At 44.0% G+C, this 72,089-nt stretch overlaps 1 protein-coding gene across 1 annotated transcript; it reads left to right on the plus strand.

The window, feature by feature from the left end:
- Nucleotides 1–30,547: 30,547 nt before the first annotated feature.
- LOC144888405 (uncharacterized) lies at nt 30,548–34,248 on the plus strand. The gene is made up of 5 exons (XM_078766290.1): nt 30,548–30,947; nt 30,987–31,615; nt 31,720–31,899; nt 33,618–33,710; nt 34,117–34,248. The coding sequence occupies exons 1-5, from the start codon at nt 30,584–30,586 to the stop codon at nt 34,246–34,248; spliced, it is 1,398 nt and encodes a 465-aa protein (XP_078622416.1). The 5' UTR covers nt 30,548–30,583.
- Nucleotides 34,249–72,089: the final 37,841 nt, after the last annotated feature.

Raw genomic sequence — 72,089 nt, forward strand, 5'->3', positions numbered from 1 at the left:
ATTTGGAAAAAAATATATAAGGTAGGCCAAAATCTGTCCGAGCCTGAGATGCAGCAAGATCGAAATTAATAGAATGAGCACGAAAAAACACACATTAGTGAGTATCTACTCAATATGAACAATCAATCCAAACAGAGAACATAAAAAAGCAACCACAACCTTGAAACTCAGAAAGTTTTTCAATACTGCAAGTTGTTGAGGCAATGTTATCACATAAGGTGGTAAGAGGGAGACTAAATAAGCAAGTAGTCCAAAATCTAAATGATAAAGATGAAAATTATTGAAGTGACTGTTGGTGTGAAGAAGGTTTCGGTTGTAAAAGTTTCACTCTTGTAAGTCTGAAAACCTGGATTATTACCCTGCGTGTGCATGAATCAAAAAGCGGGGTTAATGAATTGGTTCACCTTGTCTGTCTGTCTGTCTGTCTCTATCTGTCTATGGACAGACATCGGATTATGATGGAGGAACTACTCAATTTAAATTGACAGTTATATTTTGAACACGAATCGGAAAAACAAACCTGTCGGGAGTTTTTGACACACAGACTGCAAGATATCAACTTTTCGGACAAGTTGATCAGGAAGCTCTCCAACTGATTTGTTGCGTATCATTGGTTATTAATTCCATATGCGGGTTTCAAAAGCGGGGCCCTCCCAGGTGTCAAAGTATCCACCTATCGCGCGTGTGTGTGTCTACGTATATGTATGAGTGTGTGCACGTTTGTGTGTGTGTGTGTGTGTGTGTGTGTGTGTGTGTATGCGTGCAAGTTGTTGTTGGCTGCTATCTCCACATGTGGGTGGGCTTCAGGAGATGGACCGAAGATCTACCGGGGCTGAAAGTGTCTACCTCCATAAGAGTGTGTATTTTTGTGTGTGTGTTTGTGTGTGTGTATTTTTGTGTGTTTGTGTTTTTTTTTTTTTTTTGTTTTTTTTTTGTATACAAGATCGAGGCTCGTGAAAGAGCGAACATTAATCACACAAAAAGACAAACCGACATACAAAACACAAAAAACAAGGGGAGCGGCAGACAAGATGGGGAGAGAGGGGGAAGGACACAAAAGAGAGGGGGAAGAGGGGGAAGGACACAAACACAACATTTGAGAGCAGGGACATCGGGAGGACTTGGGGGGAGGTGGGAGAGGATTAAAACATATGAACACTGCAAGGACTCTGGGGTGAATTAGCGGGGGTAGAAAAGATCAAGGTTTTCGATGGGGGACGATAAGAGATGGTGGTGAACAGCTGTTTTAAAGACCTGGAGGGAGGAGTGGGATTGAAGGGAGTGGGGGAGTTTGTTCCAGAGGCGGGAGAAAAGGGGAATGAAAGAGTGAAGGTGAGCAGAGAGCCTAGACTTTGGCAGTTTAACCATAAGAGGGTTGCAGGCAGATCTTGTGCGACCTGAAGGAATATTGGGGGGACAGAGCACAGAGAGAGCTGGGGGAGCAAGGCCGGAGAGGAGTCGGTAGAAGACAGAAAGACCACCAACCTGCTTGCGGTGAGTGAGTGAAAGGCCCTCGGCGTTGACTACATCGCAGGAGATTCCAATGATTCTGAAAGCTTTGGCCTCAACAGCGTGAAGCCGAGCAAGGTGTGAGGCAGGAGCACCAGCCCAGAGGGGGGAACAGTATTCCATTGAGCTGCGGATGAAAGCCTTGTATGTGGTGAGGAGCTCAGGTGTGCCAAGGAAGGACTTCGCACGACGGAGGATGCCCAGTCGGCGACTGGCTTTGGAGGCCAGCTTGGAAATGTGGTTTTCCCAAGAAAGATCATGGCAGATAGTGAGACCCAAAAGCTTGAGCGACAGAACTTCTTGGAGAGGATTGTTGAGAAAGTAGATGGGAGGGTTGTCCAGTCGGTCCTTTCGGAGAGACATTGTAAGAGTGTGAGATTTGTCAGGATTGAAAGACATGTTCCACTTGTTTGACCAGTCTGTGATTTTGTCCAGGTCTGCAGAGAGTGAGGAGGCTGCAGACTGCCGATCTGAGGGATGAGGAATGGAGCGACAGAGAGTAGAGTCGTCAGCAAAGAGATAGAGAGGATTTTCAAGAGAGTCAGAGAGATCATTGATGAAGACCAGAAAAAGCACAGGGCCCAGAACACTACCTTGGGGAACTCCAGCCTGAACAGGAAGAGGAGATGAGAGAAACCCATTCAGGGCCACACGTTGACTACGACCAGAGAGGAAGTCCGCCAGCCATGCGTGGAGATTTCCATGGATACCAAAGGAGGAGAGTTTGGAGAGCAGAGCAGGGTGCCAGACCGTATCGAAGGCACGTGAAATGTCAAGGGAGACAGCTCTAATTTCCTGTTTGGCGCTGAGGACCTCCATCCATTGTTGAGAAAGCAGAAGCAGCATGTCCAGAGTAGAGTGACCAGGTCTGAAACCAAATTGATGATCAGAGATCAAGCCATTGGAGAAGAGGAAAGATTTAATATCTGAAGCAATGATGGATTCCATGACTTTGCTGATAATTGGGAGAAGGCTGATTGGTCTGGAGTTGCTGGGATCTGTTTTTGCACCTTTTTTGTGCAAAGCGGTGATGTTGGCTGATTTCCAAGCAGATGGCAGATGACCTTGAGCAAAAGAGAGGGTGAAGAGAACAGAAAGAGGGAGTGAAAGAGCAGAAGAACATGATTTTAGGACCCGTGGGCTGATGCCGTCAGGACCAGTTGCAGAATCAGAGTCGAGGGTTGACAGAAACTTTTCCACCTTATCAGGAGGAAAGGACACAGAGTCCAGGAGCAGCTGGGTACGACTGGGTACGGTGGGTACAGAGAGGGATGGGTTTGGGACACAAGATTTAGAGGCAAACACAGAGTTGAGGCATTCAGCTTTTTCACGTGCGGAGTCAGCCGTTAAGCCATTTGAGGTGAGGGAGGGGATGGAGGGGGAACAAACACCAGAAACAGATTTGACCAGACGCCACCAGGATTTGGAAGAGGGAGACAGATAAGAGAGTTCGGTCTTGAGAATGGTGAGATATTGTTTCCTGGCTCTCCTGAGGGTGGACACACACTTGTTTCGGGCTTTGTGAAAGGAAATGAGATTTCCTTCCGTTGGATTTGCTTTACAGGAGACGAAAGCAAGTTGTTTCAGGGCAACAGCCTCACCACAAGATTCCGTGTACCATGGACGGGAGGAAGGGTATGACAACTGAAGACGAGATGGTATAAATCTGTGCATGAGAGAGAGCAATTTACTTTGAAAGAATTCCCAGGATGAGTTGATGTCAGAGGCGGTAGAGATGGGAGACCAGTCCAGATGATTGATGGCTGCTTGAAGACCGTGCCAGTTGGCCTGAGTGAAATGCCAGACTCGTCGACGCTGAGGAGGCTCTCTGAGAATCGTCAGAGAGATGTCCACTTTGACAAGCACATGATCAGATGAGCCGATTGGAGCAGAAGAAGAGCAGCAGACATTTTCAGGGAAGTTTGTCATAACCAAATCCAGAAGAGAAGATGCTCCGTTGACTGAGATCCGGGTCGGGAAATTGACAGATTGTGTCAGTCCCAGTGAGTCGCAGAAGTCCTTTGCTGAAGAGCCATGGCTGGTGAGAGAGGTACCCACACCCAGCCAACTGGCATGGTGACAATTGAAATCACCACATATGAGGAAGAGAGAGTTGGGATGGGTAGATAGAAGTTGGTCCATATTATCAGACAGTGAGATGTAGATGGAGTCATCGCTGATTGGTGGATGGTACAACACACATATGAACAAAAGGTGGGAGCGAAGGGGAAGCCGTAGCCAAAGGTATTCCTGGGGGTGAGGTGGAGAGAGGGCAGTGGAGGGCGAGTGAGGAAGAGAGTTTTTTATAAAGATAGCAACCCCACCTCCAGGACGAGGCTCAGGTCTATCATACCGGAGGAGGGAGTAACCTGGGAGAGATACCAAGGCATCAGAGACATCATGAAGGAGGAAAGTTTCTGTTAAGCAGATCACATCTGGTTTGTCAGAAGCAACCTGTATGGAGAGGTCAGTCAAGTTTGAGCGAAGGCCCCGGATGTTTGAGGTCCATACCGTTAATGAAGAGGAAGGGGGAGCATCGGGTCCAGAACAGGGGGGGGAGGCGTAGGGTAAGATGTGGAAGAGGAGGAAGAGGTAGGGAGAGCTGTTGAAGGTGTGTCAGAGATTTCAGAATAGCTTGGAGAAAGGGAAGAATGGGGCGGACAAAAGGTTTGATGGAGATTGGGTGAGGCACAGTGAGGTGTTATTTGAGGAGGGGGAAGAGCAAGGCAGAAGGTTTGGGGAGATGAAGGTGAAAGTTGGAAGGAGGAAGAAGCAGGGAGGATGCTTTGAGGAGGAGGGGTGAGAGGGGAGTCTAGGAGGGGAGGAGCGAGGGAGAGTCTCGGAGGGGAGGGGTGTGGGAGGAGTTTAGGAGGGAGGGGAGGGAAGGGGCAAGGGGGGCGATTTGAAAGGGATGGGTGATGGGGAGGATTTAGAGGGGAGGGGTGAGATTGGATTTTGAAAAGTGTACGATTCATGGGAAACGAACATTTTTTGCAAAATGAGTTTGAGACCTTCGAGTCAAAAATACGTTTGAGGACACTGGAGGAGGGATGGAGTTCTGGATAGTTTAGGGAATGTAGAAAGGAGGAACTGTAAGAGATGGTATTATATATATTTTTTGGAATGAATAGATTTGGTGAGCAAGACGAAAGCATCCTTTTGTAGGAAAAGAAGAAAAGGGTGTTATAATATATGAGAGAAAATAGTTGTTCAGGGGAGAGATTATACATTTCTTACCGCGTGATCGCGAACGAAGAACGAACGAACAAAAAGAACAACAAATAAACGAATAAGACCTGGGAAGGAAATTTTTTTTTTGGGGTTTTTTTTTTTTTTTTTTTGTGAGTACAGATATTAAACAAGGAGGTACGGGGTGAACGACTGGTACGAAACAGAGAACGAAAATAATTTCAGCGCATTCGACGAATCGCTGAGAGAAAAACAAACCACAAGGTCGGAGACGGTACGGTAGTCTAAGCCTACGAGTACGAGTACTAGGCCGCAGAATACTCGATACCATTAACCGACGATTGTGTATACATGTACGAAAAATTAGCACCGAAAATTTTCCAAAAGATACGCTATAGGTACATACACCGAAAGATAGATACAGTTTCGACAAAAACACAATTGAGAAATATAACTTAGCTTCGAAAGCGTGAGCGCATGGAGCAGCTTCGAAAAGATGTGACCTCGCCGTGATCTCGCGAGATTGCGTGTGTTTGTTTGTGTTTTTGCGCATGTTTGTGTTTTTGCGTGTGTTTTTGCGCATGTTTGTGTTTTTGCGCATGTTTGTGTTTGTGTTTATGCATGTGTTTGTGTTTTTGCGGGTGTTTGTGTTTTTGTGTGTGTTTGTGTTTTTGCGTATGTTTGTGTTTTTGCGTGTGTTTTTGCGCATGTTTGTGTTTGTGTTTTTGTGTGTGTTTGTGTTTTTGCGTATGTTTGTATTTTTGCATGTGTTTTTGTGCATGTTTATGTTTGTGTTTTTGCACATGTTTGTGTTTTTGCCTTTTCTGTGCATGGTTGTGTTTGTGTTTTTGCTTGTGTTTGTGTTTTTGCATGTTCGTTGTGTTTTTGCGTGTGTTTGTGTTTTTGCGTGTGTTTTGTGGTTTTGTGCATTTTGTGTTTGTGTTTTGCGCATGTTTGTGTTTGTGTTTTTGCGTGTGCTTTGTGTTTTTGCATGTGATTTTGGACATGTTTTTGCGTGTGTTTTTGCGCATTTTGTGTTTGTGTTTTTGCATGTGATTTTGGACATGTTTTTGCGTGTGTTTTTGCGCATGTTTGTGTTTGTGTTTTTTCGTGTGTTTGTGTTTTTTTGTGTTTGTGTTTTTTTGCGTGTTTTTGTGTTTTTGCGCGTGTTTTTGCTGCTTGAGTTTCTTGAAAGTCCCACTCTGTGCATCTTTGGAGCATGATGCAAAATATGCAACAATACCTGCACTGTATTACCTCCTAATGCCCTCTGAAGCAACACAGAAGTACTTGTCATTTCTTTGTAAATTATTCTTTGTAAATACTATTCTTTGTACACTATTCTTTGTAAATACAAAACATAAAAACCAATAAAACAGCCTAAGGTTATGGATGTTTGGCAAATTTGCAAAATTCCGGTTAAGTAAGAGTGAATGGAAGTGTAATGAAACGCACATCAGCCAGAAGGGAAAGCAACAAGTGTTTGACACACACAAAAACACTCAACCAAACAGCCAGCTCTCTATTCTTTGTATTTCCTTAAAATATTATTTTTATTCTATTGCTGTTAAGACTTCAATAAAAAAACATTTTACAAAACATCAAGGAATGCAGCTCTAACAGGCAAAAAACCAAAGGAAGCACCTTTTCACCGATAACACTTCCATGTACTTGTGCTACGGCATTTTTTTTTTTTAAGCTGACCATCCAGCAATTTACATGATGCAGCATCCACTCATGCATCGGAAGAAACCCAGATCCGTTTGACACGTATATTACGACATTGGCGTAACACTTGCTCACGCCATTTAGCTCTGGATTGGTAAGTAAAAGCATGAAAGTGAAATTGTGTTACATTTGGTGGTTGTGAATGGAAAATCATAAACTGGTTCTGGTGGCGAGCAGAGTTATTTCACACAATGGTGCTTTGGGCCTTCGGGTTCTCTTCTGGCATTTACTCCAACTTTGATATACTGATGGCTCTGAGAACCAATCCCACTTGAGCATCTAAACCCCCACCCCCCTTACACCCCTCACCAATCCCACTCGAGCATCACACCCACCCCCTCCCACACTCCACCAATGTCATTCGAGCATCTCAACCCTCCTCCCCCTCCAACCATCCACTCGTGCCCTTTGCCCATATTGCCCTTTCCAGTGCAGAAACACAGCGGCCCTTTATCTGCATAGCATCGACCCATGGCTCGCTAGGCACATTGCAATGGATGCTGAATGCCCTCTATGCCATCTCTCGGACTCCTTTCCGTTTTCACTCGACCCATCTATCTGCCATTCTATCAGACTGTCCCTGTAAATTTCTCTCTCTGTTTCTCTCTCTCTCTCCCTCTCCCAGAAGAACAAAGAAAATAGGTCTTTCACAGCCTAGTATCTGGGCCCACCACCCAAATGGTACAATGTGAATTGCGATATGTGTTTGCAAAGGCTTGCATTGATAACCTGTCGTGGTGGTCAATTGAAAGTAGAGGGTTTTACAGGTTTGTTCTCAGTCTGGCTCCTCATCTGTATAAATGACCTCTCCGATACTCTGCAAATCCCTGTATTCCTTTTTGCAGACGACTCCACATTGTGTCGTACAGTAACCCCATCCCTCTGCTAGGGCAGACTGCAGGTGCATATCTCTCCGCTGATCTGGAAATGTTTAGACATTGCTCTGTTCAATGCTACATATCCTTCAATTCTGGAAAATCGTAGTCTCTCATTATCACTTCAGAAGGATTGTCAAACGAGCCCCACTACCTATTTCCTTTGTCATCCACAAGAAAAGGTTCACTTATTGGTCTAAAGTCAGCCGCAAACTCGGCATTCTGTAATCCAAGTCTTTCCTTGGGAAATCAGCAAGACTCATTGTCTACCATAATGGCGAACACATACTCAATCTGATTGTCCATACTTAGAATGTGTCAGGAGACCTCATCAGGACCTCTCGCTAGTAATTGTCTTTTTAACACAACTATGCTTTTCCCTCCTGCAGGGTCAATGGTGGGAAATATCACTGGATGTCGTTAACGGTTATGGTGTCTGTCTTGGTATCTTAGGGCCCTGAGTTTGAATCCCGGTTGGCCGTTGAATTAACACCAGGTGGGTTGACTCAGGCTGTCATTCTTCTGAGGTCGGCGAAACGTGTACCAGCTGACAGGTAATGGGGCACTGCATCAGTGGTGCAACTATGCCCTCAGCCAATGATGCTACCTGCAGTCATGCGCTGTGCTGCATACAAAGGTAGAAGAAGAAGAAGAAGAGGAAGAAGAACACGAAGGACAAGTGCTGCAGTTAAGGTGTAGTTTGACTCTGTAGCGGTTACCGCTGGATGTACATAATCGCCTTGCACCGGCCAGAACACGGCCAGACGCGCCTCTCCCGGGCATGCCGGACTCACTGTTCCCGGGCACGCCCGAACCTCCCGGGCATGCCCGGACTCACTGTTCCCGGGCACGCCCGAACCTCCCGGGCACGCCCGGTCTCGTCTTTCCCGGGCATGCCCGCTCTCGCCTTTCCAGGGCTCGCCCAGAGCGCCCGGGCACGCCCAGCCTCGACTTGCCAGGCCGCAGCCAAACACGCCCGGGCAGGTCCAGACTCGCCTTTCCAAGGCTCGCCCTTGACACCCGGGCATGCCCGGTATAGCTTTTGCCGGGCAAACTTCCCGACATAAATGTGTATATATATTGCTGCCCGATAAACGGGCTTGGGAGAATACCTGAGCTGTTTTGTTTCAATAAAGCAACTCGGACGAATTCCGTCTTTGGTCGCGTCAATTCTTTCGACTCGCGTTGGACTCCGGTTTTATTTGATGTTTCATTGGTTAGGGTTAGGATTAGGGTTAGGTTTAGGGTTAGGGTTAGGGTTAGGGTTAGGGTTAGTGTTAGGGTTAGAGTTAGGGTTAGGGTTAGGGTTAGCGTTAGGGTTAGAGTTAGGGTTAGGGTTAGGGTTAGTGTTAGGGTTAGGGTTAGGGTTAGGGTTAGGGTTAGTGTTAGGGTTAGTGTTAGGGTTAGGGTTAGGGTTAGGATTAGCAACACAACTCGTTGATCATTGTGCTCTCACCTAGGGAGAGGTCCTGCTCTCACCGCATCAGTGATGTGTCCATGCCGTGATTTATGCGTCATTATAAACACACTGTGTGCATTGTGCTGTTTCAAGGAGGAGTTCGGGGTGAGGATGAGTGGCGAGAGATGATGTGCCGAGTGGTTACAGCACATTTATGGATTAGTTCCCCAGGCTTTGGCCCAGGAAAGTATCCATAATGCAAGCTGGAGAGGGATTGCACAGTTTGGTGTGTGCATAACTGGCAGCAGCACAGCTGTTTGCAAAATGCAATTTTAATTATTGGTATCATCAAAACTTCCCTCTCTACTCGTCCTTATCAAATTGATGCTGCTGAATGCTGCCACAAATGATGCTGCCGAAAATCCCACAATTCATCCACTCTTCCAACCGAATTCGGCTGCTCGATTAGGACCGTAGATAACGTCGTGTAAAAACGCGACCCACTCCGCGCGATAAGCTCGTCGCGCTTGTGTTAAGGTGTGGTTTAACACCTTGTGTTAAGGTGTGGTTTTGCATTAACACCTTTTCTGATAAAAAATAATAATTGTGATTTCCTGTTTTCATGATTTGAAGAAAAACGCCACTTTCCTGGTCTCCTCCGGATATAATATTGTTACCCTCGCCAGAGGAGATGGTATTGCATTTGAGTCCGTTTGTTTGTTACTTGGCAAAACATTTTTTTTTTTTTTGCAAGTATGTTGATCACTCCGGTTTGTGTGTTTGTCTGTCCGCTCACTTAGACTTGCCTACAGGTTACAGTTTTTAACCGATCTTCACGAAACTTCACCAAATGGTAGAGTTAGTGGTCCGACAAAATCATTTATATTTTTTTAGGTCAAAAGGTCAACATAGGCCACAGGTCAACCATTTTTTTCAGATTTCTAGAGGTTTCAGATTTCCACCTCAATTTTCATCCGATTGACTTGAAATTTGAATAGGATTTACATATCAGCAAACTGAATTCAACCACCAACTATTTTTGAGATCAGCGTCGGCCAAAAGGTCAACATAGGCCAAAGATCAAACACTTTTTTCAAATTTCTAAAATCCTTAATTTTCATTCGATTGACTTGAAATTAGAATAGGATTTACATATCTGCTAACTGAATTCAACCACCAACTATTTTTGAAATCAACATAGGCCAAAAGGTCAACATAGGCCAAAGGTCAACAATAATGTCAAATTTATAAAATCCTCAATTTCATCCGATTGACTTGGAATTTGAATGTGATTTACATATCGGCTAACTGAATTCAACCACCAACATTTTTTGAGATCAGCGTAGACCAAAAGGTCAACATAGGCCAAAGGTCAACCACTTTTTTTCAAATTTCTAAAATCCTCAATTTTAATCCGATTGACTTGAAAGTTGAATCGGATTTACATATCGGCTAACTGAATTCAACCACCAACTATTTTTGAGATCAGCTTAGGCCAAAAGATCATCATAGGCCAAAGGTCAACAATAATGTCAAATTTCTAAAATCCTCAATTTTCATCCGAGTGATTTGAAATTTGAATAGGATTTACATATCGGCTAAATGCACCTTTAGTCACGCCTGACTAGTGGGTTTGTGAAACACTCGGGACATTAATGGGACAGGGTGCCGAGGTAATCGTACCGACTATGATCGTAGCAGCCAAGGAGCACGAAGTTGTATCTGGTGGAAAAGAAAAAGGCTGCGTTTTACAAGTTGTTCCACGAGCCTTGATCTCAGAAATAACTAGAATGGCACTCAGTAGAGAGCATCCCTCCACCTGGTTGGCCATATCACTCAATGGTGAAGAATCACTTCACAAATTCTACTAGCTGGATCCGGATCCGGATCTTCACGAAAATCGAATCGATTCTTCCTTGTCACACACCCAACCTGTCCAACAAGTTTTATCCAAATCCATCCATAACCTTTTGAGATAGCCGGCTATGTATCGTTTTGGCCATATCTCCCACCAATGGTGAAGAATCACTTAAAAAATTAAATAAGTCTTATATCCGAATCCATATTCAGATCTTCACAAAAATAGAATCGATTCGTCCTTGTAACACACACAACCAGTCCACCAAGTTTTATCCAAATCCATCCATAACTTTTTGAGATATCCTGCTATGTATCGTTTTTGGCCCTATCTCCCAATGGTGAAGAATCACTTTAAAAATTAAATAATTCTCATATCCGAATGCATATTCAGATCTTCACCAAAATCGAATCGATTCTTCCTTGTCAGACACCCAACCTGTCCACCAAGTTTCGTCCAAATCCGTTGACATTTTTGAGATATCCTGCTATGTATCGTTTTTGGCCAGATCTCCCAATGGTGAAGAATCACTTTAAAAATTCTACTAGCCGGATCCGAATCCCGACCTTCACCAAAATCTAATCATTTCATTCTTGTCACATGCGCTACATCTCTGCTAAATTTCGTTGGAATCCGTCCACAACTTTTTGAGATCTTTTGTTCACAAACGGACAGACAGGGGTGAAAACATAAACTCCATCCACCTTTGGTGGCGGAGGCAACAAAAGTGTGAGGTGGGAGCTTTGGCGGGAGCAGGAAAAGGAAATCCCAGGTGGTGATGGAATTCCAGGTCTTTGGTAAACTCTTTCATGATCACCCTGTAGTCCTAACTTTGAAAGCACCGTATAGGCATAAACTCCTCCATAATCCCTGTACACCGAACAGGACAACTCCCGCTGAACGCAACATGAAAGGTTGGAGAGATACTGAACATGATGTTGTTTTTCCCGAATCCCGATGTCGCTTCTCCAAACATGGAGCTCACTTAAGATAGCATCCTCCGAGTCCTCAATATTCCCTATCCGAATAAGATCTTTTTATTCATTTATAAATCCAATTTTTTCCCCCTTTCTTTCCAAATTCGAGTTTTGCGAAACGAAAGTCGATGGCACAACGTTATCTGAAACACAAGTCATTTTCTTTCCCGTTTTGAGCACATGCTCTGTGCGACAGAGGAATAGATCTATCTCGGTATCCACAGCCGAGTTTTAATCCCTTCTCCCTGTCTTTCCCGAATTGAAATAGTTCCATTAGTCTTGAGCACCGGAGCGTGGTGCCGGGTCTGCTGTGCACGGAGTGCCGAGTGAATGGTGATGTCGTTGCCAGGATCGTGGTGCTCCTCCTCGTGCACACCGGGACGGCTCCTTTGATGCACATTGGACGGGAATCCTCGACGTTATGGAGTCTGTTAATAAACACAAATCGCCTTCCATATCGATCCACACGGCTCGGCCTCGACTCGACTTCATAAATCGCTGATAAATCTCATCATACAGAATACAATCTGTAACAAGCCTGGTTTTGGCTTCATGGTTAAGGTGTCAATGTCAATAATACTTTTGTCAATGTGATATTTCAGTTTTATATTTTTAATAAATTTGCAAAACTTTCTAAAATCCTGTTTTCTCTTTGTCATTATGGGGTATTGAGTGTAGATTGATGAGGGAAAAAACTGAATTTAAACGATTTCAGCAAAAGGCTGCAACATAACAAAATGTGAAAAAGTGAAGGGGTCTGAATACTTTCTGAATGCACTCTAGATACACACACACACACACAGATACATACAGACATAGATACACACACATAGATGCATACACATATATACACACACAGATACATACACATAGATACATATACATACACACACACATATATAGATATACACATATGTACGCGTACACACATACAGATACACACACACATAAATACATACACATAGATACATATACATACACACACACATATATAGATATACACATATGTACACGTACATACACACATACAGATACACACACACATAAATACATACACATAGATACACACACACACACACACACACACACACACACACACACACACACACACACACACACATCCACACACACACACATCCACACACACACACACACACACACACACACACACACACACACACACAGACATAGATACACACGCATAGATGCATACACCGATATACACACACATAGATACATATACATAGATACATATACATACACACACACATATATAGATACACACATATGTACGCGTACACACATACAGATACACACACACATAAATACATACACATAGATACATACACGCACACACACACACACACACACACACACACACACACACACACACTCTCTCTCTGAATGAATTTAAACGAACGAAATGAATTTCATTCTCTCTGAATGAAAAAATGAATTTAAACGATTTCAGCAAAAGGCTGCAACATAACAAAATGTGAAAAAGTGAAGGGGTCTGAATACTTTCTGAATGCACTCTAGATACACACACACACACAGATACATACAGACATAGATACACACACATAGATGCATACACATATATACACACACAGATACATACACATAGATACATATACATACACACACACATATATAGATATACACATATGTACACGTACATACACACATACAGATACACACACACATAAATACATACACATAGATACACACACACACACACACACACACACACACACACACACACACACACACACACATCCACACACACACACATCCACACACACACACACCCACACACACACACATCCACACACACACACACACACACACACACACACACACACACACACACATACACACAGACATAGATACACACGCATAGATGCATACACCGATATACACACACATAGATACATATACATAGATACATATACATACACACACACATATATAGATACACACATATGTACGCGTACACACATACAGATACACACACACATAAATACATACACATAGATACACACACACACACACTCACACACACACACACACACACACATACACGCACACACACACACACACACACACACTCTCTCTCTCTCTCTCTCTCTCTCTCTCTCTCTCTCGGTTGCGATTACATATTTTTAAAGAAAGAAGGCGCTTCCAACCAGTATGTAAAACTACATCTACTCCTCGAATTTGAGCAAATAAGCAAGAGCAGACCCAGTTCACAGGAGGCTTCCTCAGGCCATGGCTATTGGGCATTCAAAATTTACATCAGTGAGTGAGTCAGTGGTTAGAAAGAGTTTTACATTTTATATGTGTCGTGCGTATTCATGGAAGGCTTGTCTTGCTCAGCTGGGAAACTCCGACCACAATAATATTATGTTGCTTCCATCTTATAAGCAGAAGCTGAAAAGGTGCATGCAAAGCGGTTACTAAGGAACGGCGTGTTTGGAGCCCGGATACCACCAAGGAGGACCTGTGGGCATGTTTTGATTGTACAAATTCGAGTGTATTCATGGATTCATTCGAGTCGGTGGATGTGAGGGTGACAGTTATCTCCAAGTACCTCACGTTGCGTTGATTCTGTCATCCCTTGTAAAGTTGTTAAAACATATCTGAACAAGAAAAAGAGCAATCCGAGATTGCAAACCGTCGCCAGAATGTATTTTCAGTGGTTTTTAAGGCTTTTGTGTTAAAACAAATATGGCGGCTGAACCAGGTGACCGATGACGTCATCATTATTTTTTTTCTAAACGAATTTATTCCTAGATTATGCTCAAGAAATTTAATCTTGATCGGATGAAATTTTGTACTTGTCGAATTATGATGTCATAATGGAGGCAACTATGACATCATCATTAACATATTTTATTCCCCATAGAGAGTTCTTTACAATGAGCCATGTCTCAATTTTTTCTATTCAGCGCTTTCAGAGATATATAGAGGTGCAAACTTTTTCGGTTTTTCCAAGATGGCGGCCGAACCACGTAACCGATGACGTCATCATTGTTTTTTTTTCTCCACCAGTTTATGCCGACAATGGCGCTCAAGAAATTTCATCTTGATAGGATGAGTCAATACTTTGTAGAAGCGCCACTGGCAGCGATTACAGCTTCGAGTCTTCTTGGGTATGTCTGTATCAGCTTTGCACATCTGGATTTTGGGAGTTTCTCTCATTCTTCCTTGCAGATTTGCTCAATCTCTGTCAAGTTGGATGGGAAGCGCCGGTGAACAACAATCTTCAAGGTTTTCCACAGGTTATCAATGGGATTCAAGTCTGGGCTTTGGCTGGACCACTCAAGGACTTTTACGTTCTTGTTTTTAAGCCATTTCAGTGTTGCTTTGGCTGTATGCTTGGGGTCATTTTCCTGTTGGAATGTAAATCTTCATCACAGTCTAAGGTCTTTTGCACTGTGAAGCAGGTTCTCCTCATAAATTTGTCTGTATTTGGCTCCATTCATTGGTCCCTCTATCCTTACAAGGCTTCCACTCCCTGCCACTGAAAAGCATCCCCATAGCATGATGCTGCCACAACCATGCTTCACGGTAGGGCTGGTATTGGGGTATAAGGGTGATGAGCTGTGCTGTGCCAGATGTAGCACTTTGCATTAACCCAGAGTTCAATTTTCATCTCATCAGACCACAGAATATTTTCCCTCATGCTCTCAGATACTTTCACATGCCTTTTTGCAGACTCCAGGTGTGCTGTCATGTGCCTTTTTTTCAAGAGTGGCCTCCGCCTGGCCACTCTCCCATGAAGCTTCGATTTGTGAAGTGCTGCAGAGACTGTTGTCCTTCTGGCAGGTTCTCCTGTCTCAGCCAAGGAACCCTGTAGTTCTGTCAGTGATCATTAGGTTATTGGTTTAATTTAACAACCATGCTTGGTTGTTAAATGAATACGTCAAATTAATAAATTCATTAAAAATGAATACGTCTTCAGTTGTCATACCCCTCCTCCCGTCCATGGTACACGGAATCTTGTGGTGAGGCTGTTGCCCAGAAACAACTTGCCTTCGTCTCCTGGAAAGCAAATCCAACGGAAGGAAATCTCATTTCCTTTCACAAAGCCCGAAACAAGTGTGTGTCCACCCTCAGGAGAGCCAGGAAACAATATCTCTCCGTTCTCAAGACCGAACTCTCTTATCTGTCTCCCTCTTCCAAATCCTGGTGGTGTCTGGTCAAATCTGTTTCTGGTGTTTGTTCCCCCTCCATCCCCTCCCTTACCTCAAATGGCTACACAGCTGACTCTGCACGTGAAAAAGCTGAATGCCTCAACTCTGTGTTTGCCTCCAAATCTTGTGTCCCAAACCCATCCCTCTCTGTACCCACCGTACCCAGTCGTACCCAGCTGCTCCTGGACTCTGTGTCCTTTCCTCCTGACAAGGTGGAAAAGTTTCTGTCAACCCTCGACTCTGATTCTGCAACTGGACCTGACGGCATCAGCCCATGGGTCCTAAAATCCTGTTCTTCCGCTCTTTCACTCCCTCTCTCTGTTCTCTTCACCCTCTCTTTTGCTCAAGGTCAACTGCCATCTGCTTGGAAATCAGCCAACATCACCGCTTTGCACAAAAAGGGTGCAAAAACAGATCCTAGCAACTACAGACCAATCAGCCTTCTCCCAATTATCAGCAAAATCATGGAATCCATCATTGCTTCGGATATGAAATCTTTCCTCTTCTCCAATGGCTTGATCTCTGATCATCAATTTGGTTTCAGACCAGGTCACTCTACTCTGGACATGCTGCTTCTGCTGTCTCAACAATGGATGGAGGTCCTCAATGCCAAACAGGAAATTAGAGCTGTCTCCCTCGACATATCACGTGCCTTCGATACGGTCTGGCACCCCGCTCTGCTCACCAAACTCTCATCTTTTGGTATCCATGGAAATCTCCACGCATGGCTGGCGGACTTCCTCTCTCGTCGTAGTCAACGTGTGGCCCTGAATGGGTTTCTCTCATCTCCTCTTCCTGTTCAGGCTGGAGTTCCCCAAGGCAGTGTTCTGGGCCATGTGCTTTTTCTGGTCTTCATCAATGATCTCTCTGACTCTCTTGAAAATCCTCTCTATCTCTTTGCTGTTGACTCCACTCTCTGCCGCTCCATTCCTCATCCCTCAGATCGGCAGTCTGCAGCCTCCTCACTCTCTGCAGACCTGGACAAAATCACAGACTGGGCAAACAAGTGGCACATGTCTTTCAATCCTGACAAATCTCACACTCTTACGATGTCTCTCCGAAAAGACCGACTGGACAACCCTCCCATCTACTTTCTGAATAATCCTCTCCAAGAAGTTCTGTCACTCAAGCTTTTGGGTCTCACTATCTGCCATGATCTTTCCTGGGAAAACCACATTTCCAAGCTGGCCTCCAAAGCCAGTCGCCGACTGGGCATCCTCCGTCGTGCGAAGTCCTTCCTTGGCACACCTGAGCTCCTCACCACATACAAGGCTTTCATCCGCAGCTCAATGGAATACTGCTCACCCCTCTGGGCTGGTGCTCCTGCCTCACACCTAGCTCGTCTTCACGCTGTTGAAACCAAAGCGTTCAGAATCATTGGAATCTCCCACGATGACGCTATCTCCGAGGGCCTTTCACTTACTCACCGCAGACAGGTTGGTGGTCTTTCCGTCTTCTACCGACTCCTCTCCGGCCTTGCTCCCCCAGCTCTCTCTGGGCTCTGTCCCACAAATATTCCTACAGGTCGCACAAGATCTGCCTGCAACCCTGTTATGGTTAAACTGCCAAAATCAAGACTCTCTGCTCACCTTCACTCCTTCATTCCTTTTTACTCCCACCTCTGGAACAAACTCCCTCACTCTGTTCAATCCCACTCCTCCCTCCAGGTCTTTAAAACGGCTATTCACCACCATCTCTTATCTTCCCCAATTCAAAACCTTGATCTTTTCTACCCCCGCTAATTTCACCCCAAATCCACTTTTTTGAGGTGACTTTTGTCTTCTTTCCTGGAAGTCCTTGGTGTCCTTGCGTTTTATACCTATCCTGCCTCCCCCTCGGCCCTCTTCCTCCCACACATCTCCCGATGTCCCTGCTCTCAAATGTTGTGTTTGTGTGCTTCCTCCCCTTCTCTCCCCATCTTGTCGCCCGCTCCCCTTTTTATATACTTTGTTTGCTTGTTTGTTTGATAAATGTTAGCTCTTTCACGAGCCTCGACTCTGTATACAAAAAAAATAAAAATAAAAATTGCCCGGTTGCTCAGTTTGGTCGGACGTCCAGCTCTCGGAAGACTGGCTGGTTTCATATTCGTTCCATTTCCTAATGATGGAGCTCACTGTGCTCTTGGAAACTTTTATCACTATAGAAATTGTTTTATACCCTTACCCAGATCAATGCTGCCTCACAATTCTATCTCGCATTTCTATGGAGATTTCCTTGGATTTCATGGTAGAGTTTCTGCTCTGACATGCACTGTCAACGGTGGGATCTTGTTTCGAAAGGTGTTTCTTTATAAATCATGTCCAATCAATTGAATTGGCCACAGGTGGACTCCAATCAAGTTGTCGAGACATCTCAATGATTATATCAAAGGAAATTGGAGGCACCTGAGCTCAATTTGGAGTGTCATAGCAAAGGGGTTGAATACTTATTGGCTCCAGACATTTCAGTTTTTAATTTTTAATTATTTTGTAAAAAATTGTGTAGATCGGTGACAAAAAAAAATTAAATTCAATCTATTTTAAATTCAGGCTGCAACACAACAAAATGTGAAAAAAGTCAAGGGGTGTGAATACTTTCTGGAGTATGTATTTGGGCACAGTGATCGACAACAAATTGAAATGGAGCAATAATTCCCAAGTGTTGGATGGTAATTTAAACCAAAAATTGTACATTTTAAGGAAATTTAAAAAGCTTCATGTTGATAATATCATTTTGGTACTTTTCTACAAGTCCTTGATTGAAAGTATTCTTGCTTTCAATTTAATATTTACATTTAGTAATGTGTAAAAAGGGAGTGTTAAGAAATTGGAAAGACCCAGGAAGATTGCCCAGAGTGTATTACGGACAAACATTCCCTTGATTTTTTACCTTGAATGAGTAACGTGCTGGTTGAAGGTTCACAAGATAATGCGGGACTCATCGCACCCACTTCATAATTGTTTTTATGCCTCCGCCCCAGAAGTTGGCCGGAGGCATTGTGTTTTTGGGTTTTCCATCCGTCCGTCCGTACGTCTATACGGGATAAACCTCGTTTTTCCCAGCACCCAGATGTCCAATTGAGACGAAACTTTCAGGGTACGAGTGACACCCATGCAGAATGTTTAATGAAAATTGTGATGTCATAGGTCACGTGGAATGGCAGCCATCTTGGATTAAACGCCAATAAAAAAATTTTTATTTCTTGGAAACCGCTGAATCGAAAAATTTGAAACTTGGCACATTGTCAAGTCCTCCCAATGGGGAACAAAAGCATGATAATGATGACATCATAGGTGAAGTGGTATACCAGCCAAAAATGTTTAAATCGAATTCCTTATCCTAAAAATCTGAAATTGCATGCACATGATCTATGACCTATTTGTATTGAAATATTAAATTTATGACATCATAGGTCACATGGTTTGGCAGCCATATTGGATTTAACCTAAAACCATAAAAGAAACATCTTCTGCCAAACCAAAAAATCGATTGACTCGAAACTTTACGTGTGTCATTGATTAGGCATGGCGATTAAAAGATGATCACAAAAACATCATTGGTCACATGGGTTGGCAGCCATCTTGCATTGAAGGAAAATAATAAAGAATATTATATCTCTGAAACCACTTACCCTATTGATGCGAAATTTTACAAATATCATCTAACACCATTGTTGCATATATTTTGAAAAAGATGATGTTGTAGGTCACGTGGATAGAAAAACGAACCTTATCCAATCAATAAGAAACTTCACAAACGTGATCCCCTTCCCATACATATGCAGAATGTACATTTTAAAAGGTCATATATCATGTGGTTTGGCAGCCATCTTAGCTTGAAAGCCGATATTTAAAAAAATCCCTTCTCTGAAACTGCTTCACCGATCGATGTGAAACCTGTCATGGCTGGTGAAAATGTGATACTTGAAAACAGCTGAAGGGATTTAAATCAAACTTGTTTATTTTTAGGACAGTAAACGAGGGAATCTACCCATTGTGGGACTATTTGGAGGCATATTGGTGACACGGTCGCATTGTCTTAGTTATTTTACTCGTTCAGGCATTCACTTTTGTGATCCACTTACCTTGTGCTATCATTTTAGATGATTATTTGTGTCTTATTCAATTCACATGTTTAATGATATTGATAAAGCATGTGATGCACCCTTTTTGAATTGAAATACCAGTGGAGGAAAACTTTCCATGAGTCACACCGACAAATGGAGAGTTCATAGATCATCCTTACCCCACACATTGTTCAACTACATGATTCAATTGAAATACAATAACGATTTTAAAGGACGTATAAAAAATAATCCTGAAGTTTAGCTCCGTTAAAACAGTCTAATAATAACTAGATGGTATTCATAGAATACTTACCCTGCGCAGTCAACTTGGTGCGAGCCAACTCTTCTGTTTTGTAACGTTAAAAAAAAAATTGATCCAATATGGCTGCCAGACCGCGTGAGCAATGGCATCATCTATATTATAATAGCCGTAGATGATTCTGTCTGTCTGTCTGTCTGTCTGTCTGTTGGGCGTCTGTCCGGGGTGTGGCTTGCTCGGTTTGCAGAGTAGCTCCACCCATTCTGGGAGTGGCTTCATATAATTATAAACAAATATCCACCATTTAATTAACTCGCATAGCTTTGAGGCCTGTTTTGTAGGCCCGTGGTGTCTTGCTCTCTCTCCCAGTTTTATTTCAAATCAAATTCGATATATCATTTCATTTTTCACAGTCGCTAACATAGTTTTAGACTCGGTTGAAAAAAAACGGGAAGAAAATCCAATGAAAGTTGCCGTTTATAGAACGAAATGAATTCTCAAACGCCTGTAACTTCAAGGCCATTGAGTCTCTCTCACGCCTTTATCTCCAATCTAACTCACCATATGATTTCATTTTTATCGATGGTTTCAGACTCGGTGTCAGCAATAATTGAGAACATTCCACACACGCAGGAAAATGCAGAGATATATTTTTAAAAATCGCGTCATGGTGTATCATACACCGCCCAACATGACACCGACGGCAACGTGTCGATATATATTAAAAATTCGCTTTTGCTTTTCCATTAAGATATATTACTTTTTCGTTTGATGACAGTCGTCACAAAAACGTCAACAATGATGCCGACATATATTTCTTCGTTTTTATTTCATTCAACATTATTAGCCGGAAGTAAAATATGTTTCAGGAAATTACCGAGAGATATTTCTTCGTTTTTTAAAATTAGTTATGTGCGCATACACTTTAAATAGGTTTATTTGAAATCTTTAATTTTCCACAATATAATTTACTTGCCATTTATCATTTGATGATTACGAGACAAATTCCTCTTGAGGATCGTGACAATTCATGCGCTGCGTGGAAACTTCTATTTCCAAAATGAATGAGACGTTCGATGAAGAACGCAGACTTGAACAGGATGCAGCAAGAAAACGAATGAGACGGGCGAAGGAGTCCGTCGACGAACGTCAATGCAAACTTGCGGGGTCACCCGTGGGAATCCCACGGGTGACCCTGCTAGTCTATATTATAATAGCCGTAGATGATTCTGTCTGTCTGTCTGTCTATCTGTTGGGTGTCTGTCCGGGGTGTGGCTTACTCGGTTTGCAGAGTAGCTCCACCCATAGCTCCACCCATTCTGGGAGAGGCTTCATATAATTATAAACAAATATCCACCATTTTATTAACTCGCATAGCTTTGAGGCCTGTTTTGTAGGCCCGTGGTGTCTTGCTCTCTCTCCCAGTTTTATTTCAAATCAAATTCGATATATCATTTCATTTTTCACAGTCGCTAACATAGTTTTAGACTCGGTTGAAAAAAAACGGGAAGAAAATCCGATGAAAGTTGCCCTTTATAGAACGAAATGAATTCTCAAACGCCTGTAACTTCAAGGCCATTGAGTCTCTCTCACGCCTTTATCTCCAATCTAACTCACCATATGATTTCATTTTTATCGATGGTTTTAGACTCGGTGTCAGCAATAATTGAGAACATTCCACACACGCGGGAAAATGCAGAGATATATTTTTAAAAATCGCGTCATGGTGTATCATACACCGCCCAACATGACACCGACGGCAACGTGTCGATATATATTAAAAATTCGATTTTGCTTTTCCGTTAAGATATATTACTTTTTCGTTTGATGACAGTCGTCACAAAAACGTCAACAATGATGCCGACATATATTTCTTCGTTTTTATTTCATTCAACATTATTATCCGGAAGTAAAATCTGTTTCAGGAAATTACCGAGAGATATTTCTTCGTTTTTTAAAATTAGTTATGTGCGCATACACTTTAAATAGGTTTATTTGAAATCTTTAATTTTCCACAATATAATTTACTTGCCATTTATCATTTGATGATTACGAGACAAATTCCTCTTGAGGATCGTGACAATTCATGCGCTGCGTGGAAACTTCCATTTCCAAAATGAATGAGACGTTCGATGAAGAACGCAGACTTGAACAGGATGTAGCAAGAAAACGAATGAGACGGGCGAACGAGTCCATCGACGAACGTCAATGCAAACTTGCGGGGTCACCCGTGGGAATCCCACGGGCATGGATGTGTGTGACATTTCGACATATTGAGTTGATGCTGCACATTCATTTTTACAAAATGGTTACTGGCAAGTCATCAGATCCAGAAATGGTGTAATGAACACAATTTATTTACGCGCAAGCACGAAAGCAAGACGGGCCGATTTCTGATTCCGACGGGCCGACGGGCGAGACGGGCCGATTTGGAGCAAGAAAAAGAACGAGACGGGAGAAAAACGAGAGAAACGAGATGGGGAAAGCCAATTGGAGAGGAGTGTGAGGAGAGATTGGAGAGGCGAGTGAGGAGCGATTGGAGAGGCGAGTGAGGAGCGATTGGAGAGGCGAGTGAGGAGCGATTGGAGAGGCGAGTGAGGAGCAATTGGAGAGGAGAGTGAGGAGCGATTGGAGAGGCGAGTGAGGAGCGATTGGAGAGGCGAGTGAGGAGCGATTGGAGAGGCGAGTGAGGAGCGATTGGACAGGCGAGTGAGGAGCGATTGGAGAGGTGAGTGAGGAGCGATTGGAGAGGCGAGTGAGGAGCGATTGGAGAGGAGAGTGAGGAGCGATTGGAGGGGAGTGTGAGGCGTGATTGGAGAGGAGTGTGAGGCGCGATTGGAGAGGAGTGTGAGGCACGATTGGGGAGGAGTGTGAGGCGCGATTGGAGAGGTGTGTGAGGCGCGATTGGAGAGGAGTGTGAGGCACGATTGGGGAGGAGTGTGAGGCGCGATTGGAGAGGTGTGTGAGGCGCGATTGGAGAGGAGTGTGAGGCACGATTGGAGAGGAGTGTGAGGCGCGATTGGAGAGGAGTGTGAGGCGCGATTGGAGAGGAGTGATTGGAGGGGAGTGTGAGGCGCGATTGGAGAGGTGTGTGAGGCGCGATTGGAGAGGAGTGTGAGGCGCGATTGGAGCGGAGTGTGAGGCGCGATTGGAGAGGAGTGTGAGGCGTGATTGGAGAGGCGTGTGAGGGATTGGAGAGGAGAGGAGTGTGAGGGATTGGAGAGGTGAGGGATTGGAAAGGAGAGGAATGTGGGATTGGAGAGGAGAGGAGTGCTAGGTGGAGAGAGGAGAGTGTCAGGTGGAGACAGGAGAGTGTCAGGTGGAGAGGAGTGAGGGGTCACATATTATGCGAAATAAATAAATTGTGTTCATCACACCATTTCTGGATCTGATGACTTGCCAGTAACCATTTTGTGAAAATGAATGTGCAGCATCTAACTCAATATGTCAATGTCACACACATCCATGCCCATGGGATTCCCACGGGTGACCCCGCTAGTAAATTTATATTCTTTAATATAACTGTTGCATAGATCACGCTCAATAAATTTCAAACTGATCAGATTAAGCATTGTCCCTGTCGAATTCTGACGTCATAATTACGGCAACAATGACGTCATCGTTAACAACACCTATTCCCCATATGGATTTCTTTACAATGAGCCATGTTTAAATTTTTTCCATAGAGTGGTTTTGGAGATATAGAGGTGCAACGTTTTTCGGTTTTCCCAAGATGGCGCCTGTACCACATGACCTATGACATCATTATTATCATTAAAATATTCTAAAGGAGGAGGCGCTCCTATAGTGAAAATTTCGTGTCAAACGGACCAATAGTTGCTGAATTTCTTTTTTCATAATGATGGGATAAATGTTGTATTTGTCGAATTATGACGTCATAACAAAGGCACCGATGACATCATCATGAACATATCTTATTCCCCATGGGGAGTAGTTGACAATGAGCCAGGTCTCAATTTTTTCCATGGAGTGGTTTCAGAGATATAGAGGTGTGAAGTTTTTTCCAATATGTCGCCTGTACCACGTGACCTATGACGTCGTAATTATCATTAAAATATTCTACAGGAGGATGCGCTCCTATGGTGAAAAATTTGTGTGAATCGGAACAAGAGTTGCAGAGAAAGAAAATTCATAATGATCGGATAAATGTTGTATTTGTCGAATTATGACGTCATAACAAAGGCACCGATGACATCCTCATTAACATATTCCCCAAGGGGAGTACTTGACAATGAGCCATGTTTCAATTTTTTCCATGGAGCAGTTTCGGAGATATAAAGGTGCAACTTTTTTATATTTTCCAAGATGGCGCCTGTACCACGTGACCTATGACGTCATAATTATCATTTTAAAAATCCTACAGGAGGAGCCCTCATTTTGAAAATTTTGTGTCCATCCAAATTAACAGGTGCAGAGTAATTTTTTTTTCATACTGATCAGATCAAGCATTGTACTTGTCGAATTATGACGTCAAAATGAAGGCCCCGATGACATCATCAACATATAGTATTCGCCATGGGGATTACTTGACAATGAGCCATGTTTAAATTTTTCCCATTTAGCGGTTTGGGAGATATGGAGGTGTAACGTTTTTTCCAAGATGGCGTCCGTATCACGTGACTGATGATGTCATAATTATGAATAAAAAAATTATACAGGCGGAAGCACCTCCGATGGTGAAATTTAGTGAAAATCGGCCCAAAGGTTGCCATGAAAAAGAATAAAAAATGCAGACACGTGCGCACATACGCACCCGAATGCTGAACCCTGCTTTTCCCTTCGTGCGCAATAGGATACTTGAATGGCTTATTACCCCAGTAAGAGGTACTCATTTTGCTGACATCAGAAGGATGACAGGCTGAGTCAAGCACCTGGTGTTATTTCAACAGCACAACAGGGGCTTGAACTCAAGACCCTAAGATCTTGAGCCAGCAGCTTTGTCGGTTCGGAGGAACCTGAGCTTGACCAGATGAGCTCTGTTTCCGACAACTCAGAATCGTATGACCTGTTTCATATTGCATTGGAAAATGGTTGAGCATAATTTAGCATAATTTCAACACACAACCATACTGGTTGAGCATAATTCAACTGAAGTGGAAAAGCATTCATCAACTCCGGGCAGCCAACGTTTCTCCGACCGCAGCATACACACTCAAAAATGTGCTGGATACGTACCCGGATGTCTTCAAGGATGAGTTTGGAACCTTGAAAGGACATACGGCTAAACTCAGTGTTGACCGGGATGCCAATCCTATATTTTGCAGAGCTCGCCCAGTCCCTTTCGCCCTGCGGGGAACTGGATCATCTTGAAAATCTTGGGATCATCGAGCAAATTCAGTACGCCGAATGGGCGGCACCCATCGTTCCGGTCATAAAATCCATCCGCATATGTGGAGATTATAAAATGAGCGTGAACAAGTGTTCTTCATTGGATAAATATCCAATCCCGAGGATCGAAGACCTCTACGCTCGACACATGGGAGGCAAGACTTTTACTAAACTCGATCTCAAATCCGCCTATCCACAGTGCATTCAGAAAGTATTCAGACCCCTTAACTTTTTTCACATTTTGTTATGTTGCAGCTTTATGCTGAAGTCGTTTAAATTCATTTTTTCCCTCATCAATCTACACTCAATACCCCATAATGACAAAGAGAAAACAGGATTTTAGAAAGTTTTGAAATATTTATTAAAAAGAAAAAACTGAAATATCACTGACATAAGTATTCAGACCCTTTGCTATGACACTTGCAATTTAGTTCAGGTGCCTCCCATTTCTCTTGATCATCTTTGAGATGTTTCTACACCTTGATTAGAGTCCACCTGTGGTAAATTCAATTGATTCGACATGATTTGGAAAGGCACACACCTGTCTATATAAGGTCTCACAGCTGACAATGCATATCAGAGCAAAAACCAAGCCATGAGATCGAAGGAACTGCCTGCAGAGCTCAGAGACAGGATTGTGTCGAGGCACAGATCTGGGGAAACCCACAAAAAAAAATCTCTGCTGCATTGAAGGTTCCCAAGAGCACAGTGGCCTCCATAATTCTTAAAGGAAAGAAGTTTGGAACAACCAGGACTCTTCCTAGAGCTGGCTGCCCGGCCAAACTGAGCAATCGGGGGAGAAGGGCCTTGGTAAGAGAGGTGACCAAGAACCCGATGGTCACTCTGGCTGAGCTCCAGAGATCCTGTGTGGAGATGGGAGAAACTTCCAGAAGGACAACCATCACTGCAACACTCCACCGATCTGGGCTTTATGGCAGAGTGGCCAGACGGAAGCCAAACAGTTCAATCTTGGTTTCATCAGACCACAGAATCTTGTTTCTCACAGTCTGAGAGTCCTTTAGGTGGTTTTTTGCAAACTCCAAGCGGGTTTCATGTGTCTTTCACTGAGGAGAGGCTTACACCATTTTGTAACCACATTTTTAAACCACATTTTGTAACCGAATTGAAGTCATACCTCGGTTTGGTTCAGTTTATGGTCGTTACATCCCGAATGTGACCGACGTTTTGGGCCCCCTATATCGTCTTTTGAGGAAAGGAGTCTCCTGGAGCTGGGGGTGCACTGAACAATCAGCATTCCAGACCTCCAATAATATGCTCAAATCGTCCAATGTTCTCGTTCATTTTGATCCAGAGAAGGATCTTGTGCTGACATGCGATGCCTGTCGGTATGGAGTGGGGAGTGTATTATCACACGTGATGCCTGATGGTGCGGAAAGACCGGTTGCATTTGCATTCAGAACGTTGTCCCCGGCAGAGAAGAACTATTCCCAACTTGACAAGGAAGGATTGGGAATCGTTTTCGGCATCAGCAATTTCGCCAGTAGGGGAAGGTGGGGCAAAATGGCACACTTAAGCTTTCTTTGAAATTTTATCCAAAATGATGCAGTATATCTGAAATCAGACAGTGTCTTTACAATCATTATTCCATTATAAATACACAAATTACTTGGTATTAGAATCAAATCAACCATTCACTGGTGAGAACCAAAGACCAAAAATGTGCTAAGTGGGCCATTTTGTACACCCCGTTGGGCAAAATGGCCCCCACATATGGGGCAATATGGTCCACCCGTGGGGCAATATGGTCACCCCGTGGGGTAATATGGTCACCCCATTGAAAAACATAATAATTACCCTCAGAGTCACCAATCAAAACACTTTGAACCTGAAATAATATTTATTGTGAAAAATTACAGACTACAAGGTGAGATTATGCACATAATTAGGCACAAAAGTCACAGATGAAATTCACATCTTCTTCATCCACACCTGCACAACCATCATGGGCCCAAAGACGACAGACTGTGCACTTTATCCATCCTTCTCCTATCACACTATAACTTTCCCGGCAGAATAAGCACATTGTTCCATCATCATCCTCAGACTCGCTAGATTCTTCTGGTGCCGTAAATATAGCCCGTTTACCCTTCACTATCTTCTTTTTTGGCTTTTCTGCAACTTTCTTTTGCTTCTGAGGTTTTTTTTCAGCTCTCTGCTTTGCCTTCTCTGCCTTCTGTGCTTCCTGTCTTTTCTTTTCTTCAGCTGCATCAGCAAGTCGTTTCTTGTATGGGCTTGATGTTAAATGCTCTGACATTGACCTTTTTGATTGACGTGTTGTAGGCCTACCCTTAGCAGGAGTAGCCTTAGGTGGGGGACTGATTTGAAAGGGTGAAATGAACTCCCTACTGGTGCTTGCAACAGCAGGTCTTGGAACAGCAGCATGTCTTTGAGTGTTACCAATGGGTCTCACAGCATTTTCGGGGCCTCTTGCAGCATTACCATTAGGTGCAGGACCATCAACAGGTCTCACAGCATTTCCAGGGCCTCTCGCAGCGTTACCATTAGGTGCAGGACCATCAACAGGTCTCACAGCATTTGCAGGGCCTCTCGCAGCATTACCATGAGGTGCAGGACCATCAACAGGTCTCACAGCATTAACATCAGGTGCAGGACCACCAACAGGTCTCACAGCATCTTCAGGGCCTCTTGCAGCATTAACACCAGGAGCAGGAACATCAGCATCTCTATGGGCATCTTCAAGGGGTCTCTGGTTATCATCCATGGGTCTTGGTTCATTTTGGTTGAGGTCTGTAACTGTCGCTGGAGCAAACTCGTGATCTTGGAAGATGTTGCGGTTCACTGGGAAGATACCAGTTTTCCTAAACCCATTTGCTGCATTCTCGGCTGTAGCGGACTTGCGATATGCAGTCCCAAACAGGCTGGCCAGTTGAAATACTGTCACACATCGTCCCGGGTGCTGCCTCAACCACCTCTCCACCTCCTGCGTGTAATATGTAGATAGTGGCATGAATGAAGAAGCAATCGTGGGGCAATATGAAGCAAAAAGAAGAAGCAACAACAATCATGAAGCACCCTGCCCAATAGATGAACTTATATTTCAGTGCATAAAATGACATGGTATAAGTAGATATGTATAAGTTACATGCATGCATGCAGCCAGCCAGCCAGCCAGCATGCAAGCATGCATACATACAGACATACATACATACATACATATAGGGTAGGCCTACATGTATACATAGGCCTACATATTTGTAACAAAAATAAGAAACATGTATGGGGTAAAATGGCCCACTAAAGGGTAAAATGGTACCCCACGGGCCATTTTACCCCAGGGAAATGGACCGTTTTGCCCCATGAACGACCTCCATGAAAACCTGACATCATTGGAAACCACATGTACTGGGCAGAATGTTTCAAAGGTCAATTTTAGTGACTGACTTATACTCTAAAAGCATGCAGTAACACTAGGAAATATGAGTCACTCTGTCACCACAAACACAATTTTCTCACATACCTACCGATAGATCCTAGTAGGTGTCAAAATGTTGGATGGTTCAGCTCGAGTTCAAGACTGGATAGGGATGGCCACCATGTTGTTACTTTCTGCTAATCCACAAAGGAATGTTTTAACATGAACAGCCACAAGATGGCAGCAGCTGCTGGTGTAATATACCAAGGGGTCCATATGACCCAAGGGGTCCATTTTGTACCACTTTCCCCTACCTTCTTGGACATCATTTCGCGATTCGCACTGATCACAAGCCGCTGATCAGTCTGTTTGGTCCTACTAAGGCGACATCTGACACACTACCGCCCAGGATCATCCGATGGTCCCTGTTTCTCGCTGTTTATGACTACACCATATGCTATAAGCCCGGTTCGTCTATCACAAATGCAGATGCCATGAGTCGGTTACCCCTTCCAGAATCCGTTGATGATTCGCCTACACCAGGATCCATTATCGCACTGATGGATCATCTGGTAGATTGTGCTGTCGATTCCGGCCAGATCCGCACCCATACTCGACGAGACCCCGTTCTGTCCAGAATTTTCCAGGCTGTACAGCTTGGATGGCATTTGCTACCTGAGGGTGACCCAGATTTTACGGCTTTTAAAGCACGTAAAAACGAACTCAGCGTGGAAAATGGTTGCCTACTCTGGGGATGTCGTGTCGTGATCCCGGGAAATCTGCGTTCCAGGGTCATGGATGGAATCCATGACTGTCACCCCGGGATTGTGAAGATGAAGTCACTCGCTAGAAACTATGTGTGGTGGCCGAATCTTGATGCTGATATCGAACATCATGTTCGACATTGTTACCCCTGCCAGAGCACCCGGAATACACCTGCGAAAGCGCCACTGCATCCCTGGGAATGGCCCAGCGAACCGTGGCATCGCCTACATCTCGATTATGCCGGGCCTATTAACGGCAGCATGATTCTAATAATTACGGACGCGCACACAAAATGGATCGATGCCTATGTGACGCGTGGTAGGGGAAAGTGGTACAAAATGGACCCCTTGGGTCATATGGACCCCTTGGTATATTACACCAGCAGCTGCTGCCATCTTGTGGCTGTTCATGTTAAAACATTCCTTTGTGGATTAGCAGAAAGTAACAACATGGTGGCCATCCCTATCCAGTCTTGAACTCGAGCTGAACCATCCAACATTTTGACACCTACTAGGATCTATCGGTAGGTATGTGAGAAAATTGTGTTTGTGGTGACAGAGTGACTCATATTTCCTAGTGTTACTGCATGCTTTTAGAGTATAAGTCAGTCACTAAAATTGACCTTTGAAACATTCTGCCCAGTACATGTGGTTTCCAATGATGTCAGGTTTTCATGGAGGTCGTTCATGGGGCAAAACGGTCCATTTCCCTGGGGTAAAATGGCCCGTGGGGTACCATTTTACCCTTTAGTGGGCCATTTTACCCCATACATGTTTCTTATTTTTGTTACAAATATGTAGGCCTATGTATACATGTAGGCCTACCCTATATGTATGTATGTATGTATGTCTGTATGTATGCATGCTTGCATGCTGGCTGGCTGGCTGGCTGCATGCATGCATGTAACTTATACATATCTACTTATACCATGTCATTTTATGCACTGAAATATAAGTTCATCTATTGGGCAGGGTGCTTCATGATTGTTGTTGCTTCTTCTTTTTGCTTCATATTGCCCCACGATTGCTTCTTCATTCATGCCACTATCTACATATTACACGCAGGAGGTGGAGAGGTGGTTGAGGCAGCACCCGGGACGATGTGTGACAGTATTTCAACTGGCCAGCCTGTTTGGGACTGCATATCGCAAGTCCGCTACAGCCGAGAATGCAGCAAATGGGTTTAGGAAAACTGGTATCTTCCCAGTGAACCGCAACATCTTCCAAGATCACGAGTTTGCTCCAGCGACAGTTACAGACCTCAACCAAAATGAACCAAGACCCATGGATGATAACCAGAGACCCCTTGAAGATGCCCATAGAGATGCTGATGTTCCTGCTCCTGGTGTTAATGCTGCAAGAGGCCCTGAAGATGCTGTGAGACCTGTTGGTGGTCCTGCACCTGATGTTAATGCTGTGAGACCTGTTGATGGTCCTGCACCTAATGGTAATGCTGCGAGAGGCCCTGCAAATGCTGTGAGACCTGTTGATGGTCCTGCACCTAATGGTAACGCTGCGAGAGGCCCTGGAAATGCTGTGAGACCTGTTGATGGTCCTGCACCTAATGGTAATGCTGCAAGAGGCCCCGAAAATGCTGTGAGACCCATTGGTAACACTCAAAGACATGCTGCTGTTCCAAGACCTGCTGTTGCAAGCACCAGTAGGGAGTTCATTTCACCCTTTCAAATCAGTCCCCCACCTAAGGCTACTCCTGCTAAGGGTAGGCCTACAACACGTCAATCAAAAAGGTCAATGTCAGAGCATTTAACATCAAGCCCATACAAGAAACGACTTGCTGATGCAGCTGAAGAAAAGAAAAGACAGGAAGCACAGAAGGCAGAGAAGGCAAAGCAGAGAGCTGAAAAAAAACCTCAGAAGCAAAAGAAAGTTGCAGAAAAGCCAAAAAAGAAGATAGTGAAGGGTAAACGGGCTATATTTACGGCACCAGAAGAATCTAGCGAGTCTGAGGATGATGATGGAACAATGTGCTTATTCTGCCGGGAAAGTTATAGTGTGATAGGAGAAGGATGGATAAAGTGCACAGTCTTTGGGCCCATGATGGTTGTGCAGGTGTGGATGAAGAAGATGTGAATTTCATCTGTGACTTTTGTGCCTAATTATGTGCATAATCTCACCTTGTAGTCTGTAATTTTTCACAATAAATATTATTTCAGGTTCAAAGTGTTTTGATTGGTGACTCTGAGGGTAATTATTATGTTTTTCAATGGGGTGACCATATTATCCCACGGGGTGACCATATTGCCCCACGGGTGGACCATATTGCCCCATATGTGGGGGCCATTTTGCCCAACGGGGTGTACAAAATGGCCCACTTAGCACATTTTTGGTCTTTGGTTCTCACCAGTGAATGGTTGATTTGATTCTAATACCAAGTAATTTGTGTATTTATAATGGAATAATGATTGTAAAGACACTGTCTGATTTCAGATATACTGCATCATTTTGGATAAAATTTCAAAGAAAGCTTAAGTGTGCCATTTTGCCCCACCTTCCCCTACTACGTCAGCCATTGTCATCGAAAGACTCAGACGCTGTTTCGCCACTCATGGTCTGCCCAGGATGATCGTGAGTGATAACGGTTCGTGTTTTTCCAGTACCGAGTTTGCCTAGTTCACACGTCGGAACGGCATCAACATAACTTTGTCAGCCCACATCACCAGGCTTCAAATGGCTTGGCCGAACGATCCGTGGGAATCATCAAATCCGGATTGCAGAAACTTCAGGAGGGAACCCTGGAAACAAAGCTGTCTCGTCTCCTGTTCAAATACCGTATCACGCCACAATCAACAACCGGTGCAGCTCCGTCTGAGTTATTGATGAAATGACACGTGAGATCGACACTTGACAATCTCAAACCAGACATATCATCAAATGTTTATCAGAGCCAGCTTAATCAAAAGTTGGTGCACGATAAGACGTCCAACAGTCGATGTATCAACATTGGAGATCCAGTGTTTGCCCGAAATTTTGGTGCAGGTGCAACGTGGCTACCGGGGGACATCATCGAGAAGCCAGGTCCACTGTCCTGCGTGATTCACCTGCAGGACGGCCGCGAAATCCGTCGACATCAGGACCACATAACCTACCGTCACTGTGAGTCGATAGAGCCTGCAGCATCGTCACAGTCAGAACAACAGTTCGACCCGCCACTGCCGGAGATCGTCGTGGCCGCTCCAGCCGGCTCGGATGCCCCGAAAACCTCTGCGAACGCTACACCCTTCGTGGAGACCAAAGGAATCACCTCGGACTCTGTATCCACTGGTACACCGCGACCCAAAGGGATCACCTCGGACTCTGTATCCACTGGTACACCGCCACCCAAAGGGATCACCTCGGACTCTGTATCCACTGGTACGCCGCGACCCAAAGGGATCACCTCGGACTCTCTATCCACTGGTACACCGCCACCCAAAGGGATCACCTCGGACTCTCTATCCACTGGTACACCGCCACCCAAAGGGATCACCTCGTTTTCTGTATCCACTGGTACGCCGCGACCCAAAGGGATCACCTCGGACTCTGTATCCACTGGTACGCCGCGACCCAAAGGGATCACCTCGGACTCTGTATCCACTGGTACACCGCGACGATCAATGCGTGAGAGAAAAGCACCCGACCGTTTGAATCTTTCAAGATGTTTTTTCACGTTGATACATGTTCTATTTTCACGTTGACACATGTTCTATTTTCACATTGACACATGTTCTATTTTCACGTTGGCACATGTTCTATTTTCACGTTGACACATGTTCTATTTTCACGTTGACACATGTTCTACTTTCACGTTGACACATGTTCTATTTTCACGTTGGCACATGTTCTATTTTCACGTTGACACATGTTCTATTTTCACGTTGACACATGTTCTATTTTCACGTTGACACATGTTCTACTTTCACGTTGACACATGTTCTATTTTCACGTTGACACATGTTCTATTTTCACGTTGACACATGTTCTACTTTCACGTTGACACATGTTCTATTTTCACGTTGACACATGTTCTATTTTCACGTTGACACATGTTCTATTTTCACGTTGACACACACAGGGGCAGAATTATCCCCGTGTCCACTTGCTTTTGTTTGCACACATATTTTCACATGTTTTTGGAAATGTTGCTTTTGGAATGCAGATTTTTGAAGTCTAGCACGTATTGCTCTTGGTAATTTTGGACTTAAAGGGGAGGATGTCATGTATGAAAGTGCAAACATTCCCTGTTTTATCCCGACATCGTGACCGCGGGCTTATTTCCGTTTCCGGGAGTTACGGCTCAGCTCAGACGGCGCTGGGGTGAAACAGGCCTGTGTCTGGAGAGTCAATAAATGTGCAACAATCGATCGTAGTCTGTCGAGATACCTTACAGGTACCCTTTGGTAACATAAAATTTGGTTGGATCTTGGTTCAGTAATTTTTTTTAGTTTTAGAAGCATAAACAAACAGACACAATCTCTCCCATATATATTAGGTAATTGATGCTTCCTGGATCCCATCCTTGGGAAAACAAATCTTAGCAACTGTGCACGTTTGTAATCACTTCAATCGACCAGGCAGCTGTTTCATTTGGTGTGGTCATTACCAATCTATTGGCTCTTCATTTCGACTTGCAGTCAGTCAGTCTTGCTGCTGTGCAATGCCACAACTTGGAAATGGATTGTCAACCAAGAACTCCTAAGTCTTAAGTTAAAAAAAAACACATGTGCACACGCACGCACACTTCTGTGCAGTCCTGTTCTTCAGCTGTCGTTTCACAGCAATGTGACTCATGAGGTTATACAAAGTTCAGCTTCCAGCATGATTGGGTCCATGAACCCTTAAAACATGCCAGAAAACTTTGCTTTGTTCTTTGTCCAATGACTTGGATTCAAGTAAATTCATGCCCAGAGGGGGTGCAGGATATTTGGAATAATTTTATGTGATCGTAAACCTAACTGATGAACTCTACAGAAGCGGTTGGGGTAAAGGAAATTAAATGATAAAATTTTAACATTGAAGCTTGGCAGTGAAACTTTTATTGTCGCCACCCTCTCTCCCTTCCTCCCTTCCTAGGTGTTGGTTGTATTCTATATTTAGTGGGGTATGCATCCACATTATGTAAGCAATAACTAACTGTGCTTCGTACGTATGCACACAATAAATGGAAACATTTTCATTATAGGCAAGCATCACCGACCTGCTGCTAGATATCAATTTGGGTTTATTTCTTTCTTTTACGGACGCGTTTATGGATTTAACGTAAATTTTCATCGAGATTTTTATTTCACAGTTTACACCTATATAAATTAGAATTTTCAAATGCTGGATATTGATTGAGGTTTTTATTTTTTGCAGACTCCTTTACTGTTTTTTTTTTTTACATAAATTTTCATTTATAGACACTTTTCCTTTTTTTCATTTACGAACATTATTGTCATTTTTATTTCACAGTTTGCAGCTAGAGAAATTACAATTTTCAAATGCTAGATATCGATTGAGTTTTTTTTAACGTATGCTTTTACGGGTTGTTTTTTTTAACCTAATTTTTAATTTACGTGTGCTTTCTGACAGTTCTGTGATTTTCCCCGGTGTACCGGCTTCGATGTCCGTCGGCATGCCAGATTTCAGCTTTCTACGACACCCAGAAGGTACCGAACATTAATATTGGTCAATCAGTGGTTAGAAAGAGCTTTATATATTAGATATGCTGCTGTATCGATAAATCGACATTTCTTTATAAATCCTCCTACTCAGCTTTATATCCACGTTGTGCATTGGGTACTTGAATTATATACCTGTAATCTACAGAACTCTATGAAAAAGTAGCTTCACCTACATTAGGAAATATTCGTAACTTAAGTCAACAAACATGGATAACTAAAGACTGGCCTTTCCAGCAATATCAAACGATGACGTGTTGATTCACCTTTGATTCGTGTTTTGGGAATACCAAATCAGGTACTGATAGTCTCAGAAATGAGTAAGAGTAAGTTGACCTCGAAGTATTGCTGTATGCCTGTATCTTCCAAAGGCTTTAATATCCAAAACATAATTTTTTCTCATTTTAATACTCGGCCCTCCCTTTATTCTCAATTGGATTCGCTTCAAGTCATCGTGACTCAAGTGTCAGTGCAAGTCAAAGTAAGACATTGTAGGGTAAATATTTGAATGAAAAACAATTTCCTGGATATCTGCTTGATTTGTCCACCTACCCATCCACTGTTTTTCAGAAGCTCCTAGTGTTGATCATTAATGGAGCAAGTTGCGGTGCCACGTCACAGCACCACAGATAAGGCTGTGTTGGGGCAGTTTGCGGGTTCTGATAGGAAATCAACTTGCTGGACCTTGCCAAACCTCCATGTGAATGTCCATTACATTTTATAAACACTGCATAATCATCATATGGGCTGGATGACCTAGACCTAGACAGTTTTTAAACACTTGATTCTCCTGATCTACTGAATATGTGTACCAAGTGTTTTAAAAATATATTTATAACTTTTTTGCGTTGTCGTGATCACAAATATGCACACACACACATGCATACGCTCAATTAGCCTCGTTGTTAAGAAAGCACACATGTGAAACCTTGGGAATTTTGACATATTGTCTAATAGGGTATTTTTCAACAATGCTGAAAAGTTTAGCTTAGTAGTTGTGTTTACCTTCATGTTCGACTGTAACGCTCTTGAACAAATAGCAATATGTGGACAAATAGCTGGACAATTGTATTTGTCCAATTGTGGACAAATAGCTGGACAATCTGGGCTGCATTTGAAATATTCTTTTCAGAGGTCTCGGTTATCTCAACGTTTCTTATATGTTTTTTGCATGCTGAATTCAAAAATGTATCTAATTTCGCTCAATCAGGTCAAGTTTTTAGTAAGACATTGTAGGACATTGTAGACATTGTAGTAAGACATTGTAGACATTGTAAGACAAAATCGATCTCAATTTAAAGGAAAAAAAAATCAAAATTTTTGTTTTTTTTATTAGCATTTTTAAAATTCAAAATCAGACTTACATTGACAGAAAATGTACAAACTATACATATAATGACACACAAGTACACTTAATGTGGAAGAAAGTGCTTTCTCAATTACTTTCATTTCAATTTCAGAAAAATATAGATAAATCGTTGTTTCTGGCAACACCCAACTTCAGTTGCTCCAGCAGCTGCGTGGCTCAGTCTGGTGTCTCCTGTCCACTTAGGTGCACATGAGTGGCAGTACGTCCTGCGTAGTGTCCTCCTTACTATAACATTACTGTGATTCACGATGAATCAAAAGTGCAAGAATGACCCAAACAAGTTCTGCTATATCTGTGGTAAAGTGACCATGCCAGACCGGCAGTCTAACATCACACGTTTTGTAAGGAAAAGCTATCACGCATACTTTGGAATGAAACTTGGTGACCAGGACAAAGCCTTTGCCCCTCACATATGCTGCAAAACGTGCGTTGAGAGTCTGCGGCGCTGGAGCCACAATAAGATTGAGTGTCTGCCTTTTGGTATCCCAAATGGTGTGGAGGGAGGGAAGAGATCATACTAATGACTGTTATTTCTGTATGACAAACCTACAAGGTGAGTTTATCAATTTTGTTTGAGTTTAACTTTATGTTTAATAAATTCCCAAACATTCTAAATTGTTTAACTTTATATATCATGTCACCCCCTTTATATATCATGTCACGTCACCCCCTCGAAAAAACAAGCAACACTTAAAGTATCCAGATGTGCCATCTGCCATTAAACCAGTGCCTCATGGACCAGGAATTCCAATTCCAGCACCGCCCGAAAATTGCAGACTTTCGGCGTCCGATTCCGATGAACAAATGGAAGATGGTGACATATCTGGTACATATCAACCTACGGGCGAGACAAGTCAACCCAAACTCTTTAGCCAAGCGGAGTTGAACGATTTGACACGAGATTTGTGTTTGTCCAAAGAATCTGCTCAGTTGCTAGAGTCACGACTTGGTGAAAATCGTTTGTTAGCTCCTGAAACTACATTCTCCTGGTACCGCAGCCGTGAAGAAGAGTTTCGAGAATATTTTAGTTCGGACGATGAAGTTTCTCTGGTTTACTGTAGCAACATCACCGGCCTCATTGCAGCTATGGGTTTAGCGTATGATCCTACAGAATGGCGGCTCTTCATCGACTCCTCAAGTAGAAGCTTGAAAGCAGTACTACTCTTCAATGGCAACAAGATCGCGTCTGTTCCGGTGGGTCACTCGGTACAGATGACTGAGAACTATAGTAACATGGAGCATTTGTTAACTGCTTTGAAGTACAAAGATCACAATTGGATGATTTGCGGAGACCTAAAGGTATGTTGGTGTCAACCTAGTTACATATATTTTTCTACTTTATTTATTGAAATATTATTAACATGGATTAAAATATATATTTTTAATAAACTGGAATAACAAATTTTAAAACAAATATGTGTGCTCTTTATTTTTATTTATAGGTTGTGTCCATGGTGCTGGGTCTACAAGGCGGCTACACCAAATACCCCCGCTTTCTCTGTCTGTGGGACAGCCGAGCAGACAAGCAGCACTATGTACAATGCAACTGGCCAGAAAGATCTGGCCTGGAACCAGGTTCCCACAACGTCGTGTCACACGCTCTTGTGAATCCTCAGAAGATCTACTTCCGCCACTGCACATCAAGCTCGGACTTATGAAGAATTTTGTCAAAGCACTGAACAAAGAAGGTCGAGCTTTCGCTTTCCTGAACAAGAAATTTCTTCGCGTAAGTGAGGCCAAACTGAAAGCAGGCATTTTTGATGGCCCTCAGATGAGGGAGCTTATGAAAGATCCTAAATTCGACGAAAGTATGGAGAGCAATGAGAGGAATGCCTGGCTCTCATTCAAATCCATTGTGACGAACTTTCTGGGCAATCACCGAAGTCCAGAGTATGAATGTGTTGTGGAAGGGCTACTGCAGAGCTTCCAGGCTCTTGGTGCACGCATGTCCATAAAGATGCATTTTCTCAGCTCGCATTTAGACTACTTTCCGGAAAACTGTGGTGATGTCAGCGAGGAGCAAGGAGAACGGTTTCACCAGGATATTCGAGTGATGGAAGAGAGGTACCAGGTCCGATGGGATGTCAACATGCTTGCAGACTACTGTTGGTGCCTCAAGAGAGATGTTACAGATGCGACACCCAGACGAAAATCTTTGTGAAAGCCATTTATTCCGCATTAATTGTTTTCCTTCGTCTTTTTAATGTTGAATTTCACATTAACGGTACTTGTGCGTCATTTTATATATAGTTTGTACATTTTCTGTCAATGTAAGTCTGATTTTGAATTTAAAAAATGCTAATTAAAAAAACAAAAAAATTGATTATTTTTTTCCTTAAAATTGAGATAGCATAAAAACTTGACCTGATTGAGCGAAATGAGATACATTTCTAAATTCAGCATGCAAAAAGCATATGGGAGCCAAAGAGAAAACCTAGACCTCTGAAATGACGCAGACCAGTATACATTATTATTTATAATATGTCATATTGACATTATAATATGTCACCTGTGGGCAAGGTGTAGTACCTGTCAGCCCCCCTTACCAGGGTAATGGTCCCCAGCCATGCGCTTTAAATGGCAGATGGCTCTGCACATCTGGTGGATGAGAGTCCAGTCGACTCCAACAGCACGAGCGGAGGAAGGTGAATTCCCCAACGGCCAGCAGAGAGACGGAGAGGAGTGGCGACCCCCCCCCCCTCACCCTCCAGTCTATACCACACACTTACCCATGTGTACCAGCCATAGAAAGACAAAGCCATCATTGCCCGAGGAGACTCAACATAATCATCATCACATGTGTACCAGCGATGACGTCTTTCTGACGTCATTTTTCTATCCGCACTCAGCAAGGCAATTAAGGAAGAATTTCCTCCTCCCAATGGATACCAACATATGGGGTTTGTCATTGCTTTATCCTCTAAATGCTGAATGTCAAGCAAGCAGCACGTACTATTTGGTACAATTCAGCCACTGTCGACATGCCAGACTCAGAGCAGACGCCCTAACCAGCATACCACTCACCGATTGTGGTCTAACTTGGGCACGATGTTATCTTGCAGGAAGGAGAACATATGGCAGGATTGGAGGTATTTTTTTTTTGGTAATTCTGTTATGCCTAGGCAATTTCATGAGCTCTTGACCTGCCAAATACAATGCATACCTTTGTCGCAGTCTGTTTGAGTTTCTGCTTTGGCTCTGTTAAGATGGAAATCGGCTTTTGCTGATCTAATTGATAAAAAAGAAAGGATATTAAAGTAAAGAAAAAAATGTCGTCTATGAAACGATTTCTAATCTTCAGGTGAAAATCTATCTTTCCCCATCGAGAATTCCAAAGTGGTCAAATTGTTGTTTGTTTTACAGGGAACATTGGGAGTACATCCAGCGTTTTATCGCAGTTTGTCATAACTCATTCTACATCTTATAAATAAAATATTGACCGTATTCTCATAACTTTGCTTGAAGGATGTGATTTGTAGGAATGGTTATCTTGAAACTTGTTAACAGAGAGAGGTACATCCATTTACAGGTGTGGGGGGCAAAGGGGGAGGGGGGCGTAGACCAACACCTTCAAGTGACCCCAGAGAAAAAATCCAATGGGCTGAGATTGGGGATCCTCGCCTGCCACTCCACAGGCCCTCGACGTCCTATCCAATGACCAGGGAATTGCAGGTTCAGCCACTCTCCTACGTGGATGCTGTAATGGGGAGAAGCACCATCCTCCTGGAACCATGTTGGGGAAATCCCCATCTGCATTCAAGACACTGGGGAATGCTTCCTCGTTTAACATACGCAAGTAGGAGTCTCCTGTGACTGTGCCATCAAATAAGAAGGGGCCTGTGACGTGATCTTTCCAAATGCCACACCACACCATCACATCAGCAGCACCTTGTTCCTTTGAAGCAATAATCCAGTGAGGGATGTCTTGCGACCAGTAGTGGGTGTTCTGTCGGTTCACCTCACCATTTGCATAAAAAGCAGCCTCATCACTGAACAGAACGTTGGATGGGAAATCGGAATTTCTGAGCACGTTGTTCCGTAGCCCATTCACAAAATTCCATCTGTTGGTCCGGATTCATCTTCGCTTAATTTCTCCAGGATTTGAAGTTTGTAAGGATGCCATTTGTGTGCTTGAAGAATGCGGTGGATACTGATTTTCGACACTCCTGTCTCAGCAGACAACCACTGAAGAGACCTTTTGGGGGCTTTTAGCGAAATGATCGAGGATGATAGTAGCTGTGTGGTCATCGGTGGATGTCCTCGGAGTTCCACTGCAATGCTTGTCTCCTCGTGGGTCCTGTTTCACTAAACTTTGCTGCCAGTTTACCGAAAAAGCTGGGTGTAATCGGTACCCGGTCCGGATGCAATCTGTTGAATTCCTCAGCGACCTCCCTATGACTCTGATTTCCTACGAGCAGGATTACCTGGATGGGTTCTTCCTTACTCACCGACGTCATAAATAAAAAAAATCATGAATCACTTCTTTTGCACTATGGTTCCATCAGGCGAATTTTCTATTTGTTGATGGTCCCAGAAACAATTAACCCAATCGTGTATGAGCCACTGTAGGATTGTTCACATCCACCAACTAATGATAGCAGATGGCCCCTGGATATATCGTTCATCTGTGTTGCATTTTGTGACGCAATGCCATCCGACAGATGTGACGCAATGACAATGCCATTATAATCTAGTCGGGAATCAAATCCAGACTACACAGCTCCAAGGCAAGTGTGCTACCTCTCTGCACCAACCTGTCGGTCTCTCTTGTCCATAGATGAATGTAAATAATCTGCCTTTATATCAAAAAACTTCTCTCAAAGAGTTAGAATGAAGGTTAAAGTGTACTGTTACATTGGTGGAATCATGGTGTGTAACAGGTTCTACTGTTCGTCTTGTTAAAAATAATGGCCATCCAGTAAAGCCAGAGGATGGAAATGTCAGAAAGAAGGGAGCAAGGGTTGTGCAGAAAATACAGATTGGTTCCCTCAAGGCAATGGTTTTTCTCTCAGCTACACCATCGAATTAAATAAGACGAAGATCACTGGTCGAACTGTCACTGATGCACAAAGCCTTCTGCTTCCTCTTGAGACCAACTAGTGTTACATCATCGTGATATGAAATAGAGAGGATGTCTTTCATGATTGATCATGATGGACCTGCAGAACAAGTTAATAAAATCGACGTGTGTACACGAACCTTATGTGTACGTTTTGACAGAGTGGACATATAGCATCAGAGGCTAAACCACCTACCATTCACAGATGACATTGTTATGATTTCAAACAATGCTGAAGAACTGGAAATCATGATGGAGGAGCTCAATTTGGAGAGTCAAACTAAAATTGAATGGACAAAGTTTAAATTATTGCTCACCTCACTGGTATGCACAAGGCAAGTGATTCAAAATTATAATTGCACAAGTGAAGAAACCAGCAATTACATTTACTTGGGACAACTCGTACAAAAGAGGGGTAAAAATAACTTTGAAGAAGTGAAGAAACGTACTCAAGCAGAATGGGTAACATTTGGGAAATTAAAAATAGTCATGAAAAGGAAACTACCCTTGTGCCTGAAAAGGAAAGTTTACAACCAGTGTGTTTTACCAGCAATGACAGGTAACAGTGAAACATGGTCTCTGACAAAGGAGATGGAGTAAAAATTGATCACAATGCAAAGAGCAATGGAAAGATGGTGTCTTTGCAGAACCAAAAGGGACTAGTAGAGACATGAATTGATTTTACAGAAAAAAAATTCCTTCGCATTCTCCTTACAACCTATATTATATTATTAAGTGTGTGGGGTTAGGTAATGAAATACCTTAATCGACATGAGAATCGTGTAGGTTTAGCATGCTCCGAGTGTCACAAAGAAGAAGAATGTTGATGCATCTAAGTAGACCGAATGTCCGGGTAAGATCGTCTATGTGTCTCCATATGAGGGGTGTAGCTATGCCAATTAGATAGGACTATAAGGATAACTTCCCCAGTGTGTGCTTGCCCTCCTGTGGTCTTCCCTCCATCTTTATTACAAAGTAAAAGCCATGCCACGAACACTCCATTCACCCATGACACCAGCAGGGCTTGCAAAACCCAAAACATTTGCCTATCAGCAAAGGAACCCCACCCAGCCGAACATTCCCAAAGGACGGCTAGGCCACACCCCGAGCTTCGTCATTGGGCGTCAAGAATGGTCATGAGGCCACGCCCCGAAGGACGATTGGTTGGGACGATTCGACGGCACTGGGCAATTGGTAAAAAGGATGACCTCATCGAGACGCTAGAGGAAATGAAAAGGCACCGCCATTTTCTCGCTCTCTTGTCCCTGGTTGCATTAGCGAACAGTCGCATTCTGTCTCACTCCTCTCTACTCTCCTGGTCCTGGTAGTGTTGGTGAGCGGTCGCATTGATATCTCTCTCACTGTGCCCTCGACGGAGGCGGCTGCGCTTGGAGCGGTGAGCACTAGCGAAGTGAGTGGTGGGAGCCCGGTGGATCGTGACGACCAGAGGAGGAAGGTTTGGGGAGGTTTGGCTGCTGCTCCACAGGTCGGTAGCTATTACGGGCGCGACTGCGCGCCATCTTGTGCTGTTCCAGCACGGTGGTTCAATGACCGGTCGAGGACACCAGGCTGAGTACCGGCCAACGTACCACACCACATTTTATTTTTTGTTATTTTTCCGTCGTCTGTTTTACGAGTCTGAGTGGATGGTCCCTCATTTAGGAATTTTAGCTTACCTCACCTTGCATTTTTGCTGGCATCGCATTTACTTGATTAAATTATTTCTTTGTTGAATTTCATTTCTGTCTTGTTGTCTCTGTGCCTGTGGGGATCGGATAACCCCTGTGTGCAGCTCGTTCCAGGTAAGGACCTCGTTATCCCTCCCCGTGCACACCAAAGAGATCACACCGCCATATTTTTAGGTATGCACCTCAGAGTTAAAGCTCGTTTTGGTCATTCATCGCCCTGAGGTCTTCACTACAGGGACGACACGACAATATTAAACAGGAGTGTCTGGCCATACGTCCATCCCGAAAATACTCCCTCTGTTTTAGGGCTAGCCCCACCAAACCTTCTGTGGAACCTTTTGGGGTCCCAGCGGATATCCTACGGTGGGTGGGAGGTTTCATGAATTCCTCAATACAATTATGACTTTGAGTTTCGATCCGTACGAAGTGTTTCGTATACACCCTTTCTCACTGGCAGATTCGTCTGTATTGGTTATCACTTGAGATCAGCGTTTATCTTCATTTACCTCAAGTCTTTGTAACATTGTATTTTGTTATATAAATGGTAGAGTACTAATTTGGGATGGGAACGATGCTGTTTGAAATGAAAATATTGAGAGATTTAGTTTAAAGCAGAATGAGGAAATGATGTGAGGATTTCCATCCGTGACATCCGTGGATTCGCCATTTGCAGGTTTGCCATTGAGCCAGCTCCACCCAATTTTCTGCACAGCTTTAGAGGTCCCTGGACATGTCCTAAAGTGGGTAGGAGTTTTCAAAAAAAAAATTGTTTGGTTCGTGTAAGAGCTAACATCAATCACACACACACACAAAAAAAAAAACCGGACAAACAAAACATACAAAAAGGGAGCGGGAGACAAGATGGGGAGAGAGAGGGAAGCACACAAGTACAACGGCAGAGAACAGGGACAACGGAAGATCTGTGGGAGGGAGAGGGCTTGGGTGGAGGAGACATGGGAAGGCGGGAGGGGGGGGGGGGGGCTGGGGGTGGGAACGTATAAAACACATGGTCACTGCTGGAACATCCAGGAAGTAAAAAGTCGGTATTTCCCCAAAAAAGTGGATTTGGGGTGAATTAACGGGGGTAGAAGAGATCAAGGTTTTGGATGGGGGAAGATAAGAGATGGTGGTGAACAGCTGTTTTAAAGACCTGGAGGGAGGAGTGGGATTGAAGAGAGTGAGGGAGTTTGTTCCAGAGGTGGGAGTAAAAAGGAATGAAGGAGTGAAGGTGAGCAGAGAGTCTTGATTTTGGCAATTTCACCAGAAGAGGGGTACTGGCAGATCTTGTGTGACCTTTGGGGATATTTGTGCGACCTCTACTGTTGTACTGGAATATTTGGGGGACAGAGTACTGATAGAGCTGGGGGAGATAGGCCAGATAGGAGTCGGTAGAAGACAGAAAGACCACCTCCCTGCCTGTGGTGAGTGAGTGAAAGGCCCTCGGAGTTAGCTTCATCGCGGGAGATTCCAATGATTCTGAAAGCTTTGGTTTCAACAGCGTGAAGACGAGCTAGGTGTGAGGCAGGAGCACCAGCCCAGAGGGGAGAACAGTATTCCATAGAGCTGCGGATGAAAGCCTTGTATGTGGTGAGGAACTCAGGTGTACCAAGGAAGGACCTTGCACGACAGAGGATGCCCAGTCGGCGACTGGCTTTGGAGGCCAGCTTGGAAATGTGATTTTCCCGGGAAAGATCATGGCAGATAGTGAGACCCAAAAGCTTGAGTGACAGAACTTCTTGGAGAGGATTGTTCAGAAAGTAGATGGGAGGGTTGTCCATTCGGTCTTTTCGGAGAGACATAGTAAGAGTGTGAGATTTGTCAGGATTGAAAGACATGTTCCACTTGTTTAACCAGTCTGATTTTTGTCCAGGTCTGTAGAGAGCGAGGAGGCTGCAGACTGCCAATCTGAGATATGAGGAATGGAGCGGCAGAGTGTGGAGTCGTCAGCAAAGAGTTAGAGAGGATTTTCAAGAGAGTCAGGGAGATCATTGATGAAGACCAGAAAAAGCACAGGGCCCAGAACACTGCCTTGAGGAACGCCAGCCTGAACAGGAAGGGGAGATGAGAGAAACCCATTCAGGGCCACACGTTGACTACGACTAGAGAGGAAGTCCACAAGGCATGCATGGAGAATTCCATGGATACCATAGGAGGAGAGTTTGGTGAGTAGAGCGGGGTGCCAGACCGTATCGAAGGCACGTGATATGTCAAGGGAGACAGCTCTAATTTCCTGTTTGGCATTGAAGACCTCCATCCATTGTTGAGACAGCAGAAGCAGCATGTACAGAGTAGATTGACCTGGTCTGAAACCAAATTGATGATCAGAGATCAAGCCATTCAAGCCAACTTCCAACTTCCTCCAGGAACAGGGTGTTGAAGTGATGCCTTGGATGCCTTATTCCCCTGACTTCAATCCCATTGAGCATTTATGGGATGAGCTTGGTTGACGTCTTGCATCGAGGAGATCAACGGCTGCCAATCGGCAAATGCTCATTCAAGTGAGCCTCCGGCAAATGTCAAATCGGCATCGGCAAATGCTTGCTGGAGGAGTGGGACAGGCTTCCCCAGGACCGCATCAGACACCTGGTACAGAGCAAGCGTCGGAGGTGTACAGCCTGCATCACAGTTCAGGGAGGACACACACGATATTGTATTGAGGACTGCTGTCATTCTGTCCTTGACTGTTAGGAGTATTGTGTCCATTCCTGTGTCATTTTGTTGTGACTGTATTCAGGTGCTTGTCTTTGTGTTGCAGTGCTGTGACTTGTTGCACCACCCCTTGTGATGTTCATGCTTTTTGCTTTTTTATGATAGAGGCAACCTCTTGTTTATTGACATGTGTTTAGTAAAGATAGCTGAACTTTACCTCTGTGTTCAAATATTTTTTATTTTTGCGTGGAGGATTTCAATGAGTGTCCTTCTAAAGATTTGATAAGTTCCTTTTGATGTTGAGTTTATACATATATATAATATATATCTACATATAATATGTGTACGTATATATGTTTTTCTTTTCTCCAAAAAGTTAAGTAACAATGGAAAAACGGTCCTTAAATCCTTAACCGGAAAAACGTCCTCCGTATTACGTGCATAATGAGGAAATTGCTTCGACTCTGATATTCACCGAACTGTCCAAATGCCAGCATTACACCTGATGAAACAGTCAGGTGGGTGGCATACTTATCAAACTGAAGGAAGAGCAAAATTGGAAAATTAAAAAGCTGGAAAAGATGAGCGAGATCTTAACTGTGGCCCATCACACAGAAGGGGCTGAAGAGTTCATCAGAAGACGTACATTTCAAGGCAACCTTTTGAGTATCATTAAAATCAGTCCCATAAGACTTTATTGGTTAATGATAAAAGTTTGAATCGATCAACAAAATAGCAAAAGGAAATTCTTTCATGGCCAACAGGCCAATGGCTTATCAGGCTTGACTCCAATAATACACATTTTCCATGAACGGCATAAGGTTTGTGGTTCTGGCTCTTCGTCAATATTCTGTACAGTTTGAGGGCAAATGTTATAAAATTATATCTTTAAATAGGATTATTGTAGTTTCATTAATTGCTTTCATGTTGTCCGCCAGGTATGTTTATCTTTGATCTTTTTGACCACTGACATATTTTCTTTGACGACCTTGAATGTTTTCTGTCACCAATTATCTTGGTTCATGCTTTTCATGTCTCTTTTTTTTAAACATGGTTTTCTTTATTTGGTTATTCTGTATCATTACCACTACCGGGTACAATGAAAACGAGGAAACGACGGTTGAGTGAATATCTGGAAGAATCTGTGGAATCGGACAAAGGGGTGAAACTTTATGCAAAGAACGAGCACGTTCTCAAGAACTGAAAGATAAATGGCGAATACTTTTATGCTAAAGGCAATGGAAAACTAGTTTGCTTTTCTTCTGAAGACTAGTGTTGATTTGTCTGTACAGCGGAGAATACACAGAACGGTCAGAACGCAAGACTTGCTGATCCAAGGACATCAACCATGACATGACATGACAACCACGCAGGTTGGTGGTCTTTCTGTCTTCTACCGACTCCTCTCCGGCCTTGCTCCCCCAGCAATGTCTGTGCTCTGTCCCCCAAATATTCCTACAGGTCGCACAATATCTGCCAGCAACCATCTCATGGTGAAATTGCCAAAATCAAGACTCTCTGCTCACCTTCACTCCTTCATTCCTTTTTACTCCCACCTCTGGAACAAACTCCCTCACTCTCTTCAATCCCACTCCTCCCTCCAGGTCTTTAAAACAGCTGTTCACCACCATCTCTTATCTTCCCCCATCCAAAACCTTGATCTTTTCTACCCCCGCGAATTCACCCCAGATCCACTTTTTTGAAATTCCGACTTCTTTCCTGGAAGTCCGAGCTGTGTCCATGTGTTTTATACCTCTCTCTTCCCACGCCTCCTCCCCCCAAGCCCCCTCCATCCCCCAGATCTCCCGATCTCCCTGCTCTCAAATGTTGTACTTGTGTGCTTCCCTCTCTCCCCACCTTGTCTCCCGCTCCCTTTATCTTATGTTTTATGTGTCCGTTTGTCTTTTTATGATTAATATTAGCTCTTACACGAGCCTCGATCTTGTATACAAAAAAAAGCAAGAAAAAAGCTGCTCTCTGCACACTTATTTAGTTTGCGCTCCATGTAGCCCACAGGTAACCTTTAGTTCCAACGTCTGCATTTGCACCTCATACACTCAGTTTGCTCGCAACCTTCATCTTAGTGCCAAAGCCTGTATTTGGCCTCAAACCACGGATGATGATCGATGATACAAGTGTGGAACCTTACAAACATTCAAACACATTACTTTTTATATATTGAATGATACTTCTCCCTGTTTGGGCAGGCCAAGCAATCTCCATGAGGATTGGGGAGTGAAGGTGTCGTGAAGATGTTTCTGTACTTCTGGTTGGATCTGCTTGAGCTCTTCTTGTGGTCTGATTTGATTAAGTCTCTGTTGAGATAAAATCCAACAACAGGCGAGTAGTACAGTTCATAATCCTTTGGGGGGGAGGGCGGGGGGGAGGTGTTGATCGGCTGTTCGTCTGCTACCATTAATCTATGGACATAAGCCAACCTCCACAACGATCTTTACCTCCGCCACCGAAGGTGGATGAAGGTTATGCTTTTACTCCTGTTTGTCCTCTTTGTTTGTCTATGAACAATATATCTCAAAAAGTTATAGACGGATTCCGACGACATTTGACAGAGATGTAGCATGTGTGACAAGGACGAAATGATTAGATTTTGGTGAAGATCCGGATTCGGATCCGGTTGGTGATAATTTTTTAAGGGAATCTTCACCATTGGGAGATAGGGCCAAAAACCGACATATAGCAGGATATCTCAAAAAATTGTGGACGGATTCGGACGAAACTTTGTGGACCGGTTGTGTGTCTAATTGGTCAAGATCCGGATCCAGATCCGGCTACTAGAATTTTTAAAGTGATTCTTCACTATTGACTGATATGGCTAAAACGATACATAGCAGGATATCTCAAAAAGTTATGGACGGATTTGGACGAAACTTGGTGAACAGATTGGGTGTCTGACAAAGACAAATAAGTTCGATTCTGGTGAAGATCTGAATATGGATTCGGATATGTTAATTATTTCATTTTTATAAGTGGTTCTTCACCATTGAGAGATCGGGTGAAAAGCGATATATAACATGATATTTAAAAAACGTTATGGACGAGTTATGAATAAACTTGGCGGACGAGTTGGTTATGTGACAAGAACAAGCCGATTTGATTTTGTTTCAGGTCGGAATCCAGATCGGGCCTATCAGTGGGATACAAAACATAAACTGGTGAGCCTGGCGGAGATATGCGCTCTACCGAGTGCCCTTGTAGTTTTTACAGAATAGACCCTTGCCATGATTGATTCTGAATTCTCTGCATGTCTGTGATTGCCTTGGTAGGAACCCACTGCAATATCACCAGCTGAGCCCTATTTAAGCTCTGGCACAACCGGCAAATTAAGCATCAGGCAGAACAAATTTGTTGGAAAATGTGATGCTCCATGCTCAGAGGCAGGAATTATATGAATTTGTCAAGGTACCTGTCCAAAGGTTCTTCCATAGCTACTCGTCTTTGAATGGTATCATGGGGGTTTTTTTGATCCCGATATGCAAGTTAAAATAGATCTGAAAGCCAGTTTAACATTAGCTCTAAAGGATGGTGGCTTTGAGATAGACCGTCCTGTCTATGGAGCATGAGAATGCCAATTAATAATGAGATCTGACCCAACGAAAATCGATCCCAAGCCTGGAGAACATCAATGAGAGTATTTGAGCTGTGAGCCAACAAGGAGCACATGGTCAGCGGAGACGGAAAAGATAATTATGTAGCTTTTTGGGGTGGGGGATGAAAAAGCAAGCTGGCAATAGACCTCCATCTAGAAGGGCTGGAGAGAAGAACATTCAAAAACAAACGCAAGAAAGCAATTCCACAAGTAGAGGAAACAGGAGGGTAAAGGGTTGGAGGTGAGCATTGGGTTTGGACTTAACGATTAGGGGAAACAAGATAGTCTACTGTTACATATTTAGGTGAATGTATGTAAATTACCATTCAGGTTGCTTATCCGTGTGTATTATATTAAGGGTTGTTGTGATGGGAGGGTCAGGAGCCCTTCGGAACCAGTGGCCGGAAACGGAAGTGGCCGGAAACGAAAAAAGAAAAGACACGAGGAGAGGAAAGGACGGTGCTTCTTCTTCCTCGCCCCGCGACGACGAGAAGGTGGAATCGACCTTACGCTGCGCGGGAAAACGCGCCGTTGCGAAACGTCTGGCGAGAGGAGTTACCTGGGCGGTAAATACCTTTGGACACGTCCAGTCACTGTGAGTTCGTGCACGAAACCAAGCGTCCGGGACAGTTTGCCCCGTCTACAAAGACGCGTACGGGTCCGCACGTTGGGCCTCGCTCGCGTCGGAAGCCGCGCTGGGTTTTGCCCCGTCTACAAAGACGCGTACGGGTCCGCACGTTGGGCCTCGCTCGCGTCGGCAGCCGCGCTGGGTTTTTGCCCATCTACAAGGACGCGTAAGAGTCGCACTTGGGGCCTCGCGCACGTTGGACGCCGCGCTGGGTTTGCCCCGTGGCTTGGCAAGGAGGTGCGCTACAGCCGCGGCCCCAGTCCGAGACGGCACGTTTAGAGCACGTCCGCCCGGGGCTCGTTCAACCGCCCGTGTGCGGAGAGGAGAGACATTGACCACGGAGGGAGTCAGGAGTGGGGCTCACGTGAGGAATGTATAAGATTAAGATGGCCATCTTAGAGTTTGTGTAGATGAGTTCACATGGTTGTAATATTGATGGTGCATGGTTGATGGTTGTTGATTGCTCAGTGAATATATTATTGATTATTCCGGATCCTTGGTGTGGGGTTTCTTCTTGACCGGAATTCATATTGATTGCGTTACGAAAGCGTATAAACCATATATCTTTCTGGCGGGGTCCCTCCCACGGTCCGGGGGTCACCAAGACCAGGTAGTTACCGGGAGGACCACGTAACAGAATTGGGGGCTCGTCCAAATTACGATTTGCGGTTTCGCAATTGGGTCTACGTCCGGGATCTAAAAGTGTATAAAATAATAAAATAATAATATTTTTGGTAATTAAAATTTATTAATTAATTATTAATTGGTAATATTTTTTTTTTTGAGAAATTGGGGAAAGTCTTGGGGTGAAGGTTAACAGGTGTTAACGATAGGCACCATGGCGTTTGTGGCACAGAACTTTGGGGTAACCCCGAGTGAGGCACAGTTCCGAGCGTTGCTAAAGTCGGATCTCTTGAAATTGGCCAAACATTTTAACTTGGAGGTCCGAACTAATTTGAGGAAGGCAGAGTTGCAGGCCACGGTGATACAATCTATGGTGGGATTAGGAACATGGGACGAGTTAGCCTGGGAGTGGCTACCCGAAGAACCAGAAGACGTGGAGCTCCGGAAACTGGAGTTGCAATTACGGAGCCAGGAACGGATCAAAGAAGAAGAAAGGAAAGCAGAAAAGGAAAGAGCAGAAGAAGAAAGGAAAGCAGAAAAGGAAAGAGCAGAAGAAGAAAGGAAAGCAGAGGAGAGGAGAGAAGAGAAACAAGCAGAGGAAAGGAGAGTGGAACGAGAACTCCAGGAAAGGTTAGCAGAAGAAGAAAGGAAAGCAGAAAAGGAAAGAGCAGAAGAAGAAAGGAAAGCAGAAAAGGAAAGAGCAGAAGAAGAAAGGAAAGCAGAGGAGAGGAGAGAAGAGAAACAAGCAGAGGAAAGGAGAGTGGAAAGAGAACTCCAGGAAAGAAGAGAAAAGGAACAAGCAGAGGAAAGGAGAGCTGCAAGGGACCTCGAAGCAGAGGAGAGAAAAGCGGAAAGGGAATTAAAGGAACGTGACATGCAGCTTCAGCAAGAAATCAAATTCAAGGAGCTGGAGTTAATGAGAGAACGGGGAGAGGCACCACCCTTGCTGACGGGGTCGACACCTAACCAGAAAACCTGGGATGTGGGCAGACATGTGAGGCTGGTTCCACCGTTCAGTGAAAAAGAAGTCGCGAAATTTTTTCCACACTTTGAGAAAGTGGCTCGACAATTAAACTGGCCGGAGGAGGCATGGACCATACTCGTGCAAAGTGTGCTGGTGGGGAAAGCTCAGGAAATTTATTCGGCGCTACCAATGGACCAATGTGCAGATTATGAGGTACTGAAGAAGCACATCCTCAAAGCCTATGAGTTGGTTCCGGAAGCTTACAGGCAAAAATTCAGGAATGCCAGGAAGAGGGAGAGTGAGACCCATGTGGAGTTTGCCAGAGTGAAAGAAAACATGTTTGATCGGTGGTGTGAGTCAAAAGGAGTCGGGAAAGACTTCGAGACATTGCGGGACTTGATCCTGGTGGAGGAATTCCAGCAGTGTGTCCACGAGGACATCAAAGTGTACCTGCAGGAAAAGAAGGTACCAAAGTTGTGGGACGCAGCCACCATGGCAGATGATTATGCCTTAACCCACCGAATAGGGGTCCACGAACCTAACTCCTCGCCTAGATCTCCGCAGGGGAGGTGGGGAACAGCAGGTGCGGAGAACGACCATACATGGCGGCGGCCTCGAGATGATTATGGGGACAAATATGATACCCCACCGGTTCGAAATCAGAGGGATGCGGGCCCAAGACAAACTTATAGTTCGGGGGGCCCGAGGCAGACCCCGAGTTTTTCCTCCGGGCCTACTTGCGCGTTTTGCAAAAAACCTGGACACTTGATGTCCAGTTGTTACCTCATGAAAAGGGACAACCCAGAGCGGAGTCCGACTATTACAACTCCGAATGCGATGGCTAGCGTAAGAAATCGCCATCAAGAGGGTTACCAACCATTTATTTCCGAGGGGTTTGTGTCACTGGATGGAGCCTCGACTAACCGGAGACCGGTTAGGATATTGAGAGACACAGGGGCCCATCAATCTTTAATGCTTGAAGGCATTTTGCCATGGTCCGAGGAGACGGCAACGAGGGATAGTGTTCGTTTACAGGGGATCGGGGGCGGTGTTAGTGCTCCCCTTCAGGTCATCCAGTTGGAGTCCGATTTGGTGTCAGGACCGGTCACCGTCGGTTTACAAGCCACGTTTCCTGTAGAGGGTGTATCTGTGGTTCTCGGGAATGATTTGGCCGGGGGTCAAGTTTATGGTAACCTGAGGGTTGATAAAGAGCCCAGCAGGGAAAATAACACCACACCAGCTCGGGATGGGGACAAAAGTGCCAAGTTATTTGTAGGGGGACTGAACTTCAAAACAGAGGAAGAAGTTCTGACCTCTGTCTTCAACAGATATGGGCCGCTGGTGGAAGTGCGGTTGGTAAGAGACTGGGAAACGCAACAGTCAAGAGGGTTCGGCTTTGTCACGTTTGCCAGCACAAAAGACGCCAGAGAGGCAGAGAAGAATTGGAATGGCAGGGATTTGGAGGGTCGGACCATAACAGTAGGGAAGGCATTTCGTAGGCGTCGAGAGGTCTACAGGAGAGGACAACTGGGCGGTAGTTTTGGTGGTGGCCGCAGTCAATATTATTATGGAGGCTCCCTGAGTTACGGCCGCTCCCGAAGGAAGAATTGGCAAAGTAGTGGCCGAGAAGAAGACCGGTATTCAGGGGACTACAGGGACCAGTGGTCCCACCCTAATTATTAGGGACGTTCTGAGAAGTTGAAGCACTGAAGGCGGCGGAGCCGCCGAGCCAAGATTCCTACACGAATTAACCGTGAACGCCGTTCCTAAAGGCGTCCATGTAGTGAACTTTCCTGCACGGACTAACCGTGAACTCCACGTTCCTCAAGGCGCCCATGTAGAGAACTTTCCTGCACGGACTAACCGTGAACTCCACGTTCCTCAAGGCGCCCATGTAGAGAACTTTCCTGCACGGACTAACCGTGAACTCCGCGTTCCTAAAGGCATCCATGTAGTGAATACTCGGCTTGGCCTCCCGGAAAAGTGCTATCGAGTGGCTTAACTGGCTTTATTTTTAAGTGATAACTGTGCCCGGGGGGAACTGATAATGTGGGGGGGTTGAGTGATCTGGTTTGTTTCTCCAAATTGGCCGGCAAAGAAAGTTTTCGCTGGGTTCAAACTTTCTTTCTTGAAGGGGGGGAGTGTTACATATTTAGGTGAATGTATGTAAATTACCATTCAGGTTGCTTATCCGTGTGTATTATATTAAGGGTTGTTGTGATGGGAGGGTCAGGAGCCCTTCGGAACCAGTGGCCGGAAACGGAAGTGGCCGGAAACGAAAAAAGAAAAGACACGAGGAGAGGAAAGGACGGTGCTTCTTCTTCCTCGCCCCGCGACGACGAGAAGGTGGAATCGACCTTACGCTGCGCGGGAAAACGCGCCGTTGCGAAACGTCTGGCGAGAGGAGTTACCTGGGCGGTAAATACCTTTGGACACGTCCAGTCACTGTGAGTTCGTGCACGAAACCAAGCGTCCGGGACAGTTTGCCCCGTCTACAAAGACGCGTACGGGTCCGCACGTTGGGCCTCGCTCGCGTCGGAAGCCGCGCTGGGTTTTGCCCCGTCTACAAAGACGCGTACGGGTCCGCACGTTGGGCCTCGCTCGCGTCGGCAGCCGCGCTGGGTTTTTGCCCATCTACAAGGACGCGTAAGAGTCGCACTTGGGGCCTCGCGCACGTTGGACGCCGCGCTGGGTTTGCCCCGTGGCTTGGCAAGGAGGTGCGCTACAGCCGCGGCCCCAGTCCGAGACGGCACGTTTAGAGCACGTCCGCCCGGGGCTCGTTCAACCGCCCGTGTGCGGAGAGGAGAGACATTGACCACGGAGGGAGTCAGGAGTGGGGCTCACGTGAGGAATGTATAAGATTAAGATGGCCATCTTAGAGTTTGTGTAGATGAGTTCACATGGTTGTAATATTGATGGTGCATGGTTGATGGTTGTTGATTGCTCAGTGAATATATTATTGATTATTCCGGATCCTTGGTGTGGGGTTTCTTCTTGACCGGAATTCATATTGATTGCGTTACGAAAGCGTATAAACCATATATCTTTCTGGCGGGGTCCCTCCCACGGTCCGGGGGTCACCAAGACCAGGTAGTTACCGGGAGGACCACGTAACACTACTGTTAGCTGCATTCTTTCATGCCTGAAAAAGTACCTTTTGTTTTCATGTATATTGGGATTTCCATTTCTATCCATCCTTGCTTGAAGCTTATTGATTGACAAATGGCTTTATATACCTGCTTATGTATTTGCACCTGCGATGGATCGCAGGTTTACAAGAGTTCCGCATGGTTGTTGCTGGTGTGGTTCATGTTGGGGGTCGATTTTTGAAATGTGCACCCATTGGTTGGACATCAGTTGGACCCACCCACATTTGTCGCTTGACTCCACCCACCGTGGCACCCAGGCAAAATAATATGGCCGCCATCTTGGTTTTCCGGTGGGCCGAGGACAGACATCAAGCCTGTAGGTCTCTACTGATTTACACTGCCCGGGATTGTTGCATCAGATTTCCATTGCCTTTGTTTGGGTCGAGTGTTATTGACAATGAGGGACCACGAAAGATCTAATCGATTTTGAATAAAAATTATCAGTAAGGTTTAATCAAGCCCGTCAACACGTAGGGTACGCGGCTCCGTAAAATAATAGCGTTACGTATCTTTTGAACGGCACCGTACTGGGGTTAAACATTCTGTGACCGTGTGATGATTCAGCTCGTTCTGATGTAACCGTGGGGATGGTGACATGGATGAGAGGTGTCGAGTTAATTATTTAATGGCGCATTAAATGTGTGTTTCCCAATCAGCTCGTTACCGGATTTTGTGGCAGGTTGTGTCCACAGTGCGGTCATTCTTGTTTTACAGTGATCTGAGGCTCATGGAAGAGCTTGTGCACATATGTGCAGGACAAAGACATTAATATCGACATCTTTACATTAGTTATGACATGAGTAATCAATGGTATATGAGGTTTGCACCTGGGTTCCCTGCATCATAAGCTTGGGCTTTATATGGGATCATTAACAGGCCAAGAAAACATAGATTTGACGGAACATGGAAACACAAACTTGACACAAGGCTTCGTTTCCATGACTGCCATTTTCGATCTTTTTTTCTTTGTACTTTTTTCCTTTGTAATTTTGAGCGTATTTATCAAAATGTCTTCTCTTTGTGCCTTGTTTTCTAAAATTAATTACAAGAAATGAAATAAAGGATGATGCAAATAACCTTACCTTGGTTGTACTTTCCTGTGGTGCGTTTCGGCAGGTGGAACCGATCCCACCCAGGGTCCAAAGTGTCCCCTTTGTGTTACAAGTAAAGGATCACGTTTCGAATAGCAGGTTGTCATGTTTTCAGAGCTCGTTATGTTCTCATGTGTTTGTTCCAAGGACTCAAGCTGCCACTGAATCTCAAACAGTCTCCGATTGCAGTTCGTTTGTTCTAATATTCCGTTTGTGTGGTTTGAGTTCTTTGAAAGGTCAGCTTGCTCTGGTTTACTGATGATGAACAAACTTATTGGAAAGGTTGCTTGATGCTACCCATGTTTTTTTTTGGCTCACTTAAAAATAATTTATAGCCCATCAAATCCTGAAAAGAAAGTAGTTGTGACAAAAACATTGATTACCTCCGCCACCAAAGGTGGATGGAGGTTATGTTTTCACCCCTGTCTGTCTGTCCGTTTGTCTGTCCGTTTGTGAAGAAAATATCTCAAAAAGTTGTGGACGGATTTGGACGAAACTTGGTGGACAGGTTGGGTGTCTGACAAGGACGATTCGATTTTGGTGAAGATCTGAATATGGATTCGGAAATGAGAATTATTAAATTTTTTAAGTGATTCTTCACCATTGCACAATACTGTATGGCCAAAAACGATACATAGCCGGATCTCTCAGAAAGTTATGGATGGATTTGGATGAAACTTGGTGGCCCGGTTGGGTGTCTGACAAGAACGATTCAATTTTGATGAAGATCTGAATATGGATTCGGAAATGAGAATTATTAATTTTTTTTATGTGATTCTTCATCATTGGGAGATAGGGCTAAAAACTATACATAGCAGGATATCTTAAAAAGTTATGGACGCATTTGAACGGAACTTGGTGGACAGGTTGTGTGTGTATGACAAGGAAGAGTCGATTCAATTTTGGTGAAGATCCAGATCCAGATCCAGATCCAGATCCAGATCCAGATCCAGATCCAGCTAGAATAATTACCTTCGCAAAAGCGGAAGGTTATGTTTTGATCGCTGTGTATTTATTTGTATGTCTGTGTGTGTGTGTGTGTGTGTGTGTATGTTATTCGCATAACTCAAAAAGTATTCAACCGATTCGCATGAAATTTGGTGGGATGATAGGTTATTATCCGGGAACCATTTGATTAGATTTTGGAATCGATCGGGTCAAAGGTCAAGGTCAAGGTCATGAAAAGGTCAAAATCGTCTTTTTACCATAGCGCGGTCAATTTGTGTCCAATTTGTATGAAACTAATGCCAAAATGTTCAGAATTTAATGCCCAATCTTGTGATATGCGACATGACACTCTGACGTCATAACCCTTGTTTGTATGTCTGTGTGTGTGTGTGTGTGTATGTTATTCGCATAACTCAAAAAGTATTCAACCGAATTGCATGAAATTTGGTGGGATGATTGGTTATTATACGGGACACATTTGATTAGATTTTGGGAGCAATCGGGTCAAAGGTCAAGGTCAAGGTCACGAAAAGGTCAAAATCGTATTTTTACCATAGCGCGGTCAATTTTTATCCAATTGGCATGCAACTAATGCCAAAATGTTCAGAATTCAATGCCCGATCTTGTGATATACGACATGTCCCAGTGAAGACATTACCCTTGTTAGCGGTTGGGGGTCAAAGGTCAGGGGGGTCACGACCTTGCAAAATGTGCGTTTTTTGTCATAACTCGGTCAATTCTTATCCGATTTGCATGAAATCAGCACCAAACTGTTCACTGTTCTGTTCCCTACACTCCCATGCCAAGTACAGAACAGTAGCTGCGGCGAAGGTATGCGCTCTACCGAGTGCCCGTTCTAGTTACCTTCGCAAAAGCGGAAGGTTATGTTTTGATCGCTGTGTATTTATTTGTATGTCTGTGTGTGTGTGTGTGTGTGTGTGTATGTTATTCGCATAACTCAAAAAGTATTCAACCGATTCGCATGAAATTTGGTGGGATGATAGGTTATTATCCGGGAACCATTTGATTAGATTTTGGAATCGATCGGGTCAAAGGTCAAGGTCAAGGTCATGAAAAGGTCAAAATCGTCTTTTTACCATAGCGCGGTCAATTTGTGTCCAATTTGTATGAAACTAATGCCAAAATGTTCAGAATTCAATGCCCAATCTTGTGATATGCGACATGACACTCTGACGTCATAACCCTTGTTTGTATGTCTGTGTGTGTGTGTGTGTGTGTATGTTATTCGCATAACTCAAAAAGTATTCAACCGAATTGCATGAAATTTGGTGGGATGATTGGTTATTATACGGGACACATTTGATTAGATTTTGGGAGCAATCGGGTCAAAGGTCAAGGTCAAGGTCACGAAAAGGTCAAAATCGTATTTTTACCATAGCGCGGTCAATTTTTATCCAATTGGCATGCAACTAATGCCAAAATGTTCAGAATTCAATGCCCGATCTTGTGATATACGACATGACCCAGTGAAGACATTACCCTTGTTAGCGGTTGGGGGTCAAAGGTCAGGGGGGTCACGACCTTGCAAAATGTGCGTTTTTTGTCATAACTCGGTCAATTCTTATCCGATTTGCATGAAATCAGCACCAAACTGTTCACTGTTCTGTTCCCTACACTCCCATGCCAAGTACAGAACAGTAGCTGCGGCGAAGGTATGCGCTCTACCGAGTGCCCGTTCTAGTTTTTTAAGTGATTCTTCACCATTGAGTAATATGGCCAACCAGGCGGAGGTTTGCTCTCGACTGAGTACCGTTATAGTTTGTACAATGTTACCATTTAAACGAAATTTAAACAAAAGAAAAACCGCAAGCATAACATAACGTGGTAATAATTATATAATTATTGCTATTGTTACTATTGTTGTAAGTTGTTTTAAAAATCTTCTTCTTTCACGTGGCGTGTCTTAGTTGTTGGACTAGCTCTAGATCTTACGTCTTAGTTGTGGTCTTGGTTCTCAACCCAGAGAATGACAGAAACTAAAAGTCTTGCAGGTCGATTAAAAGTCTTGCAGGGTGAACCATGAGGAGGTAGGTCGGTTGTCATGTCACCTCGTTTTTGAAGTCCATTAAGCAATTAAGAGAAAGTGAAAGGAAATGTCATCAGGATGTAAAGTGTGTTCTTCAAAATGAACTGCAAGATATGGCACTAATCCTAGTCCAGGGATTTTGTGCCAAGGTTATTCTCAAACCTAGACATTTAAGGCTTTGGATTTAATGGTTAATTTGCCAATAGTTCAGGTCAGAGATAGCTCCAGCACCACTCTCATGGCTTTCAGCATATGACCCATTCGACCTGGTTTTGCCTTCAATAACCATCAAAGTAGAGCATATCCGACATCACTGAATGTGTGCATGTAGTCGTACCACTACTTACACCTACCTCTTTGAGAATCGTGAAGGAAAATTGATAAGATGGAAGATTGTGACTTGTGTTACGTACTACCTCCCCAAACCCTGGTTACGGTGCACCTCAGAGTCTGGAGCGGGAACACGGCAGAAAGATTTGTATTTTGGAGTGTTCTAATAAACCATGGTAAAACCACACCAATGCACTTGTAGAACAAAACAAGTAATTGTATTCACACCAATGCACTCACATACACAATAATAACACTATTAAAGAAAGTACACTGAAAATGTCACTTGCATCAAATGAACAGTACATATGATGGTACCATCATTCCCCAATGCTCTCAACGCAATGAACTCACGATACGCCAAACGTGAGTGGGATGTAACATTCCCCAAAGTCCGTGCACGAATCTCCACGCTGGTTGAAGATCGAGGTGGTGCAGAACGACAAATCAATAGGCAGGCAGGCAGGTATTCAATAGGCAGGTATTCAATAGGCAGGTATAGGCATCAATAGGCAGGTATTTGCGTGACTGTGGATGAGGAGTTACGAGGTGAGAGGTCGATATGGGAATTGAGTCAATAGGTAAACCAATCCGGAATCAATAGGTAAACCAATAGGTAAACCAATCAACCTCACCGCGCTCCACACGGTGAGGTTGATATGGAAATCCGGAAATCCCAACGGCAAAACAAAATGCACCAAGCGGACAGCCTCTTCTTCTTCGAGGACAAAATGGCGTATATGCCCATAATGGAGGGACTTGATTTCTCCAACGATGACTCACACTTGGTGATAAAAGCTGAGACGCAGGTTTAATTGCACTCACAATATATGGCGATGTTGCAAACAATCCCTTTCACATTAAACGTCAACTCATTCGCGACCAATATATAAAAATAAGTCCGCTCACAGCCTCGACGTAACTCACAGCTCTCTTCCCCTCTCTCTGCCAAAACCGATCTCGCTTCTTCCGGTCTCTTGACTGTGTTTCCTTTTTCCTTCACAAACATATATTTTTACCTTTTACAAAAGTCATCTCCATTTCACACAAAAATCTTAACAACAATATTACCTATAACTAAAAATCCTACAAGTATATAATAACAACAAAGGCAGAAGTGACGGTTCGTAACACTTTGATGGTTCGTGCCTCATTGATAATAATTATGGATGGTAAACATTTGCAAATAGAGAGTTCATAAGACACGTTACCTCGCACAGTGTTCAAGTCTATACTTCAATTTAAATAAAATAATGATTTAAAAGATTTTTTTTTTTTTAACCTTAAATTTTGTGCTATTGCAGCAGTCTTGTACACCACTCTTGTACACCACTCTTGTACACCACTCTTGTACACCACTCTTGTACACCACTCTTGTACACCACTCTTGTACACCACTATTGTACACCACTATTGTACACCACTATTGTACACCACTATTGTACACCACTATTGTACACCACTATTGTACACCACTATTGTACACAACTATTGTACACCACTATTGTACACCACTCTTGTACACCACTCTTGTACACCACTCTTGTACACCACTCTTGTACACCACCTTATACACCACTCTTATACACCACTCTTATGCACCACCATATACACCATCTTATACACCATCTTTTACACCACTCTTATACACCACTCTTATTCACCACTCTTGTGCACCACCATATACACCATCTTATACGCCATCTTTTACACCACTCTTATACACCACTCTTATACACAACTCTTATACACCACGTTATACACCACATTATGCCCCACCTTATACACCACCTTATACACCACTCTTATGCACTACTCTTATGCACCACTCTTATGCACCACTCTTATGCACCACCCTTATACACCACTCTTACACACCATTCTTATACGCCACCTTATTAACACTTGCATACCAAGCAACAAAGAAGGCTGGGTTAAGCAATTGGTTCATGTCGACCCTCTGTCTTATCAGTTTATGATCGTTAGTTTATGATTGAGGATCAACTTTTTAAAATTGAATGTTATATTTTCAGCACGAATCGGAGCATGAATAGGAAGACAAGCTTGCCATTTTTACCGTACATTGGTTGTCCCGATCGCACATGCGCAAGGAGGAGTGAGATCTTTTTTTTTTACTCTGTCTGCTTGTCTGGCAGTCAAACAGAAATGAAAATCATTCTAAACAGTAAACGTAAACTTACTGTTTTTAAGGACGTTATAAAGGACACAAGCAGCAGGCATGAATAACTAAAGTAACACTTCAGGTAAGGCAATGTAATAGACTGGCTAAAACGGCGGTAAAACCCAGAATTGATTTATTTTATGCCGTTAAACCTCTTGAATCCATCACTTAAATTTAATTATATACTTTAACACTGCAAAACACAAATTTCCTTTATAATACTCCCAAGAAGCCCCAGTTTAGAAGTACTTGGAGATGTTCTATGCTCTATACTCTATAGTCTATAGCTATGCTATAGGGTGGTGTTGAAGGAGCTGTGCTCCTACGCGAGTCGAAAGGATTGACGCGACAAAAGACGGAAATTCGTCCGAGTTTCTTTATTGAGCAAAACCAAAACTCGGGTACTCTGAAAAGCCCGTTTATCGGGCAGCAATATATACATGCACTCAAACACGTCATGCCGGAGCGTTTACCCGGGAAAGGCGAGACTGGGCGTGCCCGGGCGGCCTGGGCGAGCCCGGGAAAGGCAAGTCTGGACATGCCCGGGAAAGGCGAGACCGGGCGTGCCCGGGCGGCCTGGGCGAGCCCGGGAACAGCGAGTCTGGGCATGCCCGGGAAAGGCGAGACTGGGCGTCCCCGGGCGGCCTGGGCGAGCCCGGGAAAGGCGAGTCCGGACATGCCCGGGAAAGGCGAGACCGGGCGTGCCTGGGCGGCCTGGGCGAGCCCGGGAAAGGCGAGTCCAGGCATGCCCGGGAAAGGCGCGTCTGGGCATGTCTGGGCGGCCTGGGCGAGCCCGGTACAGTGATCGCCCCCTGGTTGCGTCTTTGGCAGGTGTAAGGCGATTGTGTATGTTCAGCGGTAACCGCTACAGTGTATAGTTGTGACGTGCATCTCCTGGGAAGTGGCAGTGGGTGTGGCATGTGAGAGGGTGCAGTATCTGGATGATGAAGAGGCCGACGATATGGCTATGTACGATGCTGATTGACGCTGCGTTCATAGTTTAGGAGATTGAGGCTGTATTGATCAACTGTGACACAACGTCATCTTTTTACAATGTATATGCATCTAATTTATATTTTTAAACGATCTTTAACATCAATATTTTATTCAAGTTGTAGTATATACTTAAACGCTGTGTGGGGTGTTGTGTTCTATGAACTCTCTAGTTTAGAATGTCCAAGTACTGCTAGATAAATGGAATGGTTTTGAAAGTGTCAAAAGGCGATTTGTATTCCACAGCGTTCGTGTATATAATTCAATGTAAAAAAAATAAAGATTGGAAAAGTCGTATAAATAAATTGATTAATTCTGGAAGTTTACCGCCAATGATGCAGTGGCTATTACATCACCTTATTTAACACCTTACATGAGTTATTTGTACTTGTTACCCTTGCCAGAGGAGAGGGTATTGCATTTGAGTTAATTTGTTTGTCTTTTTTGTCCACACAGAATAAATATGATTTTCTCTGCAACCATTGGTTCAATTGACAGGAACTTTTCACCATAGGTGCACCTCCTCCTGTAGAATATTTTAATGATAAATATGACGTCATAGGTCACGTGGTATGGGCGCCATCTTGGAAAAACCAAAGAAATTTGCACCTCTATATCTCCGAAAGCGCTGAATAGAAAAATTGAGACAAGGCTCATTGTAAAGAACTCTCCATGGGGAATAAAATATGTTAATGATGATGTCATAGGTGCCTCCATTATGACGTCATAATTCAACAAGTACAAAACTTCATCCGATCAAGATGAAATTTATTGAGCGCCATCTAGCGATAAATTGGTTGAGGAAAAAAATGATGACGTAATCGCTCACGTGGTTCGGCCGCCATATTTGTTTTACCACAAAAGCCTTATAAGCCACTAAAAACACGTCCTGGCAAGGGTCTGCAGTCTCTGATTGCTCTTTCTTGTTGTTTGTGTCCTTTAAGACGTCAAAACATTAAGTTTTTCCGGTTTGGAATGATTTTCAATTTAGTTTGATTATATCAGACAGGCGGACGGAGTAAAAAAAAAGTATCTCACTCCTCTCTGCACATGTGCGATTGGGAGGAATTCAGAGAAAGTACAATACTGTAAACCAGCAGCTTTGTTTTCTGATTCATGCTCAAAATACAACATTCAATTTAAATTTAGTTTCTCCTTGATCATAAACATATATTTGTGGATAGACAGACGGATGGACATGAACCAATTGCTAAACCCCTTTTTAAGTCAACTGGACTATGTCCAGCTGAGTTTTTGTCGACACCCAGTGTCCGTCGTCCGTCGTCCGTCTGTCGTCTGTCTGTCTGTCTGTCTGTCGTCTGTAAACAATTCGAAGTCTATGCTCTAAAAGTCACAAATATTGATCAAATTTGATGAAACTTGTTATGCAGCATCTTTAAGACATAAACTAGTTTGGGATTGCATTTGGGCGTTGCACGCCCAAAAATGGTCGCGGCAGGGCGGCCATATTGAAAAATCTATTTTTGTCAATCTGGTACTTCCTAATGTAGCTAGAAGGCTGAAACTTGGTGTGTAGACAGTATGTAACAAACCTCAACACATATAATACATTCAAGTCTGAAATCTGAGAAAAGAATTGTAGTTTTACTTTTCATGCCTCACTTAAAACTCAATTTTTTCTAGTTTCCTGTTTAAACATGAGATACCTTCAACGTTACTGTACCTCTTTAGCACATGTAAACTGTATAGTTTGTGGTTCTATTATGCATATTCTAACCATATTGATGTAGACCAGTTGAGTTCAGGTTCCCTGGAACCTCTAGTTTGCATTTGCATGGGGAAACTCGGACGGCACTCGGTAGATAGAGTGCATACCTCCACCATGTTGAACTGTTCACGTTTTGTATCTCACTGATGGGCCGGATCTGCATCCGAGCCTGAACCAAAATCAAATCGGCTTGTTATTTTCACCGACCCAAACCATCCACCAAGTTTCTGCCGAATCAGCCCGTAAAATTTTGAGATATCCTGCTCACAGTCAGACACACAGGAGTTAAAAAAAATCGTTGCAGGTTTCAGAATGTAGTTGTACTTGAGAAGAATGGTGGTGGATTGGTACGTACATTGATTTTCAATGCAATGAAATGTGATGCTGGACTAAAGGAAACGATTGAAATTTGGATCACAGTCTCTTAGAGGTCAGGAAGACTTCATCTGCAGTACTGCATGATACCCGTGGTCCGACACGTATGATGCAGAGGTCGGCCATTGTGTTTAAAAAAGAAATCCCCAGGTTAATTTTTTTTCGATGTTTTCATGTTGCCGAGGGCTGGCATGGTTTCTTTTTACATTCGGAGACAGTGGACATGTTTACACGAATAACGTCTCACCTAACTTGTTATAAAACTTTGCCGCAGGGTTCTCTGATCCGGCTACCGGGAACATCAACCTCACGGGAGAGTGTTTTCTGCAGAAACCCAAATCACGACATTAACCAGGAGCAAAGTCTCCTTCTTAACGACCTAGTATTGTATATGTGAGTAGATGTGAACGGAGCTGCGAAAAGGGTCATCACTCACCTCCAACTGTTGGCTCAATGGTCCAAAGGACCAGCTTGCTGTGATCCCATATTGCTAGAACTGCGGAGCAGTAAGTAATGTCTCTTCGGACTTTGATTAACTGTTAAAGACATGTGGGAACGGCCCAGACAGTGGTACGAGGACTGGGAACGAAGGAGCCAACTAATCACGAGATCACAAATACTTATCCCAACGAAAGACACGAGGGTGAATGAAGTCGTTTACTTGGATTTATTTCCATGCAACCACCATGTCGATCGAGCCTGCTCTCTGGCGTCCATGCTGCTTCTGGCCGTCCCCCCCCCCCGAAACCCACTGCACATGGGACATGTCCATGGTGGAAAGTCTTGTTGGACTGGCATAACTTCCTCGGATCTCGTTTTGATTGATGCCATGTGTCATTTTAACCATTCCACTTGCCACAGACCAATTTGTAGCCTTTCCTAGATTGCCCACAACTTTAGCAGCAGCCATTGACTTATTATTGAAAATTCTTCACCACCTGCCATGGGTTTGACCTGCAAATGTGGTGGTACTGCTTTCACCACAACGTTGAAATCAATAACTTCACCTTATGGGAGAACTCCAGAGCAGTTGATGAAGATCCAACACGATCGAGCCTTTCATGATGTTTATACTGCACTTCGAAACGAACGCATTAACAATTCGATTGTACTTCACCTGTATTCTTCTTCTTTGCACTTGACTGATGGTGTAAGTATACTTTCTCAGCACATTTCAGGCAATTTGTTTCTTTCATGCCATTCGTTCATCATTCATGAGTCATGACATACAATATTGATCTTCCCACCCCACCCATCCCGATTCCTCTTCCTTCTAAGTTTCCAGTTTCTCCCTCCCGAGGGTTTCCTTCTGTATCCATCTCGTCCACCTCATGCACCCTTTCCTGCCCCCCATTTCTCCCCACACCCACTGTTTGTTCAAGTCTCCCTCTATTTTGTCCTTCAAGCCTGTTGTTGGCGTCCTCCTTTCTTTAGCGTTCATTTTGTTCTGTTGCGTCATGATCCGTTCGGTGTTCTAGCTCTTCCATGAGCCTTGACTCTTTACAATTTTTTTTAAATTTAATCACATGACTTTCATGTGCAGATTCTGCAGCTTTATGTCTGGCTAAGCCACAAAGATGAACAGAGCATCCATTATTACACTAGCCTGAGGAGAGGGTATTGCATTTGAGTCCGTTTGTCAGTCTGTTTGTTTGTCTGTTTGTTACTTCGCCAAATTTTCTTTTTTTTTGCAAGTACGTATGTTGATCACTTCGGTTTGTGTGTTTGTGTGTTTGTGTGTTTGTCTGTCCGCTCACTTATACTTGCCTACAGGTTACAGTTTTTAACCGATCTTCACAAAACTTCAAACGGTAGAGTTCGTGGTCCGACAAATTCCTATATATTTTGAGGTTAAAAGGTCAACATAGGCCTAAGGTCAACCACTTTTTCCGAATTTCTAAAATCCTCAATTTTCATCCAATTGACTTGAAATTTGAAAAGGATTTACATATCGGCTAACTGAATTCAACCACAAACTTTTTTTTTTTTTTTTGTATACTGAATCGAGGCTCGTGAAAGAGCTGACATTTACTTCACAAACAAAGCAACCAGACAAACAAAATATATAAAAAGAGGGAGCGGAAGACAAGAGAAGGGAAAGCACACAAACACTTGAGAGCACACAACATTTAAGAGCAGGGAGATGTGTGGGAGGGAGAGGGCTTGGGGGGAGGAGGCGTGGGAATGGGGGGGGGGGGGTGGGGGATTTGTGGTTGAAGGGGGGGGGGTCAACATAGGCCAAAGGTCAACCACATTTTTCGAATTTCTAAAATCCTCAATTTTCATCCCATTCACTTGAAATTTGAATGGGATTTACATATCTGTGAACTGAATTCAATCAACAACTAATTTCGAGGTCAACATAGGTCACAAGGTCAACATAGGCCAAAGGTCAACCACTTTTTTCAAATCTCTAAAATCCTCAATTTTCAACCGATTGACTATAAATTTGTTTAGGATTTTCATGTCAGCGAACTGAATTCAACCACCACCTGTTTTTGAGGTTAACATAGGCCAAAAGGTCTACATAGGCCGAATTTCTAAAATTGTCAATTTTCATCCAATTAACTTAAACTTTGAAGACAATTTGCATATCAGGTCACTGAATTCAACCACTAATTATTTTTGAGGTCAAAAGGCTGCTCCACTAAGTGCCATGCAACTTTGTTCTGTTTTGCCAAGTGTCACTCTATGAGTGATTTTTCATTTGTTTGTTTGTTTGTCCGCACAGAATAAATATGATTTTCTCTGCAACCGTTGGTCCGATTGACAGGAAATTTACACCATATGTGCAACTCCACCTGTATAAATTTTTTATGATAATTATGACGTCACAAGTCACGTGGTTTGGTCGCCATCTTGGAAATATCGAAAAAATTTGCACCTCTATATCACCGAAAGCGCTGAATAAATAAAATTGAGACATGGCTCGTTGAAAAGAACTCTCCATGGGGAATAAAATATCTTAATGATGATGTCATAGGTGCCTCCATTATGACGTCATAATTCGACATGTGCAAAACTTCATCCTATGAAGATGAAATTTATTGAGCACCATGTCAGCATAAACTGGTGGAGAAAAAAAAAAGTAATGATGACGTCATCGGTCACGTGGTTCAGCCGCCATCTTGGAAAAACAGAAAAACTTTGCACCTCCATATCTCCAAAAGTGCTGAATAGAAAAAATTGAGAAATGGCTAATTGTGAAGAACTCTCCATGGGGAATAAAATATGTTAATGATGATGTCATAGGTGCCTCCATTATGACGTCATAATTCGACAGCTACAAAACTTCATCTGATCAAGATGAAATTTCTTGAGCATAATCTAGGAATAAATTAGTTTAGAAAAAAAAATGTCGTCATCGGTCACGTGGTTCGGCCGCCATATATGTTTTAACACAAAAGCCTTAAAAACCACTGAAAATACATCCTGGCGAGGGTTTGCAATCTCTGATTGCTCTTTCTTGTTTCTAGATTGGTGTGCATGTGTACATCAAATGAACCGATGAACAAGGAGCCCTCTCAACTTCATACCACCATGTCCAGGAGTCTGGAGCCATGGTCACAGTGTCACAGTGTCACAGGATGTTTACCTCCATGATAGAATAAGCTCATTTTTATTGATGGTATATCAGGCTTAAGCTCCTAATGGAAATGCAAAGGGAAACCACCCAATGTACTCCTTGCCACGAGACTGCTACAGAATTGACTACTGATCCCATCTCATGGGGAATGTCACATCACAACCCAAATGCCACAGGAAATCGAATCGTGATGATTAGCTATTGTCTTCATGCTCCTCAGGAAAGTTCTCGCATCGCAAATAATTGTCATTTGTTGGTGTGTTGGCCTAATTTTGAATCCCTGCTTCCTTGCTCTAAAGATTGGATGAATTTGAAACATTAAGATGATCCCAGCCAATTTTGCTTAAAGAATCTCTTTGACATTATTTCTAGCCCACAAGGCACACAGATGAAAGAACTACACCAAGGCCTTCACTATGGGAAGAAACCTAGTTAACATGGCAGGTGCAACGCTGACTCTTCGAACCCTTTATTTTCCACCTGACGCCGAAAGAAGATAAATAGGGCAGCATGACGGCCTTTCTGCAACCTCTGTGCCCGGAGCGGTTTACAAGCCCATCTGTCTAGACCGCATCTACAAGCGGAGACCAAGAATGAAGCCAAATCGCATGCCTGGTCTAGAGGATGGGCCGTCATTCACCCTCATTGTCCACCCATTCTTGCTCCTCGGTTCATTTTGGGGTCTGCGTGTCCATAGAGTGCTTCCTTTTTTTTTTTTGCCCTACCTGAGATTAATTTTCTTTCCTATTAGCAAGGCATGGCCAAGAACGAACGATGCCTTCGGCCCATACAAAATCGGCTTCCACATTCGACTTCCCACAATCTCGGCTGAGGAATGGCATTATGATCAAGGTACATCTCGGCCTCGATGCCTTTCCTGTTCGGATGTCTGGCTCGGTTGGTGATGATACCTTGAGCGTCTCGTCTTGCCACCAACCATGTGCTGATAATGGCACCTTGCACACTTCAAGAGGCCATTTGTTTCATCACTTCAAATTATCTATTTATCTGAATCCATCTATTCTATTGAAATCGATGTTTCCATGAGTTTGTAAAGCGCAACATTCTTATAATCTACGTCCAAGTAAGTTGACTTTTATTGAAGATCTATATTCTGTTGGATTCATCTGCGTATCGAGGCGGATCTGGATACAAGATATCTAATTGCAATACATCGATCGCCATGATGAATAATTATTATTCCAGGCAACATTTTCCGAATACGTGAGTGGAATTATGATCATGGTGAACTATAGTTTTCTGTTGCGAGTTGTCCGTCGAGAGTTTTGCAATTATCCAGGCATCGTTTTGAGGTCCAAAAGCAATTGGAGTAGCGATCAGGCGGTGCAGTGTACGCCATTTGATTCGTTCTGCCATCCATCAATAGGCGCGGGTTGCATAAATGGGATTTTGGTAATGATAGTGAGGTGAGCTATTGTATCGTTTCATATGTTCAAATTTGTGAAACTTTACACACGAGATGCAGAGCCACAACTGGTACTCTTGAGTCGTTTGGCTGGCTTCTAGTTACCTGAGTAGGATGATTCATCACCTGATGATTGTATTAATATTGCCAGACAATTTCCTCTGTGCTGTACGTAAGGGTTCTGCATCCAATGTGTGCAGTACCAAGTCTGGTATGGTGGTTGCCTAACGGTAAAGAGGCCTGAGAGGTGCTGATCATCTGAACATTGAGTTCAAATGGTATGAGAGCTGCCATTTGCTGGAGCTGATCATCAATGAGTAAGACATCTCTTGAGGGGATGTGAAACCAGAAACCACTTCTGGTCTCAACTCGAATTCCAACAACTTCGGGGATGCCTCTTTGCGGTGGTTGCACCCCTCAATGCAAGTCAGGGGAGAATTCTTTCCTGCTGCCCGGATTCGCCAGGGCAGTGTGGTCACGGTCAAATTGCCGATCAGCCCTCATGGACCGGCCCTTTCCCTCTTGTCTCTGTCTGTCTCTTCTCTCTCTCTCTCTCTCTCTCTCTCTCTTTCGCCCCCTGCTGGTCGTTTGTATGCTGGTTGTACTGTCATGGCGTCTGCTTGTGGAGGCCTGTGAGTGCTCTGTGTTGTTGCTCCATTCCCCCCCCCCCCCCGTTTTCCCCCCTCTGTGTCCTTGTACCTGTTCGTGGAGTCTTCCTGGTGATTCCCATAAACGTTGAGACGGGAGAGAGAGCCGGAGAGCACAGGGTGATCGCTGGTAAGGGTTCGCCGTTTTTGGGCGTCGCCCGATCGGTGTTTGCTCCTTCATCTTAAACCTCTATTTCCTTTTTTTCCTTTCGTTTATCCTTCCTTCAGTTTGTTTTGTTGCCTCCCTTTTCCGAAGTTAGGGAAATCGGAGAGGTCTGATTGCTTCCCATTCCCGGAGTTCGGGTAGGGAAGATTGTATTATATATTCACCCTCCCCGAGTTGGGGAGGGGTTGTAAGTGCAGCTGTTCCAGCATGGCAGCTGCACTATCTCGATTTACGGCCTTTCAGAGCCTGACCCGTAAGCACGGGTTCTTTTGTGTACCTCCGGAACGTGAGGTTAGTGTCGAGGACGTTGTCCTCGCAACCGGTCGTGTTGTCGGGATCGACAAGGTTGTTGCCGCTTCGCGGATGAACAAGCGGATCGTTATTTTTTTGTCCGACGTGGATTGTGTCCCACAAATTGTCGAACAGGGTTTGACAATCGATCCAGATTTATTTGTAATGATTTCCCCACTAGATAGCCCAGCGATAAAAGTCGTGATATCAAATTGCCCCCCATTTGTATCCGACGATGTACTAATTAAAGAGTTGTCCCGATACGGTACCATCGTGTCTCGTATCTCCATGATTCCCTTCGGGTCACGAAACAACGATTTAAGGCACGTGGTTTCATTCCGGCGGCAAGTGTTTATGATTTTAAAAAATTCCCAGAAGGATTTAAACCTTATAATAAAATTAAAACATCAACAGAACGAATATACAGTGTACGTGTCCACCAACGTTCTAAAATGTTTTGGCTGCGGACAATTTGGGCATGTTAAGCATGACTGCCCCCGAAAAGAGAATTCTCCACAAGTGCAACCTCCCCTCCGAACCGGGAATAAGCAACCCCCCCACCTTCCCACCACCGGTCCAAACCCTCCCACCACTGACCCAAGCCCTCCCACCACCGACCCAAGCCTTCCCACCACCGAACCAAACCTTCCCACCACCGAACCAAGCCCTCCCGCCGCCGAACCAAGCCCTCCCACCACCGACCCGAACCTTCCCACCATCGACCCAAGCCTTACCACCACTGATCCCAATCTGTCCACCACCGACCCAAGCCCTCTTACCACCAATCCAAACCCCCCCGCCGTACCCCCCTCCCCTCCCCTTGAAACAGGGGCCCCTCCCTCTACTGAAGGATCTAATTGCAGCCATCTCCTGTTAACTATAGATCTCACCCCCCAGGCGACATCGTCCAATCACAGCTTGTTGCCTGCTATAACTGATCCTACCTCTCCCGCCGTGGTAGCCGATGGGATCCCCCTCCCGATGATCACGTCCTCCCTCCCCCCCCCTCCCCCCAAACCCTTGCAATCTCTTCCCACTAACCAGGACGAGTTTCAATTAGTCTGCCCAAAAGGAAAAAGACATCTGCAAACAACAGATGAAAACGGTCACCTCTTTAAAAAACCTACAACTGAAAACCGACAGGCCCTCCTCTCTGGCCTAGATTTGTCCCTCGTCACAGAAAATCGTTTCTCGGTATTGGAGGACATAGATGTGGATGAATCCTCGCCCTTGTCTACTGACCTAGAAACTGATATGGTTGAACCACAAAAATTAGTACCCCCCCCCCTCCCCCCCCCTCCCCTGAAGATGGCTCATTTCTCTCCCTCCCCGTCCCCCC

Source organism: Myxine glutinosa, chromosome 12 (genome assembly GCF_964187855.1).
Source record: "Myxine glutinosa chromosome 12, kmMyxGlut1.1, whole genome shotgun sequence".
Taxonomy (NCBI): Eukaryota; Metazoa; Chordata; class Myxini; order Myxiniformes; family Myxinidae; genus Myxine; species Myxine glutinosa.

Bases quoted from the DNA above. Each gene is read 5' to 3' on its own strand.
- LOC144888405 (XM_078766290.1), top strand. From the start codon at position 30,584: ATGCCACTATCTACATATTACACGCAGGAGGTGGAGAGGTGGTTGAGG. The intron at 31,616-31,719 runs GTGTGGATGAAG...ATATTATTTCAG, and splicing joins GGCCCATGATGGTTGTGCAG to GTTCAAAGTGTTTTGATTGG. The intron at 33,711-34,116 runs GTCTAGCACGTA...TCAATCGACCAG, and splicing joins TTGGAATGCAGATTTTTGAA to GCAGCTGTTTCATTTGGTGT.